Source organism: Lygodium microphyllum, chromosome 3, assembly GCF_053477565.2.
Source record: "Lygodium microphyllum isolate KBCC chromosome 3, Lygodium_microphyllum_v1.1.10, whole genome shotgun sequence".
NCBI classification, from domain to species: Eukaryota; Viridiplantae; Streptophyta; class Polypodiopsida; order Schizaeales; family Lygodiaceae; genus Lygodium; species Lygodium microphyllum.
In genome coordinates, this window is record NC_141137.1 from 216,408 (window position 1) to 288,496 (window position 72,089).

General features: G+C 42.1%; 1 protein-coding gene across 2 annotated transcripts; it reads right to left on the bottom strand.

The window, feature by feature from the left end:
• Nucleotides 1-2,805: 2,805 nt before the first annotated feature.
• Nucleotides 2,806-38,901, bottom strand: LOC148037985 (acyl carrier protein 2, mitochondrial-like). Of its 2 annotated transcripts, none has more exons than XM_087667727.1 (2): nt 38,592-38,901; nt 2,806-3,339 (listed from the first exon to the last, which is right to left on the bottom strand). In XM_087667727.1, the coding sequence occupies exons 1-2, from the start codon at nt 38,766-38,768 to the stop codon at nt 3,163-3,165; spliced, it is 354 nt and encodes a 117-aa protein (XP_087523853.1). In that variant the 5' UTR covers nt 38,769-38,901; the 3' UTR covers nt 2,806-3,162. The 2 variants fall into 2 exon arrangements, with proteins under 2 accessions (XP_087523853.1, XP_087523845.1); XM_087667719.1 differs by having other exon boundaries at nt 38,577-38,892.
• Nucleotides 38,902-72,089: the final 33,188 nt, after the last annotated feature.

Consider the following 72,089-nt stretch of genomic DNA (forward strand, 5'->3'; position numbering starts at 1 on the left):
TGCGCGCAAGTGCGTGTGTGTGGACATTCATCGACTTAAAAGTATATGATTGCATGTGTGCACACGAGAAAGAGAAAATAATTTTGACATTACTAACTGTGTGTGTGTGTGTGTGTGTGTGTGTGTGTGTGTGTGTGTGTGTGTGTGTGTGTGTGAGAGAGAGAGAGAGAGAGAGACAAAGAGATTGATTACATCTTGCCCTACTTCTAACTCAATGTGGGGAATAGAAAGAAGTCATGAAACTGATATTTCCTACCATACCCAAAAAGATGTATGTGTGCATGTCATGGAGAGAGAGAGAGAGAGAGACAAAGAGATTGATTACATCTTGCCCTACTTCTAACTCAATGTGGGGAATAGAAAGAAGTCATGAAACTGATATTTCCTGCCATACCCAAAAAGATGTATGTGTGCATGTCATGGAGAGAGAGAGAGAGAGAGAGAGAGAGACAAAGAGATTGATTACATCTAGCCCTACTTCTAACTCAATGTGGGGAATAGAAAGAAGTCATGAAACTGATATTTCCTACCATATCCAAAAAGATGTATGTGTGCATGTCATGGAGTCTATTCACATGTCCATTCATTTTTGTTGTCCCTTATATTAGGGCAACCATCAATAAGTGTGGTTCACTCACTCATCAAAACCACAAAGTGTTTCATGGGGTTTTTTTATATTTGGGTTCATGTCAAAACACACAAAATGTATATTTGTTTCACTAAGCAATTAGTTCTCATCAAAGCACAAGAATGATAATTAATGGTTGTAGCGTCATGAATTACTATGAGGGCAATGTGGTGATCCATGTGTAATTAAGGTGTAATTACTCGCCAATTAAGGTCAATACACAAATTTATGGAGACAACTAATTAATGTATCATGATCCAATGAGGGATACACTACTTACTACTTACAAAAATCATGGTCAACTTTTTAGGCTCATAGAAAAACCTACTCTTGCTTGTGCAAGGATATCAAAACCCCATCTTTGCATGATTTCGTGTGTTGAGCTGATGTTCCCAATGCAACACATGATTTTGTGATGCTCCAATTCTTATCCACCTCCATCTTTGCATGTGCCACTGTGTGTCTTGAAAGTAACTTTTTGTTTTTTATGTGGTGTTGTGGTTGCCATGTCCCTAGCCAATGACAACTCAAAGAGAGAGAGAGAGAGAGAGAGAGAGAGACCTAGATCATGTCGACACATCAAATAACCAAGCCCATTATTTTCGTATAAACAAAATTCTTGTAAGACCCATGATTATTCTACGTGGACCATCTTTTAGTGATAAAGTGTCACAATAAAGATTGCAGAAATGGAGTCTAGATATCACAAATGAATCTTATTTGAAGAACAATGGTGACAAGATATCATCTTGGGGGTAGAAATTAGTAAGACACCACAATGCATTTGGTCAATGCAAAGGAGGTATGCCTTGAATGTTGAACCAACCTACTATCAAGGTGGTCGAATGTATACATACAAAAATACATCGCTATCAAAACTTGAAGCTCATGGCTAAAGTTTGGAGTATGAGATGCTACACTTTAAACGACAAATATGATCCTCCTTAATTAGTCCAAGTTACCATCAAACACTTCCTTTGATAGGCTAGCATATGCGAAGACTAGCAAGCCTTACAAAATATGATCACAAGAATTGCGAGATCTACTAAAGCTACACGGAGTATGGTACTTCTATTATGATTATAGATGAGACGAGTTTTTTGGTGATATTTGACAAGGTGTGCATATGACAAGATGATTGACACGTGATCCTATCTATTTGCTTACTTTTGTGACACATTACAATTCAAATAATTTACTTTTCCTCTAGTTGATTCAACTAGCATGGCAAAATGTTAGTGGTTATTCGACAAGGTTCCCTTCATGTAATCTCAAATTTCACCAAAAAACTTTTAGAGTGAAAAAAGCCACCAACATAATCAAAGCTTTTTGTACTCAAATGTACACAGGCTAGATCGTGCACACATGCCAAAATCACAACATTTTCATGTTAACAGGTATAAACACTTCAATACTGATGATATCAAAACTTATAACACAGTACAATTAGTGTAAGATTAACGAACTACCATACCAAACATGTTTAAGCAACAGGCTAGAAGTGGTTTCACACGTGGCATCACATATGTACTTCCACGAACTAGTAAACCATTTTTACGCAATGCATTCCTACCCATAAGGATACGCACATATCTCGGTAGTCCACGGATTATAACTGGTCTCTTCCTTTTCAGATTACGTAAAGGATTTTTGTTGTAAAAATTTGGTTGTCCTATCGCCTCTGACAGCCTGATTGAAATCAAACTAATCAGCTGCCATGTAACTAAGGTAAGGGTTTGTGAAGAAAACCAAAAGCTTTTCTTATAAAAACCGGCTGCCATGCAGCTACAGCCAGATGAAGCTCCCCAAATCGGGGAGAAAACATAGAGAGAAGAATTCACCCAAGTCCGTCCAACTGAACTGCCAAATTGGGGCATCTGTCACTGGGGTTTTTAAGGATTCAATATGCTAAAAACCAGAAGACCCATCTTAGTATTTTTGCAGATAGAGATGCACCCTCAATATGCTAAAAACCAGAAGACCCATCTTGGTATTTTTGCAGATAGGGATGCACACTCTGAAACATAGTTGACAGTACTATCTCAACAAATAAATCTGACATGCTATTTTATGCGTCAAAAAATCTGTGGCTGATATATAATAGACGACTACGAAAGCCTAATTGAATACTTCAAGCATTGTGTTCATCTGAATACGCACCTTATGAACATCACTCAAAAGACAAAAAGACTAGATGTTCAGCTCAATCTCTGAAGTCTCTCAGATGATAACTACAGACCATGCATCAGACGTTGCAGGTAACTGGTTGAAATCCATTTTGATTTACAATGAATGCTTGGCACATTATGTGGCACATTGGGATCTGATTTTTAACTCAACCATCTTAAGGTAGTTCATCAAATTAGTAATATTTTCATCTCGATTCATTAAAAGCTTATTTGATTCTTAATACCAAAACAGATGCTGAAGAAGTGTCCAAGCCTTTTTACACCAAAAAAGCATGGCCCAAACGATTCTCCAGTCGTAACCCATCCAAAGCTCAAAGGAAAAAGAAAGGCTAAGTTGCCAGTGAATTACTTGGCTTTAGGGTTGGCTACTATGTAGTCTATTGCAGCACTGCATGAATCAATTTTATCGGCTTCACTATCTGGAATTTCCAGCCCAAACTCCTCTTCAAGTGCCATGACGAGCTCCACAGTATCTAAACTATCCAACCCAAGGTCTGCCTGAAATTTTGATGATGGTGACACCTGCATATAATTCCACCCAAATTTTCAATAACCTTTCAAACTACAGAAAGCATTTTATCTGTTGAGTGAAAGATTGAAGAATTTTAGACTCAAGATACATGGCCACACGCTATGAAATACACTGAATTTACAATACATCACTGAAAACATACCCTGTAACAGAATAGGCATGCATTGGAAGGTGTGTGCATGGATTAGCGACTCAGACGTCAACGGGTACTGGCTACCAGTCTCACTCCAACAGCATGCAGACAGTCATTGGGGAAGAGACAAGGTGCTATATGTTGGGTAATGTGTAATCAGTAGATTTGAGCTCTCCAATTCACTTAGATGCTAGTTAGAGTTCTCGACATTGAAAATCATAGAACATTTTAGAAATCAAAGTACGAATTCTTGATACATGCACATTCAACATAAAAGCACACACAAATGTTGGGGTAAAGGCCAATGGCCAATAGCTAGGGAGGCACCCTTATATATGTGCACACACTATACAGTCATATATAAGTAAAGATAACAAAGAATAAGGGTATCATTCATTTTGTACCGACGTAACTCTCGTGTTTTTCTCTCTCTCAACCCTCTTGCACTCCACAGATTCTACCTTGCATCCCACCATTGTTTCCCTCTCAACTAGTATCAAAGTGACATTTTGTGTTCGAGGGAACTTGTGCTTGGAGCGAGCACGAGGAGTGAGCTTTGTCACAAAGGTTGACGATCGTGGCGTTGGAGGAATGCTTCTACTTCGAAGGGACCGTTGGAATGGAACATGGGTACGTGCCGTCCCCATTGGTTGTCGAGATAGAACCTGCGCAGAAGACGAGCATGAAAAGCATTATGAACACATACACTGTCTGGCAGGTCGAGTTTGTAGGTGACTTCGTTCAACACTTGAGTAATTTGGTAGGGTCCATAGTAGCAGTGATTGAACTTGGGAGTCATGTTCTTGGGAAGTGACATATTCTTAGAGTTGACTAAGACCATGTCTCCTTTGGTGAATAGTACGGCCTTCCTCTTTTTGTTGGCGATTTTGCTTTGTTCTAGGCTCTGCTTGGCCGCTACATTTCGATCTCTCCATTTCTTCAGGAACTCCTCTGCATCTTGATCTTCCGCTTTGGTTGCTCCAAATGCTAAGGCCAACGGGGTAATGACTTCTTTACCTGTGGCTAATTCAAAGGGGGTGTACCCCATTGCCGAGTGGATGGAGCTGTTGTAGTGGAATTCCAAGACATTAAGATACAAGGCCCAATCTTTCTGGTCCACTTGGGCATAGCTTCGGAGATAGTCTTCAATGCCTTGGTTGACTCGTTCTGTCTGTCCATCTGTCTTAGGGTGGAAGGATGAGAAGAATCTCAATTGTGTTTCCAGGGTCTTGAAGAGTTTCTTCCACATATCGCTTATGAATCTTCCATCTCTATCTAATACTATTGCCAGTGGTAAGCCATGGAGTTTGAAAACATGTGTAAAGAAGAGGCATGCTACCTCCTTAGCATTCAATGGTGGCTTGGCCGGGATGAAGTAGGCCTGTTTGGAGAAATAGTCCACCACTACAAAGATAATTGTGTACCCATGGGACTCACAATAAGTAGCGTAATGTACGTTATGGTTGCCATACGTCTAGACATTGCCTATCCAATGGGAGCAATTAGCACATATATAGAAAACCCTAGCAAGAAGTATGAGGAGGCAATAAAGAGTATACTTAAATGACACTAAGTCTATGTGCATATGCTTCCAAAGGAAGAATATATCTATTCTTGGATATGTAGATGCTGATTTTACAGGGAGTGTAGACTCTAGAAGATCTAATACAAGTTTTGTCTTTACTTTCATAGGTGGTATAGTCTCTTGGATCTCTCAATTGCAGCCATGTATGGCTTTTTTTACCACTAAGGCAAAGTATGTTGCAGTCATTAAGGCCTACAAGGAAGTTATATGGCTTATTCCTCTAGTAGAAGACTTGGGTAATGAAGAAGAGATGCCTATATTGCACTATGATAGTCAAAGTGACCATTTAGTTGGCATGCAACCCTATTTTTCATACGAAGACAAAGCACATTGAGGTAAAGTATCACTTCATCAAAGGTGCTTGAGGACAAGCGCATAGATAATAATCCTGCAGATCTTCTATCACGAGGACGTGAACATTTAATGCTTTGCTTATGTTTAATTGACATTTGATTAAAGGATTAATCAAATGTGCAATTAAAAGATGCACATGTGAGGTGCAAGCTACTTTTTCACAGTTGAAGGTTGAAGGACCCTGTTAAAAAGATGGGTGTCAAAGGCAAAAGTTGTAACAAGTTACACTTGTTAGATTCTAGGTGAATTTTGATGTTAGTTTGCCCCTAGGACCATTAATTGGCCATTAAGTGTCAGTGGTGACACTAGGGACTAGGCATTAATTAATGGATTAATGCTTGTCCAAGGGTCAATTAATGCATGGGATCACTTTGGGTTGCAAATGGCCTAGCCAATTAATTTTTGGATGGGTAAGGTCAATTTTCTGGGCATGGATTAAGGGCTGAATTAATTTTCAGAATTAATTAATTTTGAAAATTAATAAAATGGCTGAAAATTGCTGAAAATTGATTAAGAAAGTTGCCACTTGGCAAAACTTTCCCATGCAAGTGGGGCAAAAGGCTAAATAGGGCTGAAGGGAGAGGGAAATCTCATTTTTTCATTTTGGAGCTGTTGAAAAGAGATGTTGAACTTTTGCTACCAGCTTTTGGGGCAATTTTCCAACCATTGGAGACCATTTTGGTGATGGAGATTGCATATTCTTGACCTTGGAAAGTTGACAATTGCTGCTGATGCACTTTCTCCTAAAGATCATAGACTCTAATGCTCCTATTGTTGTTGGTGCATCTGTTTGGGCCCGGTACAGCAGGGCAGCAACTGATTTTGATCAGTTCTTCGCGACAAATCTCAAAATTCTCTCTTTCTCTATAGCATTCTCTCATCTCCTTCAGCCTATGCTCAGCCATTCTCGGCAATTCTTAGCCATTCGGAGGAGATCTCAGCCATTTTTGGTGGGCTGATCTGTAATTTCTACAGTAAAGCCTAATTTACAACAGAAATTAGGGTTTAGCATCCACCTTGGGATCCGTGCCAGAGATTGAAGGCTCAAGGGACTGAAATCAGCAGCTGATAATTGAAGATTATCAAGGGATTTCAGGAGCCAGCCCATCCCGAATTGATTTGGGGCAGCATTTGGCCAGCCAAGGGTCAAATTGGAGAAGAAGTCCTGGGTGAATCAAGGGGCAAATGACCCAAAAGGCTTGCTGGTCATTTATGACAGCAAGAGCAATTGGTTAGCAGGAGGAAACTGAAGAATCTCAAGTTGTACTCCTTCCAATTGAATGAAAGCTAAAGAAATACCGCAAGGGGCGCCAATTTTGGGGCCAACAGGGTGTCTACTGTCCAAGAATGTTATGGTAACGTGTGTATTTCATTTTATGTGCATTTATTTATTGTTGTAATTAACTCTTAAATCAGGTTATCGCCACCCATTCCAAGAAGGAAGGCTGGTTTCATCTTCTCATAAAGAGTTTACCTTCTCAGTGCTTTGCACACTCAAAAGTATTGATTGCCATTGGATACTATCTTCACTTTTTTCTTTTACTTCTATAAAGGCAAGTGAAAGGTTGTTAGGATAAAAGCCAATGGCCAATAGCCGAGTAGACACCTCTTATATATGTACATACTCTACAATTATATATAAGTGAAGATAACAAAAAATAAGGGTACCATTCGTTTTGTACCCACATAATTCTCGTGTTATTCTCTCTCAACCCTCTTGCACTCTATAGCTTATTCCTCTAGTAGAAAACTTAGGTATTGAAAGAGAGATGCCTACATTGCACTATGATAGCCCGAGTAACCATTCAGTCGAAACAAAACCCTACCTTTCATACAAAAACAAAGCACCTTGAGGTAAAGTATCACTTCATCGAAGAGGTACTTCAGGACAAGCGCATAGATCTTGTCAAGATCCATATGGATAATAATCATGTATATCCTCTCACAAAGAGTTTACCTTTTGAGCACTTTGCATAGTGTAGAGTACTAATGGACATTGGATAGTACCTTAACTTTTTTCTTATACTCCTATAAAGGCATATCGACCTTAAAATGAAAGGTTGTTAGGGTAAAGGGTAATGACCAATAGCCAAGCAAGCACCCCTTGTATATGTACACATTGTATAAGTGAAGATAATAAAGAATAAGAATAGCATTCATTTTATACCCACATAACTCTCGTGTCCTCTCTCTCAACCCTCTTGCATTCTATAATTTCTACTTCACATCCCGCCATTGCTTTCCTCTCAACAAAGATATGCAATACAAATCACTTGCATACTTGGTGGCAAGCCCTATGTGAATATGCACTTAGCAAACTTTAATTAGGTCCTTAGCCACATATCTAGTATCATGGCCCTGGGAGATGGATCAACCATGTAGATTGGTACTGAGTGACCATAACCATGTAGAATACTGCTCACCATGGACATGTGTGCAAGCATACATACATAAAACAAAAATACACGTTGTCGCAGCGCGTAGGGTTAAAGGTCACCACAAGAGTTTAGCAAGAAAACTGGACAAGATAGATGGAGATGTGTCTTCAAGAGATAAGTAGATTACAATGAATGTTTAAAGGTTCAAGAGGTACTTTACGGTCAATCACAAGGATTTGAGAGAACAGAATGTATGGGGTTTCAAGAGCTTAGACTCCGGAGATAGTAGAGATAAGAGAAGGATTGAAGGTTTCTACCCAAGTTCTTGAAGATGTTGATAGAGCTTCCAACTACACGTTCTTAGCAAAGATAACAAGAGTATTATCTCATAAGTTCTAACTCAAATCAAGCTTGTTTTCTTGACTGTAAGAGCAATCAAAAAAAACAAGTACAATATGCTATCATGTATCATAAACAACTCTGCATCCCATCATTCATACATGATCCCATAGCATGAATTAACTTTGCATGATTACATTCAATGTAGACTGTTAGGAACAAAAGCTTACAAAGAGACTTGCTTCAAGAGAGCTTCAAATTGAGTTCCTGATAAGGATAAGTTACCACAGCCAAGAAATAAGAGAAAAAGCTCATGTTAATTCAACTCAAAGCATCTATGAATGATCTACAAACATTGCCCTGCCATAGGGACACATAATACTTACATATTTTGACAAGATGTCTTCTATAGAGTAAAAAATGAATTAAAAGAACAATGTTGTAGCTAATTCTCTGAATATGGCTGAAGATATCAGCCCCAAATCAGCCTAAATATCTTCCGAAATTCACCTCTGATGATAGCATAAACTTTCCCTAACACGGTGTCGGAGCATTTGGTATCGAGAGTCTACTATGAGGGTAAGAAACAACACGGTGAAGGTAGATTCAAGGAGAGGAGTAGACGGAAGAGAAGGGGTTCGAAGAAATTGAAGACGTAAAAGAATACTCCCAAAAAGAATTAGAAAATGTAGAAGAATACTAACAAAGATGAAGCCTGTCACTTTCTTTCAACATTATGAGAAGATATAACTCTAATAGACAAAAATGTGTATAAAATAATATCTTCCTCTATGCTGCTCACATCGCCAATCTCATGCTTTCATTGGCTCTGAAAGGGGGGTAAAAAACCAACACACCTAGCCACAATTCTGCCAGATCACTCCATCTCCCACTTCAGAGTGCTATTCACTACCTGAAAACAACGATTGCGCGTCGTGCGATTTTGCCAATCTCTAGTTTTACATAAAATCCTCTCAAATTAGATGAAAGCTACATGCTTTCTTTTACATTTTATCATAATCTAGAAGTTGTCTACAATTTTATGGATTTTTACAAGAGATAATATCTAAAATATCAAAAATCTGTTGTTGCCAATGATATCACCATCATGAGGTGCTGCCACATTGCCCCTAGAGGACTCCCAGCTACTGCATTTTCTATCCCCTAGATAGACAATTGAAAGTACAATGCTAGGGGTTTGTTTTATAGCTTTGGGATTCCCCCAAACATACCCCTAGGCTATTATACACTAAGATGCTTAATATATACATATATTAAGCACACACAGATGGTGTACAAAATAACTAACAAACATAGTGTGCATGTTACTTCTCCTTTTTTTTTAGCATTGGTCAACAGTATAACCAACACGATTACAATATTGGCATTTGGGTGGTTGATTCTTGGTTATAGAACGTTCCAGGAGCTATGCTAGCATGCCAGTATCTTTGCTTTGCGGCATTCGTCATCCAAAAGCATGGCAACCATCTTTGCTTCGTCATTCATCATCCAAAAGGATGGCAAACATCTCCTCATACTTCATCTCCCAAGCCACCTTAAGGGCTGTCACAATTTTGCTACATTTCCCTTCTTTCATCAAGTTGTTGAGAAGAACAACCTTCACAGTTTCACTAAATTTCACTTCTTTTAGCAAGCTATTGAGAAGATAGACTTCTTATGATCGTCATCCAAACGAGTATTTAGTATAATTATTTGTTCAAAAAGGAGACTAGGATGATCAACGTGTAACTTGAGAGTCACTTACGGATTATAGGAGATACTAAATAATTGCATCTTCAAAAATTACCTTAAATTATTAATATCTCCCCCAAATATAATGTTAAGGACATTTCATATCTCTCTTGCCGTTTTTGTTAGATCAAGATGATGGGCTTTGGAGAAGGTTATCAAAGAGGTTGCACTCTCATTCTTCTTGAGCCATCCTTGATGAAGTTGTGGATTGCCTCAAATGAGCTTAACATCTTCAATGGATATGACTTTCCATGCACCTCCCCACTTAAGTAAAAGTTGAATCTTCATCTTTCACATGAAGAAGCCAATGCCCACAAATTTCTCGATAGTGATAGCATATCTTAACATCCTGATGGTAAGACGCCATTGTTAGTCACAAAGCCATGATGGTGTCGTAGTACAAACTGATCTGTATGGTATGGTATGGTACAGTATATATTCATACAATTTAGTACGAAAAAATAGGCACTTTTTGGCCACTCTCCTTCAAGCCTACAACTTTACTTTTTTCTTTCTCCTTTCTTTTTTTAATGCCTTTGTCTTATTTCTCTCCCCTAAGCCTCTCTCTCTCTCTCTCTAGCCCACATTTCTCTTATTTGTATGATCATTCATGTATGATCTATCCACTCCCATCAATGTAGCTGTAACTTGTAGGTAGCAATAGCACATGTTGCGCATGCAACATGAGGTTTTGGCATATTACCCTCAAGTATTCATCTTGTATACTCTAATAGCATTGCTATTGAGACTTGAAACATCTATTCTATTATCTTTAGTCCAAAATAATCAAGTTATTTTTTTTTCATACTAATATCGTATCGTACTGTACCTTATAAAATCTTAAGGTACCATTTAGTACCATATTTTATTGTATCATACCTCTCATACCTGACAACTATGGGTGTCGCCAAGCAAGCAAGTAGCTCACTCCTAGAGGGCAATACTAACAACCACCCCTAGAAGAAATGATGTGGAGATGGTTGTAGATCTCATGCAATAGGGAATCCCACGCAATGGCTAAGTCACTGAAAAAAGGACATGCATCCCATGCAATGGCTAGGGCAATGACGCCGAGCGAACATGTTTAAGGCAACAAGAATGGGATGGCAAGAAGGCATTGCAGATGCCCTGTACAACGGTACAACAAGGCAAGAGTGGATGACACAGCAAGGGGCGGTACAGTAAGAGGCAGCAACTAGTGATGGTTGGTAATGTGCAAAAATAGCAACATGTGCAAGATGATAGGATAGCCTATGCAAGAGTAGACGGCAGCCCAAGTGGCGCAACGTATAGGAGCAAACAACCCCTCACATGGCACAAAGGACTAAAAACAAGGTACAATATGAATACACTCCACTTTGTAGGACCGAAGTCAAATGTTTCCCTAGGATCCAACCTACACATAAGACACAACACCAGCCATATCCACAATAAAAGGGATTGGACACCAAATTCACCTACCAACCATAGAGCTAAATCGGCTCACTCTCAAGCATGGGAGCTAGCAACACTCTGAGTTACAACCACATCCCAAGGGTTGGTATCCCATACCACCAATGTTTGGTGAAGAGACCCGCCAACTCATGGCTTTTCACGGTCATCTTTGTGGGAATGAATCAAGTCATTTTCATCAATCGATAGACCACAACCAAGATTGCATCATGACCTCAAATTATACGGAAAAATCCTACAATAAAATCCATAGAAATACTACTCCACTTTCTATCAAGAATTTGTAAAGGATACAATATCCCCACATTGTTGTCAGAGTGCAACGACCGCAGAAGCGTTGTTGGAGGGGTTTTAGTCAACAGGTTGTATCCCCCGAGGATCAAAGAGAGAAGGGAGTAGAGAATAGGAGATAGAAGCAAAGAAAAAGAATAGGTAGGATATTCAAATGAATCCCAAGAATGATGGAAATCAAGTTCTCTTTAAGACGTGTCCATACATCATGAATCAATCATAAAACCTTCTACCAAGTCTGCCAAAGCCTTTACATAAGATAAAGACAAAGCTCAATGATTCAAACTCTACATGTATTACATGTAAACTCTGCAATACATCCAAGACAAAGCGTCCAAACAGTCCAAATGTCAATAGGTTTCAATGATTTCTTAGTAGAGAAGCCCAAGTACTTCTCCCGAGAGCACTATGTATTGATAGAACTTAAGAAGAGAAACAAAAGTCTTGTATGGGACTCCAAACACACTTCAGCCTTGTGTATTCCTAGTTATTACAGCAATCATAAACTGATTGTTTGATGACCAAACTCCAAGACAAATGGTTCTTGGATTATCTAGACAATGTCTACTACTACTCGGAAGCAATCTCCAAGCATTAGATCTCCTGGAACTACCTGTTATACCCAAAAACGTGCATCAAACACTAGTTTTTAATCTGCTGCTCAGATGGCGAATTTGATGGTTCCGTTGGTTACCCATCTTTTTTTATGAGAGTTTCCAAAACTAGCTAAAAAGCAACTCCCTTTCTACATGTCACCCTATTCTATATGTTTCCTAACCCTTTTTAGAATATTCACAAGAAATAATATCCAAAATAGGCTAAAATTGTCCAAAAATCCCATATTTTTGAACCATCCATACTATGGGCACTAACACTAATGATTAGTATGACATTAACTCTCTAGATTAATAAGAAAGGTAGATGATGATACACTCCAAGGTGTTTCACATTGTGTCTGCATAGTGGCATGACATCCACCCCCTCTACACCTGCACATCTTCTTGTATGTGCCAAAATCCTAGCTGTCACACCAGATTCAGAGTTCTCATTCTTTGTAACCATATCCTTTGCTTCTTCATCTTCCATATCTTCCTGGCTAGCCCTTGTATCATAGCCACAATTTTCATCCAGTTCTAGCAACTCATAGGCAGTAAATTCCCGCCTCTTGAATAATTTGATTCTTTTTTCCACTACCAGAATTCTTATGGATGTCCCATCCAGCTCATTTAATGCATAAGTAGCATTATCAGCTACCTATCTTACCACATAAGGTACGAACTATCGTTTGAAGACTTTACCCATGGCGCTATGCTAGTTTTTCAAAGTGTTATCATAAACTAGCACCCAATCTCCATCTTGTATGGTTCTTGGCCTCAATCTATGTCTTTTGTCAAATTGTTTCTTGTTCTATATCCTTGTTACCCTTAACTTTGCAATTGTTGTCTCTATGTCTTCTGACTTCCTTTCCAACTATATAATACATAAGGCTAACTCCTCCTCTCAATTCAACTCTTTCCAAGGTAGCACATTCCATGTGACTGTCATCTCTTCTGTCAACATGATAGGTTTTTGACCGTACATCAATTCAACAGACGTATATCCTGTAACAGTACGATGAGTTGTTCTATTAGCCCACAAAGCATAAGGGAGCAATCGTAGCTACTCTTTTATCTTCTCTCCACATGCTTTTGTCAATGCCTTCACAATAGACAGGAGACCTTTTTCACTTTTGCCATTTCTTTTAGGGTTATAAGCTAAATTTAAAGTAAGATTTATCCCCAACCGTGCAAAGAAATCATGGGTTTCATCCACATTCAGTTCACCCCTATCTGCTGTAATTTTTCCCACACAGACATACCGACAAAAGATCTCTTCTAAGAAAAAAATATACACTGAATTCGTTGTTATGGTTCGTAGAGCTCTCCCTTCCACTTCATTAAACAAGTCTTCATGGGCAAGTACAAGATACCTCATTTGCCAAAGACCTGTAAACATCCTAACTAAATCCACCACCCACTTAAAATGAAGAGACAAGGAATATGTGGTTTGCAATCTATCTTAATGTCTCATAGATGAATACATTTGACATGTCGTACATGTGAGCACAAAGTGAGCAACATCTTCATATATACCCTGCCACCAATATCTTTCTTTGATCTCTACAAAAGTACCCCAAACACCTCTATAAGCTTTCATGAAACTCCTACATAACATTTACTTGTAAAGCTCTATAACCCAAAACTCGCAATGGCATACCTTGTTTCTTCTTAGCATATTTCCACAAGTATCCATCTTTTAAGAAAAAGACATAGGTTTTCCTCTTGAACTTCTTAAACACCTCATCCGACCACTTCTCTCTTTGTTAATGTACTGAGGTATTGACCAATTCTCAGCCACTAATAGCTCTATCTGCAAAAGCCTCTGCAAATTCATCAACCACAGAACCTGCACCCACATTTCTTATGGTCACTTTATTGATTGGCTGCATGTCTTGAATAAATCTCAAAGCCCTACCAATAAACCAATGATTTGAGTACGGGGCTGAAGAGGCCTCCAAGTTTTTCATGCGTATCTTTTCATTTAGCAAATCCATTAGCTTTGGCAAGTAAGCTTTAGACACTGGAATAGGCATCAAGTTCCATAGTACATGTAACATAATAAATATTACCATAGGAGAGAAAACATTCAAATCCACACAATCTATTTCAGCTAGCTGAAATGCAAATGCTTTCCCATGCCAAGCCAACATCTGCATAAAACAATCTCTTTTAGCAGGCAAAAGAAACCCTTCTACACAAACTTTTGGTTCTTGTAATGTTTCAGCTATAAACTGATGACCTATATCTTTAGAATCCCATAAACTTTGTTGCCTTGACACTTTCTCATACAGACCCTCACTGTCTAGTGAAAGCGGCAAAGAAACTGGTTTCACCTTTTTGTCAACCGTCTTATATTTTGTCTCCACAACTACTTCAACCCATTGTAATCCTTCCTACTAAGCAAACAGTGCTATAACATCATATATGTCCAAACATACTGATAACACTCTATTTTCAGCCTCATTTTTTGCATGTATGTTTGCTGAAATTTCAGCCATTAGTGTCAATAATATTCGGTCCATAAAAGAAGCCTGAAATGCATTCATTTTCAACTGACCCCTCCGATGCTCTCAGATCCTTAGTAGCCCATTTCATAGATATGCGTTCAACCTTGCATAAAGCTTCCATAGGCTTAAACCAACATGAACTGTTTGCTATAAACTGAGAATAACCACCAATAAATACATGTTTCATTCCATCAAGAGGCGAGTAGATCCTCTGAACAGCACTACAGTAGCCCCGCATTGCAACAATGCTTAGTGAAAATTCGGTTCCTTGAATTCCCTTGCATTTAGAGAAAAGGGAGATTCTCGAAGCGTATCTCGATTCCTAGGAGGATTAACAGATTTGCAACCTTAGGCTAAACCACACTTCTTGTCACTCTCTTAGATATCCCTACATTATCTTCATCTCTTCCGTTTCTCTTCCACAAGTACATCCGTGTTTCACACTTTTGCTAAATATGCATACATTAAGTATGCATCTACCGATGATTCCCAATCAATCATGTCACGAATGTATTTCCCTTCATGAGACATTTCACTATCAGTAGCTTTCCTCTTTTTAGTTGCATGCAAAGCATATGTCTGTATTGCAACCTTCGGACAGTTCATCACTTAGCTAAGCATTCTATCCAATTGTAGACCAAAAGTAATAGCATGTACAACCGCATAAGCATTTCGGACAGCCAAGTCTTCCAATAACTTTTGCATACCTCCCTTTCCAAAATTCAAAGCAAGAGGCAATCATGTTTCTTGTGCATGGATTTTGCCATCTTTTCAAAAGATGTTGTCATGCCAAGGCCTCCTGATAAGCAACACAATCCTTCCTTTCATGCTACAAACTATCACACCACATACATATTTTCCCTTGCTTAGACGTTGCTTCCTGTCCCTTTTCCTCTTATCATTTCTCATCCAATTTTGTAACCTTGAACTGAAGATCCCGCATGCCTTTAACCAACTCATCTAATACATTATCCCTAACAGTGGGAACAATAGGTGCAACCATAGGGTTGGCTACAAAAGCAAGTGGCTTACTAGATACATCAATTGTTTTACCCATAACAGTGGGCAAGCTAGATACACGCAATCTTTCTCTTCTTATATGCTTTTTCACCAATACAATAACAGCATCCTTAACATGCCTCCACTCTGTTTTAAGCCTTGTCTATGTAGTCTAATCCTCTAACGAATCATCAAGCTTCTCTTGAAGCTCAGAATCTACCCCTTGTAGAAACAATTCAATTTTCTCACCTGCAAGAGCCTATTGTTCTACAAGATCTAACTCATCGAACTAACTTTCAAATTCTTTTAATAACTCTGTAGCCACAAGACCCTTATTGGGTTGTAGAACCCGCTCTTGGAAAGTCTTGCAGATAATCAAACTGATGTCTTTAATGTAAAATTCTTCCCAAAGTGTCTTCTTGAAAGCTACCCAGTCAGTATCTGTAATAAACCAATTCTCACAGCAAATCAAATAATTGGAAATTCATGAAATATACCAATACAATAAATACACCATGTTTGTAAAGTAGCCATAGCCAAGGTAGCTAAGCTTGAAATAATATTGCCATGGAAGGCTGAGAATCAAAGATGTAAGCTGCAACATGAATATTCACCTCGTACTGTCCACAATCCAAGGAGTAGCTTAACTACTCGACTATGACAAGTGGGCCTGTACGGTCAGCTCATCGAGAAGCAACTTACAAATGTGATGTTATGACAGAGAGCGCAAGGATCAAGACACGCAATGCTTTCTCACAGCACAAAGAGAGAGAGTGCAAAAAGGAGAGCGAGCACGACACCTTTCTTATTCAGTACAAAGACTAGTGTATCTCTTTAGGTTTTAGATAGATATATACGAAAGTACAATGTGCTGAGGGTGTGTTCACACCCGAGCACATAAAAAAGGCACGATGGCCCTTTATTCCCAGAAACCTCCCACCTAAAGGCAATGTGCCTTAAGAGAAGAAAAGAATCAGCTAAGTCTAGGTTTGTACAAAGCTGAAATACGTGTAACTATCCAACTCCCATCATCAATCGACAATGAGCAAACCGTTGTGCTGAAAGACCTTTCGTGAGAAGATTTGCAGAATTATCATCTCTATACACTTTGACAAGCTCAATACTCTTGCTGTCAAGTACATCTCTAATGAAGTGATACTTCACCTGTATATGCTTCGTCTTTGCATGAAAGACGGGATTCCGTGCTAGCATGATAGCACTCTAACTATCACAATGGAGAACAGGTAACTCTATAATGCCAAGCTCACCCACCAAACGTGAAAGCCATAAAGCCTCCTTGCATACCTTAGTGGCAGCCATATACTTTGCCTCTATAGTAGACAATGCAACACACTTTTCTAGCCTAGAGTTCCAAGAGACTGCTCCTCCTGTGAAGATAAACACATACCCAAAAGTGGACTTTCTGCAATCCGCATGACCAGCATAGTCTGCATCCGTAAAGCCAATGGCATATACCTTCTGTTTTCCAAAGCAGATTCACAAATTCTTTGTGCCTTTGAGGTATCTCATAATACCTTTCATTGCTTCCCAATGCTTTTTACCAGGGTTTACTATATATCTGCTAACCACTCCCACTGCAAAGGCAATGTCAGGATATGTAGCAACCATAGCATACATCAAACTGCCAACAACTAAAGCATGTGGTATCTTGGTCATATCAACCTTCTCATCATCAAATGTAGAGTTGTCCTCTACATTAAGTTTCACATATGGAGGCAATGGAACCCCAATTGTTTTCCCCCCCTCCATATTGAAACGCTACAAAACCTTGGAGATATACTCTTGCTAAGATAGATAGAGTAATCCTTTTGACCTATCTCTGAGTATTCGCTTGCCAAGAATGTGACTTGCATCACCAAGATCCTTCATGTCAAAGCTGCCATGAAGACTTTGCTTCGGTGAGTCCAAGGCATGAGTAAAGCATATGATATCTTGGTCATTTCAGCCTTCTTATCATCAGATGTAGGGTTGTCCTCTGCACTGAGTTTCACATATGGAAGCAATGGAACCCCAATTGTTTTTCCCCCCTCCATATTGAAACACTGCAAAACCTTGGAGATATACTCTTGCTGAGATAGATAGAGTAATCCTTTTGACCTATCTTTGAGTATTCGCATACCAAGAATGTGATTTACATCATCAAGATCCTTCATATCAAAGCTGCCATGAAGACTTTGTTTCAGTGAGTCCAAGGCATGAGTATCCCTGCCAGCAATCAGCATGTCATCAACATACATAACCAAGATAATTAGGCTGTCATCTGCTGCCTTCTTGGTATACAAGTAGTGATCCACTTGACTTCTATGAAAACCTTGAGACTATATAAATGTATCAAACTTATGATACCATTCTCTTGGTACTTGTCTCAACCCATACAAACTCCTTTTGAGTTTGCATACCATATTCTCTTTCCCTTTTGTCACAAACCCTTCAGGCTGCTGCATATATATATCTTCATGCAGATCACTATGTAAGAATGCAGTCTTTACATCTATCTGTATGAGCTCCATATTTTCAGTTGCAACCAAGCCCAAAATGGTTCTCAATGTAGTCATCTTGACTACAGGAGAGAAGATCTCATCAAAATCAACTCCACGTTCCTAACCAATCTTGCTTTGTACTTTGGCGAGGAACCAAAAGTGACCTTCATCTTGTAAACCCATTTGCATGGAAGGGTTTTTTTGTCAGAGTGCAGCGGTGCGGAAGCGTAGGACTGAGAGAGAGAGAACGCAGAGAGAAAAGGGAGAGAAAGAGACAGTGTACAATGAAGATCTGCTGTATAAAGAATGCTGAATACAAAGATATACACGGGCGCAGTATGCTGGACTGCGTGTCTCCACCTCGACGATGCGACCTGCTGTCCACCTCGAAGTCTGCTGCAGTCTGCACTGTCTGCTGTCTGAAATCTGTGAACAGAGACAGAAATCTGCACGGCACCGGTCTGTAATCTGCGACAGAGAATAGTGGCCAGACTGCTGAAAACGTCAGCAATAAATAGGCGAAAAATCACCTAGAACGGGGCTCAAAAAATGGGGCGCAGCCTGATAAAAATGGCTGCAGGCAGTCGGACTGCCACGTGGCAGTCCGACTGCACAGTCCGACTGTGCAGCTGGTCCGACTACTGGACCAGCTGTGCTGCTGCCTAAAAAACAGGCTATGAACTCTAACACCCCCTCTCAGAGCCTGGACAGGGCAAAAGCCTGAGGGATCTGGAATGTTGCCGAAGTAGAGCCTGAGGAAGCGCCTTCGTAAACAAATCCGCAAGATTATCCTCCGTCTTGCAATACTCCACAGTGATGGTCTCATCCAGAAGCTTTTCTCGGATGAAGTGGTACTGGATCTCAATATGCTTCGTCCGGGCATGAAAAACAGGATTCCTTGCCAAGGCAATGCAACTCTCATTGTCACATCGCAGCAATGTAGGACGAGTCTGGGGGCACCCAAGCTCCTCCAACAATCTCCGAAGCCACACAACCTCGCATGTGGTGGAAGATGCGGCCCGATACTCCGCCTCAGTAGACGAAAGGGCTACCGTGGGCTGCTTCTTGCTACTCCATGAAATAACACCTGCACCCAAAGTAAAGCAGTAACCTGTGGTAGACTACCTGTGGTCCACGTCACCGGCCCAATCCGAGTCGCTCCAACCTGCAAGTACAAGATCTGACCCATCTGTCCCTGCAGGGTAATGAATCCCCAAATCAGATGTCCCCCTCAGATACCGAAGTATCCTCTGAGCAGCCTGCAGCCTGCCAATGCACCGTCTTACGTTCACTCATGAACCCTGCCAAGAGCCCAACAGCAAAACATAGATCAACCCTGGTGTTGAGAAGCCAAATCAAAGACCCTATCAACTGTCGATAGTGGGAAGCATCCGCCAAAGGAGAAGCTGAGTGGGAAGTGGCCTTCCAGTTCGGATCCATAGGAGTAGAGAGGGCCCGACAATCTTCCATCTCAAAAGACACCAAGAGCTCCTGTACATATCTCTGTTGGGAGAGAAAAATCCCCCTCTGAGACTGATAAATCTCATGTCCTAAAAAGAAATGGAGTAGCCCCAAATCCGTCATCTCGAACGTCCGATGTAAAGCTGACTTTGTCTCCTGGACCTGCTGTGCATCATCACCTGTGACAATCAAATCATCAGCATATAATACAAACAACACACAACCATCCTCGGAAGTGTGAACATACAGCTGCGGATCGGCCTTGGACCGCCGATATCCCAACTGAGTCTGGAGGAACGAATCAATCTTCTCGTTCCAAGCTCGCGGGGCCTGCTTGAGACCATACAGGGCCTTCTTCAACCTGTAGACTTTCCCATCTGAAGAACCAAAGCCAAGAGGCTGCTCAACGTAGATCTCCTCCTTCAAATCACCATTCAGGAAGGCCGACTTCACATCCAGCTGATAAACAGGCCATCTCCTATGGCCAGCCAAAGCAAGAACAGCTCTAATGGTTGCCATACGAGCTGTAGGGGCAAAGGTGTCATGACAGTCAATCCCTGGGCACTGGGCAAAACCCTTAGCAACAAGGCGAGCCTTGTGCTTATCCAAAGTACCATCACTGAGATATTTGGTTTTGAAGACCCACTTGACTCCAATCACCTTTTTCTTCGAGGGGCGTGGCACAAGTGACCAAGTGCCATTCCTCTCAATAGCCTCCAACTCAGCTTCCATAGCTTTCTTCCATGGGGCGGACTGTAAAGCCTCCTTCACGGAGGTGGGCTCTCGATCCTGCATAACTCGGGACATCAAACAATAATTGGAGCAAACAAGCTCCGAAGAATGCGCCTGGTGCCTTCGTGACCGCCGCGGACCATCCTGCGGTCCCCACTCCTCAGGAACCCCCTGGATCCCTGAATCACGGAGTGTGTCACGGGCCCAGCGAGGAGGAGGCCGAACCTCCCCTCGTCGTTCTCCATCAGTAGAAGACTCTGGAATGTCCACCGGTGGTAACTCCTCAGAAGGATCCGGTGGAGCAGTAGACTCTGTGTCAGAAACAGAATCATAATCAAACGGCACAGGCTCCAGTGGAACTGTAGAAGGAGCCAAACTCTCCCCTGGATCTCCAAGAACGGGGTGCTCCTCACCCGTTGAAGAAGCCGGAACCTCCACAAACCGCACATCACGGCTAGTATATACATCCCGCTTGACGGGATCATACAGTCGGTAGCCTTGGGACTGGGAGCTGTAGCCAGCAAATACCTGTTTTCGAGAAGCCGCTTCAAATTTGTCACGATGAGCCTTGGGAATGTGAACATAGGCATCACACCCAAAGACCCGAAAGTAAGAAACATCTGGCTTCGTCCCAAAATAAGCCTCAAATGGAGTCATCCCTTCCACGGCCGAAGTAGGGGATCGATTAAGGATGTGGACTGCAGTAGCCACAGCCTCGGCCCACAGAACCTGAGGGGTCTATCGGTGCTCCATCATGGTGCGCGCCATCTCGATCACACTGCGGTTCTTCCATTCTAGAATACCATTTTCTTGAGGAGTATTGGTATTGGCAAACTCCTGGTGAATTCCTCTATCTACACAAAACCGAGCAAATTCATTAGACACAAATTCACCTCCCTTGTCGGATCGCAAGGTCTTCAACTTCCGGCCTGATCAGTTCTCCTCAAAGAGAAGCCAATCCTTGAAGTGCGAGAAAGCTTCTGACTTTAGTGCCAAAAAGTAGGCCCATGTCATCCTGCTATAGTCATCCACGATCAGCATGAAGTACGAGCTCCCACGCAGGGACTCATTCCTCATAGGGCCACATAGATCCGTAGATACTAACTCCATCGGTGAAGTAGACCGCCGCGAAGCGGTGTGGGGAATGGCATCCCTATGCTGCTTCCCCCTTATGCAGGAGACACATGGCTGCTGGCTCACCACTATATCCGGCAACCCTCGAACAAGCTGTCCCCGTGACGCCTTCCGAAGATAGTCATAGTTCAGGTGACCAAACCTAGCATGCCATAATTCAGACTGTGACTGTGAGGTAAGAAGAAGAGTAGAGAGGGCAGTGGAAGACTTCAGTTTGTAAATGCCGTTCTCCTCATATCCAGATGATAGAACCTTCCTCGATTCACGATCAAGGACTCGTACAGTAGAACTGTCAAACTCCACCAAAAGACCAAGGGAGCAAATCTTATGAACTGAAAGGAGATGGTACCCTAATCCTGGTACATGCAAAACCTCTGAGGTATGGGTGCCACCTTGTCCATCCGGAATAAGCTGCATCTTACCCCGACCTGCAATAGAAACTGAAGAGCTGTCTCCAATGAGAACCTGCCCACGCGAAGGTCGCAGCTGGGCAACACCATCTGATGAAGGAGTCATGTGCCGTGAGGCACCACTATCAATAATCCACTCTCGAGATTGGGGAGCCGCCATCGCAGCATCAGAAGCATTCGGTGAAGCGTCCTCAATGACAACTAAATGTAGAAATGCAGCTGATGAGGGTGCAGCCACCACTCCAGAATCCTTGGTTTCCTTCTTCTTGGTGTCCTTCGAGTCTTTGTCAGGGCAATCCTTCTTCCAATGGCCAGTCTTTCCACAAATATGGCATGTGGAGTCTTTGTCCTTCTCCTTCTCCTTGTCCTTCTTGGACTTGTTATCCCCCTTCTTCTTCTTTTGGTCCTTCCCCTTCTTCTGAGAGGCTTGACCTGTCAACGCCTCCGTCTTGGAAGCATTCTGTCCCTTTAACTGTTCCTCTTGGTCCAAGACCATAGGAACCAACTCTTCCCACCGAAGAGTAGACTCTCGCCCCAAAGCAATAAGGGCAGAGTAAAATGTACCGAATCGTGGCGGCAACTGGGACAAGAGTGTAATCGCCATGTCTTCGGAGGAAATTGGCTTCCCCGCATTCTGAACCTGCATCTGTAGCTGCCTTAGCTTGTTAATGTGTTCCCTTAGCAAAGAAGACTTATTGACGGACAAGGTCCACATCTGTACCTCCAAAGAAACCCTCTTCATCAGGGTCATCCAATTGTACATTTGATCAAGCTCCAGCCATATCTCACGAACCACCGTCAAGTGCTCGATGTGAGCGATCACGGCTGTAGTGCATGATAGAAAGAGAAAGGATCGAATCCTGGCATTCAGTTTGTCCCAATGAGACTGGGCCCTGGCCAACTCCGCACGAGCATCGGAAGAGAGTTTGGACTCATCTCTTACCGAAGGCCGGTCAATATCTTCCTGTACCAACTCCGCCAAATCATAGGACTCAAGAATGGCCAACATCATAACGCGCCAAATGCGGTAGTTGTCGCCGTCGAGCTTCTGATCTGTAGGAAGAGCCGGTAGGATAGGCACCTTCCGGTCCATAATCGCCTGGAACTCCAAGTCCATCTCTGTAGACATCTTCACCTGCAATGCCTTCTCAAACGCAAAAGCAACCCCCTCTGACTGAGTAAACTCAGCCTGCTAAGGCTCTTCAGCGTCCTGAAGCTTCTTCACCCGCCGGAGGCGATAAAAAAGCAAAACCTGCACTTTTAGGTTGAAAACTCAAACTTTCTCCGCGTCAAACAGCAGCAAATCCACCACCTGTACTCCTTTCCTGTGCGCCCACACTCGTTTCAGCCTTGTTCTAAGGCGCAGCCCTCCTGTCTGCCCTTAAACGCAAAAAACGCAAATTTGTGTCGCAATGGAAACTCCTCTTCAGGTTGATTCTGCGCTCAGTCAGCCCTCAAACACTGCTCGGGTTTTTTTGTCAGAGTGCAGCGGTGCGGAAGCGTAGGACTGAGAGAGAGAGAACGCAGAGAGAAAAGGGAGAGAAAGAGACAGTGTACAATGAAGATCTGCTGTATAAAGAATGCTGAATACAAAGATATACACGGGCGCAGTATGCTGGACTGCGTGTCTCCACCTCGACGATGCGACCTGCTGTCCACCTCAAAGTCTGCTGCAGTCTGCACTGTCTGCTGTCTGAAATCTGTGAACAGAGACAGAAATCTGCACGGCACCGGTCTGTAATCTGCGACAGAGAATAGTGGCCAGACTGCTGAAAACGTCAGCAATAAATAGGCAAAAAATCACCTAGAACGGGGCTCAAAAAATGGGGCGCAGCCTGATAAAAATGGCTGCAGGCAGTCGGACTGCCACGTGGCAGTCCGACTGCACAGTCCGACTGTGCAGCTGGTCCGACTGCTGGACCAGCTGTGCTGCTGCCTAAAAAACAGGCTATGAACTATTTTTGCCCTTTAGGCAACTGCGCCAAGTCCCAAGTGCCATTTTTCTCAAGAGATTCCATCTCTGGCAACATGGCTTTATACCATTTCTTGCTATCCTGTCTGTCCATTGCTTCCTTGAAGCAAGACAGTTCACCATAGTCTGTCAACATGATATAATCAACCACATTGTTTGCACCCGGAATGAATCTATCAGGTTGTCTAGTAGCCCTAGACAATCTCCTAACCCAATGATTATTGTTTGCTGGCTGTTGAGCCTACAAATTTCCATTTTTAGCTTGCTGTCCTGGCATTTCAGCCTGCAAATCAGCATTAACAGCTTGTTGTCGTAGCTGTTTTTACACATCCAATGGCTCATCATTATGGGCAATGGCTGGCTGATCATTTCCAGCATTATTTTCTACATTTGCAAGTTCATTTACAATAGGTATTTGCTGTTGTACAACGGGCATATTTTGCTGTCCAAAAGGTATTTCTTCTCGAAATACAACCCTACAGACCTCCTCACCTCCTCAGTCTTTTCGGGTTGTTTACGCATGCAATCTTCTTGGAAGATAACATCATTGCTGCATACTACTTTCCTTTTCTCGGGATCCCATAATCTATGCCCCATTTCACCTTCATCACCATATCCTAGGAAAATACATTTACAAAACTTTGGCTCAAGTTTGCTACATTTTTCCTTACGTATATGCACAAATGCTTCGCAATCAAACACTTTCAAGTGTGCATACGAAGGTGGCTTGCCCGATTACGCTTCTCGAGGAACTCCCCCTCCCAAAGACCTATTTGGTGACCGATTAATCAAGTGTACGGCTATCATAAAAGCCTCTGCCCAAAACCATGAGGTAAAGCGACATGTGATAGCATTGTCCAGACCTTGTCTCAAATGGTCCGATTCATACGCTCTGCAATACCATTTTGCGGCGGATTATGAGTAGCAATGAGTTTCCTTTTTATCCCTTTGCTATCACAAAATGCCTGAAAGGCCTTGGATACATATTTCCCATTATTTTCATAGCGAAGACACTTAAGTGTCTTATTAGTTTGATTCTCAACCAATGCCAAGAATTTTTTAAACTTGTCAAGCAATTCGTCCTTGCTACGAATAGGGTAAACTCATATCTTCCATGTAGCATCATCGACAAAGGTGACAAAGTATTTCTTTCTCCCTAAAGATAACCCCCGCATCTGACATATATCGGAATGTACTAACTCTAGAGGAAAAGATTTCAACGAAAGAAACTTCTTATGAGACGTCTGTGCATGTTTATCATAAACATAATGATCACAATGCTCAAAATCAACATAACGAAGACAAGGCAAGTAACCCAAACAAGAAAGCACTTTCAATCCAGTTTGACTCATGTGTCCCAACCGGCCATGCCGCAAAGAAACACTTGGCTGCTCAGTCACGGCAACAACATGGTCACACACACTAGATACATGGAGAGGATATAAGATATCACTTTTACCTCTGGCAATCACTATAGATCCCTTACAGATCTTTCATTTCCCATCACCAAAGGTGGTATGAAATCCATCGTCATCTAGCTGCCATGTGCTAATCAAGCTCTTTTTGAGCCGAGGTACATGCCTTACATGTTGAAGTGTGAAGACAGAACCATACTAAAACCGCAACTGCACATCACCAATACCTGCAATGTCACATGCATAGTTGTCCCCAAGTTGGACAACACCATGTCGACCCCCTGTATAGTCAGAAAACCACTCACGATGAGGGGTGACATGGATAACAAAAAACTTACTACCACCAAAAGATACATTCTCTGTAGGCCCCCAAACATATGTATACACAACATCAAGTATATTCTTACTTACATCTTTGTCATGCAATAATGGCTATCTTGCTTCCTTCCCAAAAACTAACATGCTTCACAGGCTTTATGTAATTCTGCAACTCTAAATGTAGGCAACCCTGTACCCAATCCTTTAGACTACATTAATTTCAACCTTTGCAAATTTGCATATCCAATACGTTGTGTAATATTTAAATGTCTCTAACCACACCTTTGCCTTTAGCATACATAGCAATATTTATAGTGGAAATTCTATCATCCAAATTAAACATGTGGTTAATTATGCTTTCTTTTAAAATCAACCTATACTTATTATCAAAGTCTTCAACAAAACAATCCTTCGCATTAAATCTAACTTGCAACCCTTGCTCTATCTTTGTGACTGACAGATACAAAACTCTTTCTGATGAATGGCACAAGTAATAAATTTAACAAACACTTTGTTTAACCATTATGAAAGAACAAAGGAACTTTCCCAATCCGTGAGATTAGGTGGTATGAATCATTACCCATCTCTACATTGCCACTGCGAATATTGTTATTCTTATCATAACAATAGACTGCAATATGACCTGTTCAACCACAGTAATGACAAACAATACCAAAATTACTAGAATCTCTATTCTACCATCCACCTCTTCCTCTAGAGCTTCCCTTGCCTCTAAAATTACCAAGGCCTCCTAAAATTTGTGTATCACCAAAATATTAATTTAACTTGTTGTGCTAGTTACCACCAATACGACCTATACCACGACCTTTTGAAGAGAATCTCCCACGTCCCCTTCTTGAATTTGAATAAAATGCTTGGACTTATTCGTCATTTTTTTCAAATTATTCACCCCGAATATTAATCTCTTCAATAATCATGAGAAAAATCAATTCATCAAAATCTAGAAACGGCTTCCGTACATACACCAAAATAACAAAAGATTTTCATGCCTTCTCGTTATTAAGGCCACCTAAAGTAAATGAAAACAACTCATTGCTCCTCACCTTGAAAACATACTCATTTACAAATATCTTTTTTTTGTTCAAAGTTTTTGACTCTTGCCTATATTGAAACTTTTGTGCCTTTGTATTTCTTATATGCCTCAACATAATGTTATCAATAACTACAAACAACCAATACATTACTTTTTTGTCTTTAACATTTAATTATTTCAATGTCTTTCATTCTTCTACAATCATAGGATCACTTAGCTCTTATTCCTTTTTTTCACCTGAAATAAACTCGTAGAAGCCTTTTTCATACAAAACTTCCATGATGGATAGATATTCTTGTCTAGTTTCTTAATAATAGGATTTCCATTGTTCTCAGCCATTATGACAAAACTTAGTACCAAACAGCAAAGAAGTCTTTTGTAAGCTTCCACAAGATATGCACAACAACAAACCAGACAATCTTTCACTAACTGCTCAACAATCCATAATCTACAACCTATTTTAGATAAACCTTGTGTTTACTTCCCAACAAACACCTCAAAACTTAAACTTTCAAATCTACAATCTATGCACCTGAAAACAGCCAACACAACCAAAATCGCAATATATTTTGAAATTGATATCAGCAATCTTGAGGAGCTGAAACACGGCCTAAAACAACCTCAAACGACCAAAAACACAACATATAAGCCTTAAAAGGCTTGCTCTGCAAAATACACACCGTTCTACTTGCACACTAAGTCTCACAACAATCTAAGATTTTTCCTCTGCCTTATTTTGAATACCTCCACAAGCACTATCCAAGGGAAAGAATGAGAGAATGAAAGAGATTCTTACCAATTGCTTGCTTGCTTAAATCTTTACTCTTTCTTCTTAACTTAAACCTCCAAAACTAGCCTCTCTCAATAGAACCGCTTTGATACCATATCATAAGTCACGTGATAGGGGAATTTGCTTGAGCTACTGTACCGAACACACACATTACATAAAAGAGAAAGCTCACTCAAGAACACAAAAAGAAAGATGAAAGCCAAAACATTTTCTTGCTTGTTTTTCTTCTTTCTTTCTTTCACAATAGAATATAAACAAGTATAGATAAGATACAACATAAAGGAAAGTAACCTACTAAGTCAAGTGCATAACTGACTATATTAATTGACTGGCGCTATAACTATGCTAGTTACAAGTATAACTAACCAAATATAATAAGTGGTAAGTTAGTAGCCATGTGAGGATCATAATGACCACTGACATACAAGTGTAAACGCATGGACTCATCTATAATCCATCATCAATATCCACACATGTTGAGCTTGCCATCTCAATATTGTACAAGAAAAAAACAAAAACCGAGAGAGTACAAGCATTCAACTTGTCCCTATGGGTCAACTCCACTTTCTCTTAAAAAGAGAGCTTGAAAATATCATTGGCATTATGAGATCCAAAGATAGCAAGCATCATTTAGCTGCCAAAGGCAATAGTTCTCCCTATTTAGTTTTTAATCTTATGAAAGAGTTGGTAACATCAAGACCTTACAATCCATAATAGTTTGGAACTCGACGTCAACTACGGAAGACATGAACCCAGAGTAACCTGTACAAAATAACGGGTAGCCCCCTTTGACTCCAAAAAAGCAATCTATTAGAGCTCCCTTTGCTTGTCTCGAACCTACTTTGACTACCAAAATTTGACATCTGCTATAAAAGGCTGAAAAAACAATCTTTTTCTCCTTCATAAACAAGAAATCACAAAAACTACAAAATCGCTTCCTTTTCCACGCATCTCTGCTCGCTTCAGCCTTGTGTTGATATGCGGCCCTTTCGCTCACCCTCAAACACTAAGAGCGCAACCCTGGTGTCACGCTGAATGTAACCAGCCTTTCATCCGTGGATGGGTGGTAAATCTCTGATTACAACTTAATTACAGCAACAAACAATTAATGCAAATCTGAAAATACAAATTTACCTACTGATCTTAGACAATGCACACTCGAGTGGCCCAAAATTGGCACCCCTTTCGGTATTTCTTTAGCTTTATTGAAGAAGAAGTTAATTTACAATGAGATTCTCCCAATCCCTTTCCGTATTTCACCTCCCCTTACTGTCCAAAGTGACCAACAAGTCTTCAATCTATTTTGCCCCTTAATTCAAACACTTAATTGGCCTTCACCCACTTCATGGACGATGGAAATGCCCCAGATTCAATGGCTGGCAAGTCCTCCACTTGAATTTAGCTGAAAATCACATTCAGCCCTGAAAAATCCAAGTCTCAGAGCTTCCCATTTTTGGCATGCTTCCCAAGGCTGCTGCTAGAGAAATTTGCAATTTCTCGGCCTTCAAGGGTCCAAATGCTAAGATCTTCGTAACAAGGCTGTGAAATGGCTAGGAGATGAGAGAGAAAGCTGTAGAGAGAGAAAATTCAATGTTTTGTCACGAAGAATCACTGAAAATTAGTCAAATGCAGCTGCTGCCTTGCCACAACTTGTAGAAGCAAATAACTAAAGAAATCAGTCATTTACTACTGCCACCCCATCTCAATAGCCTGTAGTTGCTGTTACTTACTGTTGATTGGTCTTCTCCTACCCTTGGCTGTCTCAAAAGGTCCTCCAATGGCTGCAAATTAGACCAGTAGCATCTCCTCCCTCTCTCTTGCAGGCTGAATACACTAAAAATGCCTCTCCCTAGCCTCTAAAGACATTTTTCAATCTTGCATGGGCATTTTTGACAAGTGGCCCAAATGGTTTTTCCAGTCTTATCCATAATTAAATTTTAATTTTCAGTCTTTAAATACTAAAATTAGTCTAATAATTATTTGGGTGCCCTGAAAAAATAATCTGACTGGCCAATAATTGAATTGGCTAGGCACCTTCCATTCCCGAGTGTCTCTACGTCATCTTTGACTATCAAATTGGCGTTAGATGCCATTAAACGCCACTTCTCTAGTATCACCAACTGACACTTATGGCCAAATGAATGACCTAGGCCAACAATTGGCACCAGATACCACCAAGTATCTATGCGGCATAATTTATAGCAACTTTTGCCTTTCCCATCCCGTGATTTCCTCGAGTTCCAGACTCGTAAATTTACTTTAATCCCAATTGCACCTCACATGTGCAACATTTACTTAATCACGTGATTAAAAATTAATCCACATGTTAAGTGAGGTTTCAAAAATACATGTCCTCATGACATTGAAACTACTTTTCAAATCTACCCAAGATCGATCAACCCTTCAACACCTACTCTAACACCATGTCAAAGTGCAACAAATGTGGAAGCATATGACTCGGCTAAAAGAAAAAAGTGAACACCGTGGAGGGGGAGGCGGAGAGAGAGATTGAGACAAAGACTGAGATAGAGACTGAGAGAGAGAACGAGAAGAGAATATTGAAGATTGCAAAGAATGAATGCTAAATACCAAAGGCAGATATGTACAATGGGCTATGTCACATATGAGTATAACCAACCGGAGATCTCTCTCAACCTAGACGAACAATGAAGTAACTATGACTAGAGGGCAAGCCTACCTAAATAGGTCAGAAGCAATAAAATAATGAAAAACTGTTGCAAAAGATGCAACCTATCAAACGGTAAATCTGCCACCCTATCCAACTTACCTAACCTAACCAAATTCTTGCCCAAATTGTTAGCGACTGCAAAACTACTGACTAACTTGCTCCTGAACATGGTACAACTATATAATTTGCCCTATACATGCTAGTGTCCATCCTAGAGGTGACTAAATCTCTAACAAGATCCTCTGGCCCCTCTCCTTGAGTTGCTCTTTTTTCTCCAAAACAACTGCAACTAACTCCTCCCATAGCATAGTCTCCGAAGTCCTAGAGGTAAGCAAAGCAATATAGAAAATGCCATTGAGATGAAAATGCATTGGCTTCACTTAAACAAACCCAAAACATGCTTAATTAAGGAAGAAACCTTGTTTATTTAAAAGAAATGCATTTCTACGAAGTGTTTGTATCCCATAAGCACAAACCCACTTAGGAGGGCCCAAACTTTCTATAGATAGATATGATGTCGTCCATTCAGCCCTAATCTTGTTTTTGCAGGTTTCAGGTGTTTTCAACTTGTTGCCCACACCCCGTCACAGAAGGACATAGCAATCCAAGCTCATGTCCATTGCAACCTTCACTCATCTTGCACCTGTTTCTAGCCCTCCATCATCATTTTGCTATTGTTTCCAACCAAGCAACTATTGTTGTTCATCATCCGGTTGTCATATAGCCTACCATAGCAACATATTGTTGAATTTACAAGCCCCTCGGTCACCGCCCTGCAAATTTTCTCTCCTCAACCTGTCGTCGCTATTTTCTCTCTCCTCCCAACTGTGTTCATTGTTTTCTCTCTCCTCACTTGCGTTTTTAGTATTTCTCTCTCCTCACCTACATTTGTGGTCTTTCTCTCTCCAGCACGACAGTCTGCATCAAATCCAACCTTCCTTGGCTGCATTTGCTGGTGTTCAACATCTAGAGGATGCATTGCTACGATTCAAAATCCATTCAGAGTACGACACTCTCTCCAGCTCATTACCCCTGCCCTCATCCTTGAGATACACGAGTTCAAAGTACAATATTCATTCTCTTTTGAGTCATCAAACCTATCAAATTGGTGCTCCATAACTCTTTAAATAGACCTACAAATACACAAAAAACTCCTACATTTTAGGGTTTAGGCTGGCTGAACAAAGGGAAAATCAGGTACACCTTGCAAAGAGAAGTTGTAGATGCCCCACACACTTCGCAAAAAGCCTAAACAAGGCAAAAGAATTTGTATTCTTTGCAACAAATCTACTCCAAACAGCAAGCTAAGTGTAGTCTTCTCTTCGTAGAACCTCACACTCCTTACTCTAGCAATGATACTATGTGTAAGTGCACAATGAAAGAGAAACGCAAACACGAAAAGAGAAGGGAAGAGAGAGATTGCAATGAAAGAAGAGAATGAAAGAAGCATATCTGCACTAAACTCTAAAAATTTTGTTGAATACAAAGAGGACTAATCAATCCCTACACACAATCCAAAGCGTTAGTGAGGGCACCAGATCAAGTTGATGACCATAGTTGCTAGGGCTTTCAAAAACGGGAGGTATAAAATGGGTTTCCAAGGTTTCATACGAACTTTCTAAAACATAAGAAATGGGTTTTACTCTAGATGAAATTATTTAAGCTTTTTATAGATATAAATGTACTTTAAGTCCCATGGGCCACAACTAAACACATATTACACATGATTCAATATTTGTGTACAAAATCTAAGTGAACAATTGATAGACCAACAATTTACATATACGGTATACCATATTCACAATTCATCGTGCAAATTTTATAAATATAAAAGAAACATAATGCCATAGATTAAAAACTGCTTAAACATACAAACTACAATCAATTCATGATAATCCACGCCTTGTTAGGACTTCAAAATGAATCCACGGACAAAGTTGCTATTCAACATGTTTAAACTTTGAATCCATCTCTCTATAAGCCATCTTTGACTAGGCAAAAATGACAATTTAATCCAATGTGCAAAATTGAGCCAACTGTATTCTTCAAGGACCAAAATTTCACTCCAACCGTTTCCTATGTTTCAAAAATGCTTGGACATTTCTAACATTTTCTACATGTAGAAAACACGTTTCCTAGCAACTACACTGATGACAAAGGCAAGACCAGAAAACGGAGAATCCTTGAATGTTGAACTATGCTGAAAACTGCAGAAGATAATGACCAGCAATTGAGAAGGGTAAAATAAATAGGCTGCCCTTGTCAAAACTGGCCGATCAGCATCGGGCCAAGCATATAATGCTGGCCGACCTGCACTACATAATGCAGAAAATGTTGGCTCTGGATTAAAAAATGCAAAAAATATTAAATAATGTAGATCACCGTTGCCAAGTGTGAACAAGTCCTCTAACCACTAAAAAAGAAATGCAAAGGAGCTAGAAACAGATCTATGGTAGTGTGAACACACCCGAAACTCCCTAGAAAAGAAATGCATGCTTTGCATCCTCCATCAAAACACATGATAGACTGAATCTCAAAGCTCCTAATATCCCTGTCTGTGACTCAGGCTGAGGCTCACAGATAGGAGATGATTGCGCAAGACGCAAGACTGCTACCAGGTGCTCCCTCCACTTTGACATTGGAAGGATGGGGAGAGGGGTTCCCCTAAGCTTTCCCTTCCACAATTCAATGGTGAGAGAGGGCAGCTCTTCTCTCGATGCTTTCCTGATTTTAATCTCCATTCATTCAGTCACTTATGTATCTTGTATTATTCTTTGTATGTGCCTTGATGACATGGCCACATGGAGCAAGAAATAGGGGCAAGTATGGGAATAGGGAATGCCATTGAAACAAGAAGGCCCCATTCCGAGAATGGGAATGAAATAGGAAATAAAATGAATATAAACTTGGGATTCTTTTTACCAATTCCAAAACCAACCTCAACCCCTATATATGTTGGTAGTTCCACTCCATGGAGGTTGAGGGGATCTTCCCCAAGGTGGTAGCACAATTTCTCCACCCCCTCGTATCCATGTTCATCAATGCCTAACCACTAGCACAGTGGACTCTAGATATTCCCCGTAGTCAATGTTTGAAGACCTATCTAACTAGTTCGGTCATCATTTACCATTAGGCTAGAGTCTTAGGACTCTTAGGTTACCTGGCACTCTTGGCGTTAGTGAAGCTTCATATCCTTCAAGCTAGTCTTAATTTACATACTCTAGCTAAATCTTTAGACTACCATAAGCTTAGTCGTCCTTCTGCATCTTCTTACTAGTCTTCCATTACATCCTCATTCCCTTATTTTTTATTTACTTCACTTAGATTTGTTTACAACTTTAGCAAAAGCATCTCAATATGAAACACTCAATATGCATGTCCTTGTATTTACAATTACATGCTAGGTTTTCTATTTAAGTTCGCGACTCATATTGTAGGTAGTTACTAATCCTGATTGGGCTCAAGGTATGGTTTTTCAATTCTTGCCTTGGTGAGTATTACCTCCATCAACATGGACATGGACATGGAAATGGTATACTCTCTCCCAAATTTGAAACTTGGGTATATGTTTCCTTATCATGCATCCATCTCTCTTTCCTTTCAAATAAGGTGTTTTTAATAGTTTAACATTCATTACTACACTACCGGTTTGTCTATTTTCATATCAAGTGGACCACTACCATGGTGGTTGTGCCTACACCACTTAGTCAACATTGGAGCCTTCTCCCAAGATCGAGGACAGGCATATCCCAGTTGCCTAGGTGGTTGATTCTCTGTCCTGCTTTACTAGTTAAGGAGTGTCATAGGTCTTCCTCCATTCACTAGGTTCATTTGTATGGTGGACTACTATCTTGATGATTCTCACTAAGATTGGAGCCATCTCCTAGGGTTGAGATTAAGCTTGCCTATGCTACTTGGTTAACGTTGAAGCCCTCTCCCAAGGTTGAGTACAAACATGTTTCGAGTATCCAAATAGCTAATTCTTCATTAGCTCTTACAAAATCTAGGGGTGTGACATCTACTTTCTTCATTAGGATTTCTCCTCTCATCTTGGTTCTCGACACCACACGAAGACCAACATCAAACTCCTGCGACATCAATATCCATGGTTGCTCCTCGCTACATGAGCATTCTTATTTGCATTGTGTAGCATTACTCTATGCATCTCATTGAGCTAAGCACCCATGAGTACCTTGCTCATGTCGAATCCCGAGCAGTCTACACCTAAAGTTCTGTCAACTCTATATCCCTACATACTTCTTCACTATTCCTTCATTGACAAGTGACTTTATGTATGCCCTTGTATTGTGAATTGTGAGCCAACCATTCCTTTCCCATAATGGACATTGTTACAAAGTTTTTTATAAAACAAAAATTAAAAAATTTTAAAGTGATTGAGACATCACCTTTGCAAGTGTTGGTAGGCCACAAGGCAGTAGACGAGTATTAGAGGATATGTCAATTCATGTGAGTTTGTACATGTGATTCAATGGGCTAGAGCAGCAGAATTTCATCTTGTGTATTTAGGCATTTTATTTTGCCTGATTTTATGTGTGTTGGCATTTAGTGCATCCAATCGACCAGCATTTTAATGCTGGCCGACCTATCATATTCTTGGCATTTATTGTGCCCTATATTAGGCACTCCTCCACAGTCATCATCTATCATTCACCTCCTACAGGTCCTAGCGGAGAGAGGGAGCAAGCGCTGGTGCCTTGACAGCCAGTGACTCACCTTGGGTCTATACTATCTCATATCTGGGTATTTGGATTCCATTTCCCAAGCATCTCTTTGCTTCTGAGCTCTTTGTGCAATGTTCTTTTCTTTTGCAGTGTTTCTCTTTCCTTTGTCTCTTGTGTTCAGCAGTCTATTACAGCAGTTTTCCACACTTCCATCACTCCATCCACTTCTGACATGGTATTAGATTTCAAAAACTAGGTTCCTGCTATTGTTTTTTGCTCTTGCGTAGGTATGCGCTTTGACTTTTCGTCTGATGTTTGGACCTGTTCTACACTGTGTGATTGATTTACAGCCTAGGCAACCATCCTCTACTAATTTTCAGCTTGTTTTTCTGCTCTTTTCTTAGCATTTTCAGTTTCAATCTAGATTTATAGTTTTGGGGGCTGTTTCAGGGCTGGGGACCTATTATTGACCCTTCCACATCAGCATTTTGAAGTCTCCTGGCTGAGGCAACCTGTTTTTCTGCAGGTTGACTGCATTTACTGCAGCTACTGTCTGCGTTTTCTTGATCCCCATCTGTGTTTTGCTATTTTGCTTCTATGTAGGGTAGAGCAACAATAGTTAAAGCTCATTTCGGTTGTGTTTGGTCTGTATTTTCACTTTATGATACACTACTCAGCTTTCGAGAGGGTTCACGTGATATCTAGTTGTTGTGTTCTCATCACCACATTGTGGTTACTATTGATCTCTTCTCTATGTCCTTTCTTTACAGCTTCGTGCAATCCTTGTGAGTCTATATTTTCGGCATACTTTTCTCCCTAAAGATCGCTTGTCTTTCTTCCTCTTCTCCGTATCCCCTTCATCATGGCTCCTCCAACCTCTCCTCCTAGTGGTCAACATGTAGATATTATTTTCTCGTCTACAAGTGTTATTTTGGAGACTTTCTGTGTTCAGCTTTAGGTTTCTCTAAGGATGCTATCTCTTGGGGTGCTTCAAATGTTCCAATTTCAAAGAGGGGTGCCATACAGCAAAAGAAGAAGTCTCTGTGCTATTATTGTGGCAAGAAGGGACAACTCCAAAAGGACGGTAGGACATTAGCAACTTTACGAAAGGAGCAAGCACGGATGGTAACGAACGGTGTCAAATCTCTCGACAAGTCTTCCTCGTCTCTAAGTCCAGGTTTAAGCTTCAACTATGTGGCTTCGGCGATGGATACATGGGCCTCCCTTCCCGGTTGGTAGTACAAGTGATGCCGTTATCCCACACAACTCTCTAGTGCCAGAGAGGGAGTGTGAGAGGGTGGTAAGATGGGGCTAGTGAGCCTCATCTATACAGTTATACAGGTGCACATGTTCCAAAGAGGGACGTCCTTGCCGCATCTGACCAAAGTCTGGCAAGTTCAAATCTTGGAGCTAAAATTGACATCCAAATTCATGATGAGCTAGTTATTTGACAAAGAGTGGGATTGGCTCCTAGTTTTGTGCTCACATGAGGGGACACTTTGGCAGCCTAGCCAAAGGCGATGGTCACATATGTTCAAAGGCATTTTTGACAGGATGGTCTTGTATGCTACTACGAGACATTGATTCTTCTCTATTTTCAAGAGCCACTACGATCGACATTAATATAAGATTCTCTCCGAGGCATCTTGGTGGCGGGCTAGCCACTCCCTACCTAGATACCTTGATTCTCTTCTAGTGGTTATTGTTGTATGGACTTTCGTGGGTTCTTACCATTGTATCATTATATTATACCAGATCACCCATGATCTAAGAGATGGTGTTAGCGGATAGGTCAGTTCATGTGTAAGTTTGTGCATGTGATTCAGTGGACTAGGGCACCAAGATTTTATCATGTGTATTTTAGGCATTTTATTTTGCTTGATTTGATGTGTATTGGCCTTTATTGCAACCAATTGGCTGACCTATCATATTCTTGGCATTTATTGTGCCCTATATTAGACACTCCTCCACAGTCATCATCTATCATTCACCTCTTGCAGGTTCTAGTAGAGAGAGGGAGTAGGCACAAGTGCCTTGAGAACCAATGACACCTCTTTGCTTTTGAGTTCTTTGTGCAATGTTCTTGTCTTTTGCAATGTTTCTCTTTTCTTTGTCTCTTGTGTTCACCGGTCCATTACAGCAGTTTTCTACGCTTCCATCACTACATCCATTTCTAACAACAAGCACCCTTTATTTGATGCCTTGGCCTCTCTAGGGTGGCACTTTCGACTTCCAAGGAAAGACAACCATTGCCTTTATAGTTTGAGCAGATTCTTGAGCAATCGACATGCACCCCATTGATTGATACCCTTGCTTCTCTAGGCCTAAGAGAGGGCATTAAGCTAAAAAAAGCGCATTACACATTAAACTTTATTAGATCATTAAACAACCCCAAAACTCAAATGCAATCGAGTGTATTTCAATGTCCCGTGAGCAAACTCCCCACTTTAGGTTAGTCTCATCTCTATAATTTGAGTGTGATAGATCACTTGTATCCCTATTATCTCCTCTACCCCAATTGCATCCCTTGCACCCTGTCTTCATCATTGCATGGCTGCCAGCTCTATCACATGTTGCTGCCCACTCTTCTCCAACTAGTATCCTGGACATCCTTCACCCCGATCAGCAATTGCCTGCCATTCTAGAAGCACCTATTGGCTGCATTTTGCCCCAATCACTCTCATCGTCAGTTCCAACATCATCTCTGCCCACTTTCAGCGAGTGTTTCTATTCTTACAAGTGATGCCTAACTACCACTTACCCTCTACATCCGTAGGACAGCCTCCTTGACACCTTTATCACTTGATTTGCCTTCTTGAGCTGCCAACTTGCTGATATCCACTTAGAGGATAGTTGTGTTCTTGTTCATCTCAAGCCCCATTATTGTCGCCTTGCACCTGGTGGACCAACTTCCTCCTAATATACTCTTACAGGTTGTGCTTTTTATGCCTGCCCACTCCTATATTAAATCCAGCTTTGATTGGTAGTTTCTAGTCTCACGATGCAACCTCAGTGGACAACATACAATGACACCTCCCTACACCTGCTCCCACGAGGGTCAGCAGCTATAGAAAAGTTCTACTCTTGAGCACTCTATACACATTCATTCATTTATTCAATACTGTTCATTCATTCAGTTATCTTCGTTCTTCCATTTTGCATTTTTGTGTTACTGTCCATGTTCACTCTGTTTCAATCGTGATCGTACACTTTAGTCTTTTCTTTTGCAAAACCCTAGTGTTGACTTGTACCCAACTAACTAGCAGCCCCAATAACTGTGCAGGTCAATGGACTCAAAAGGATAAACCACGAAGCTTATGATATTATCAAAACTGCATTTCGAACCTGACTCTTTTTAGGCACTATTATGCGAGCACATTTGAGCTACCCCGTGTCTTCCAAGAGCAACACTTCAAATGCAGCCTGAAGAACTGTTCCATGAAGAAACTGAATGCAATAACCCCTTACAACACAAATAACTGTGTGCCGTGTCCAGCCTTGACCTATAACAAGCACATGTGGCATCAACAAATGGCCAGCATCCGCCATGGACCACAAAGTGACAAAAATTCGCAAATCCTCTCGAAAAGTTGATATTCACACCCCCAATGGTTCAGAATCAACACTTGAATCTCGTAAACGTAATATAAGAAATTGCATGAACGAGGTTTCAATGTGACCTTAGATGGGTCGACCTTCTGTAACTGCTTCAAAACCTTAAGGACGCGATCTGTGACCTCGCCCTTGTTGAGAAAGGAGCTCTTGGCTTCGGTGGAGAACAAGGAGGTGCAGATGAGACCTTGGTTGCCATGGATGGGCGCAAGCACAGGAACCCGCAAATGGCGGAGAAGGTTGGCGCGCACGGCTTGCATTTTGGCCGGTGACCTCTCGTTGGCAGCACGAGATGCTCCCGAATGCAATAACGAAGAAGAATTAGACGACCCTAGGTACAAAGGCCAGCGTCCCTCCACACCACTGTTGGCCAAATCAGACCAGTTTTTGGGCCTTTGTTGGACACATTCAATAAATTCGTTTTAGCTATGTGGATTTTGAAAATCTCCTATGCGTCTCTTGAAAGAGTGGGTCAATTGTCTTTTTCTTTCGTTGCCTGATATATTGACAACACTGATAGGCCACTCAAATGGCAATGCGGGAAGTGCACGCATCTCTCTCTCTCTCTCTCTCTCTCTCTCTCTCTCTCTCTCTCTCTCTCTCTCTCTCTCTCGTAGTAATCTATTTGACCAGTATAAACCAAAACTGCATAAATGAGACACCCAAAAAATACCTAAATTCTCTACTATGCCCAACCCAGTAGGACATGCATAGACTCACACACGAATTGATATATCTGCTAACACCCTCTCTCAGATTATGGGTAATCTAGTACAATATAATATACAATGACTATCAAATAGGACCATGGATGTGCAAGCCACTACCAAGGTGCCTCAGAGAGAACCCGATATATCAAGTCAATCATACCAACTCTTGAAAATAGAGAAGAATCGTAGCAACTCTCTATATCTATCAACAATGTCTCTAAAGTATCACATGTGATCATCCAATCACTAATGCCACAATGCCACAATGTCTCTAAAGTATCACATGTGAACTCAGACTAGGAGCCAATCCTACTCTCTATCAAACATCTCATCATGAACCTGGATATCAATCTGAGCTCCAAGTTTTCAAAACCTACCAAACTTCAATTGATGCATTAGGGAAACTCCTCTCTAGATTGTGTCCACCTATATAAAAGTATAAATGAGGTTGAACCACCCCACCTCACCACCCTCTCACACTCCCTCTCTGGAATTAGCGAGTTGTGAGGGATAACCTGCATCACCAATACTAGCAAGCTGGAAGGGAGACCCCTGTAACCTACAGTGGAGCCTAAACCTAGACTTGTAGATGATGATGACTCGTCGAGAGGGTTGACACCTTTCATCATTGTTTGCTCCTCCTTCTGCAAAGCTACTCATGTTCTACTATCCTTCTGGAGATGCCCCATATTGCCACAATAATAGCATTGAGACTTATTTTCTTAGAACATGTCACCCCTCTCTAAACCTAGAATATCTAGGGCACCGATAGAGAGCATCATCATTGAAACTTGGATCTAAACATAGTAAGTCTCCAACATAACACTCATAGATGAGTAAGCAATGTCTACAACTGAGCATCAATAGAAGAAGCTAGAGAAGCCATGACGAGGGAGATACATAGAAGATGACTAGAGATAAGGGAACTAAAGGGATAGAGATGTGCCAACAAAAATAGACTCACAATAGTTTCAAGAGTTCAAGTAGTAAAGAAAGCACATAGAGAAAGGATTAATAGTAACTAGAGTGTAGTGAGAAGAACATGGCAATGGATACATAAGAATTGTCTCTCTAAAGTTGGGCAGTGGATCACATAGAGGCTAATAAGAAAACAAGGAACCTTCTGCAAAAACAAACCAAACAAGAAAGAACAGAGCAATATATATTCAACACACTGCACACAAAGTTTGTGGCCACCATCAAAGACTAAAATCAGCTTGAGGGTGTTGTCACTCAACCCTGCACATGAACAAAATATGCTTAGAACAAAAATGTAGACGTAGCAGCCATTAAATGTTGTCGTCCTACATGAAAATAGATGACATTAGCCCAGCAAACACAAAATGTAGATGTAGTTTTGGAAGACATAGATGTTAAGGAGTTATTAACAAGTCCCTAGCCATGAAACAATCCCAAAAATAGTAAAGATTGAAGGCAAGCTACAAAAACATAGGCTAGAAAATAAAAAAATATGTTGTTTTGGTACAAACAAGGTCACCCAAGTTGTACACAGGTTACAATAGTCAATGAAGTCCAATCAATAAGAGGAAACTCAAAATGCACATCTATAGCATAATAAATTGGCACCAGCACACCTCGAATGGCCAACACCAAGCAAGAGGTAGTCCCCCATCTTGAAATCCAATACCATATTAAAGTGGATGCTACAATGGAATTGAAGGAAACTATTGTAATAGACTATATAAAATAAGAGAATAGAGAAAACTATAAAGAAAAGAAGAATACTACACAAGAACTCAAAAAGAAAGAGATGCTTAGGAAATGGAATCTGTATACCAAGGCATGAGATGGTATAGAAACAATGTGAGTCAGCGGCGGCTACATGAGCACTAGCACTACCTTTCTCTCTCCATTGATACCTACTATGGAAGTATGCAAATCTCTCTCTCTCTCTCTCTCTCTCTCCACACACACACACATGCATGCATGCATACATGTGTGTGTGTGTGTGTGTGTGTGTGTGTGTGTGTGTGTGTGTGTGTGGCCTCCATGCAAATGGTTGATTCCATGGTGTTCCTCTCATGATTTGACCAAGGAGAGTAGCTATTTATTGCCATGCTAGCATGGCTAAATCATAATGTGAGGTTGTGCTAATTCGTGTTAAATATAGCAAGGAAGAGGCACACGAGATTCAACCTATTCTCTAAGCTATGGCTACAAGGGCACTCTAATAGCCATGAGCATGGGAAGCACGTTAACCATCTGTCTTATCACCACCTCCTCCTGGTCAAGCATGATCCCTCACTTTTGAATTGATATTCTAAAGAAGAGCTTCCAAACAATCAAAAGTGGACTGTGTATGAGAATTATGGCTCTTTCGTACAGTGCTATTCTTATCACATTCAAGGTCAAGGTTATTGAGCCGATCCATCTTTGTGTTCATCTTTCAATAGCATTGCATTCTATTCAAGCTAAGTGTAATCTAAAGCATGGCTTGTTAGAGTGCTATGGCCTCTGTTTTTCTTTCATTTGGGTGTGGGTTTTGAGGTGCTTGTTTCAATCCATTCAGACTCCTTTTTAGTTTACATACCATCATCTCTTTCCCCTTTGCTACAAAACCCTCAAGTTGTTGCATACAGATGTCCTCACGTAGATCACCATGTAAAAAAGTAGTCTCTTTACATCCATTTGCATGAGTTCCATATCCTCAAATGCAACCAAGCCCAAGATGGTCCTCAAAGTGATCATTTTAACTATAGGAGAGAAGATTTCATCAAAGTCATTCCCATGTTCCTACTTGTGCCCCTCTGCAAAAAGTCGTGCTTTGTACTTTGATGAGGAATCGAAAGTGACTTTCATCTTATAAACCCACTTGCATGGTAGAATCTTCTTCCCTTTAGGCAAATGCACCAAGTCCCAAGTATCATTCTTCTCAAGAGATTCCATCTTTGATAGCATAGTCTTAAACCACTTCTTGCTATCCTATTTGTCCATAGCTTCCTTGAAGCATGACGGTTTTCCATAGTCAGTCAAAGGACATAATCAACATGATACTAAGCACTAGGGACAAATCTATACGCCTGCCTTGAAGGTTAAGTCAACCTATAAATTAAAGCTTCAGCACTTGTGGGAAGTGGGGCCTGCAAATCTGCACTTGTGGGAAGTGGGGCCTGCAAATTTGCATTTAAACTTGTTGTTCTAAAATTTCAACACATTGTCCTACCATTTTCAGTTGTCCTAACTGCATGTTTTCTTGTTAGACTGTGGTACATCATGGGCAACACCTTGTTGACCATTTTTAGCACTATTTCCTACATTTTTAGGGTCATTTACAGCACATATTTGCTTATGTCCAACATGCATTCTCTGTTGTTGTCCTACAAGTACATCTTCCCTAAATACAACCTTTTTGATCTCCTATGTCTTTTCGGGCTGTTTATGCATGCGGTCTTCATGGAAGGTAAAATCATCAGTACTGCATACTACTTTCCTTTTCTCCAGATCCCATAATTTGTACCCCATTTCACCCTCATCACCATATCCTAGGAAAATGCATTTATAAGACTTTGGCTCAACTTTGTTGTGTTTTTCCTTATGGATATGCATAAATGCCTCATAGCCAAACACTCTCAAATGAGCATATGAATGTGGCTTGCCTGACCACACTTCTTGAGGGACTCTTCCCCCCAAAGACCTATTCGGTGATGAGACTAATTTATCAAGTGAACTAATGTTATGATAGTCTCTACCCAAAGAACATGGGGTAGTGTAGCATGAGATAGCATAGTGTGGACCTTATATAGAATGATTTGATTCATACGCTCTGTGGCTTAGTTTTGGGGCGAATTATGAGGGACAATGAGCTCCCTCTTCATCCCTTTACTATCACAAAAGTCCTAAAAGACTTTAGACACATATTCCCCACCATTGCCAAAGCAAAGACACTTAAGTGTCTTACTAGTCATATTTTTAGCCAATGCTGGGAATTTCTTGAATTTATCCAAAGCCTCGTCCTTATAGTGGATAGGATATACACCCAATCTTTTCCCTAGAGACAACCCTAGCATATGACATACATCTGAATGCACCAACTCTAAAGGAAAAGATTTTAATAAAATAGAATTTTTATGTGATGTCTGAGCATGTTTACCATAGACACAATTATCATAACAATCAAAATCAACATACCTCAAACATAACAAATAATCCAAACGAGAAAGCACTTTCATTCCAATTTGGCTCATGTGTCCCAATCGATCATGCCATAAAGAAACACTTGGTTGCTCAATTATGGTGACTACATGGTTATGCACATTAGATACATGCAATGGATATAGAGTATCACTCTTAGAGCCTCTAGCAATGATCCTAGATCCCTTACATATTTTCCATTTGCTATGCCCAAAAATAGTGTGATAGCCATCATCATCTAGCTGCCATGTGCTTATCAAGCTCTTCTCGAGCTAGGTAGAATGCCTCACATGATGGAGGGTAAACACTGAACCATGTTGAAATTCTAGCTACGCACTACCAATGCCTGCAATATCACATGCATAGTAGTCCCCCAAGTGGACAACACCATGTTTCCAACCACTATAGTCAGTGAACCACTCACGATAGGATGTAACATGAAATGAAGCACTTGAATCCAAGATCCAAGTATGCATATCATCATCGAAATCTACTACCAAAGAGTGTGCACTAAAAGGAGAAGACAATGAGGATATCATCAATGCTATCACTATCATGGCTGACTACATTGACTTCCTCTATCCTAACATTGCTATTCTTTGCAAGCTGGCAGTCCTTCTTCTCATCCTTGCTGTCATTAGTCTTCTTACCCTTGCCTTTCTCTTTCTTCCACTTATAGCAATCATGCTTAAAGTGACCTTTCTTGCCACAATGATAGCACTCTACATCTTTCCCATGAGACTTGTTGCGTCCTTTATTTTTAGATTTACCTTTTTGTTGAGACCTGCCTCTAGTATGCAGTGCACTGGAAGACTTGTTGGTTGCGTTGTTTTGTTGATTCAACTCTTCCATAAGCAAAGAGTTCTCCACGTCGGAGTACAACAACATTGCATCAGAGTTTCTCATGGCCATCCTGAATATATCCCAACTTTCAGGCAAAGTGTATAGCAAGAAAGTGGCCTTGAACTCATCATCGATATTAAACTTCAAAGCAAGCAAATGGTTGAAAATTGAGTTCAACTTATTGAGGTGTATAGACATGATTGTACCCTCCTTCATGCAGAGATCCATCAACTTCTTTAGCTAGTAAACCTTGCTAGTAGCATTGTTTTGAGCATACAACTCCTCAAGTCTCGTCCACATAGCATAGGCAGAATCCAACTTCTCTATGTTGAACAACAAAGAGTTTGCAACTAAGAGCTCAATTGTAGAGCATGCAAGCTCATCCAAATCATCCCAATCCTTTGGCTCTATGTCTATTTGTCATATCCCCTTTGTCATAATGGGCTTCACATGTTTCTTCTACACCAAGATGTTGTAGCATTGCTTCTACTATATGGCAAAGTTATGTGCACCCTCAAGCTTCTTAATATGTAGAAGGTTACTAATATAACTACTGTCAGCCATGACTATAGTGCAAAATGACTTGAAATGTCACCAAAGACAAGCCCAAACTATCACATAACTAATTGAGAAGAGATGCAAAATCAAACTAGTGATATATTTCCAAATCCTTGACTTTAGTATTGCTTATTGATCATATTCTAGGAAAGCGAAGGAATTTGAGATCAGTAGCATAGATGAATGCATCACCAAGTAGTAGTTGACATCTTTATGAATAAATTGTTTGCATATGGGACCTGTTTTTTATAGTGTATAGCATCAAAATGTTTGCACAAACTAATCCATTTCAGCCCAAAGATAAGGCACAAAGCATGTGCAATCAATGCTAAGCACATGCAATTATGTTTGTACCAAATTAGTACTGTAGGACTTCACTAGAAGCATAAAACTCAACCAAGTTCTCTCACAGGTATGGTACCTGCAACCTACAATTTTTCATAGCTAAAGAAAATGTTGGCAAGCTCCAAACCAAGCTCAAAACATCCCCAAAGTCATCTCTAGATGTTTAGCATTCATGGTATACATGAATACAACATTAGTAGCACCCAAGAGGTAGCCCAAATGCATTAGGCATAGCAGAAACCTCTATCAAGTGCATTCAGCCCCTGCTATTATAGCAAACAAATCCTTGTCTAAACTGATAGAATCATTGCTTAAATCAGGCCAAAAGCACCTCAGATCCAAAGTATAGCATCTCCCAATGTGGTTGCATCACATAAGCATGTGTTGACATCTAATAGGCATAACTGTTGAGCAACACAACTCAAAAACAGAGGTCGCCTGCAAATTTCAAATTGTAACATGTGTATTGCAGCCACTAATTGAGAGTAGACAGCTTGAGACTAATGCCAAGTCCAAGGCAAAGCATTTATTGGTGACGCCAACAAGTAAGTAAATGATCACATAGATGTCAAACTAGATGCCAATGTTGTCAATGACCAGCAACATGACTATTTGAGAGGACAAGATGTTCTCCTACATGTGTGAGCTACGCCTGATAGTAGGGGGCCTTCAACAGTAGCAAATGGCCACTCCAATGCCTTTGGACAAGGCATAAGAAAGGCTCTTGAAGCCTCAAGTTCAATGGGGTGTAGCTATGATCAAGCCTTCAAAGTGAAACTTATTGGAGATAAATTGTGTGTATACTTCTTGGAGTTGAGAGCAATACCCTCTTGAAGAAGACTCAATGCAATGTTAGAGATTGCCTTGAAGTAATCTCTATAAGTTTGGATGAATCTCTGAATCCAAAGGAGATCAACTCATAACTCATTAATGGGCTACCATGGCTGTCAAACTGCAAGCTTTACCCATTGACTGTTACTCAAGTAAAATGTTGGAAGCCCCTTCTCCAAAATACCAAGCTCTAATACCAGTTTGAAGTGCACAAATCCATGAACGGAGCTTCAAGTTATGTTAATGTCAATGGAGATGTAGGTAGAGTGAGAGAGAAACAGATACAATACTAGGTACTCAGCATGTATTTTATATATTATTCATCTTCAAGCTCAAAAAATAGCCCAATTTACAATTAGCACGCTTTAGCTTTTGTGTTTGCTTTTGTGCCACTAAAGAATTAAAGCTATTGGGTGCCCAAAGAGTCAGGCGGTACCCAGATACAATGTCCAATACCAATATTTAAACCGTGTGCCCATGCGCATACAAAAGTAATAAATAAATATCAAGCGCTTTAATAAATAAGTGCGTCAAAATATGGACGCCATGCCTAAGATACGTGCCCATAAAAAATTGATGGTACACGCTATCCTCCAATGCTTCCCAATGCCACCGCTACTTGCTCTACACATCAACTGAAGCATTCACAATTGTTAGAAAAATAATACAATTAAACCGACAAAAGTGAATACCTAGTATGCCTAGGATGCATCTGGTTTTCTTTTGCTTGAATTTCATTCACCCATATTAAATAGGATTTGCTACTTTTATGTAATGTACGTTTAGCCTGAGTATGAGTAAGCAATGAAAAATTAATAGAAGCGTGCATACCATGTAGTGTGATTTGTTTTCCTTGAAAATAATTTTTAATTGGATGCGTAGAATAATCTATATTAGGATTGTATTGATGACGCCAAGGCATTCCTAAGATAATGTCACTAGACTGCAAAGGTACAACTAAGAAATTTCTTCGTTCATTATAATCACCAATTTTAATTTCTAAATTATGTACCTCTTGTGTTCCATTATATCTCGTACCTAGGAATGTAGCCTTGATGCGATAATGTGTAGAAATAGTATGTAAATTCAATTCTTTGACCAATTTTGCAGAAATAAAGTCATGTGTGCTCCCATCATCATGTAAAATAGTCTTTTCTTTACCATGCACAAAACATTTCATTATTAATAAGGAATGGGGAGTTGGCATACCTGGCAAAGTATCAGAAGTAGTACCAATGTCATCATCTTCTTTTGTAAAATCCGACATCTCTTCACGTTCTTCATCTTCTATTGCTCCCAGATAATTGATATGAACAGATGGCTTTTTGGATGACAATTGGCTGCTAGATGTTCAGGTTGATGACATTTATAACAAACTATGGGTTTTGCTTTGGATACATTATTGGTAATGGCAGGAAGTTTAGGAATGTTGGGATTTGATTGTAGGGATGGCTTAGGGTTTGGATTTGTGTTTGATGGCAAGGCAGGTGATCGTGTCCAAGATTTACGGAATGAAGATGGAAGAAAACGACTTTGATTGAATCTTCGAAAATTTGAATTGAATTGTTTGGAACCAAAGTTACCATTAGTTAGAAATTGTTGTGGTCGCTTATCTCGTCCGCAAATTTTGTCTTCAGTGTTATGGGCCAAGGAAATTGCATCTTCAAGGGTTGTTGGCTTGAACATATTGACCTCCGCATAAAAATGTCCAAGTAGGCTAGACATAAACTTGTGTTTATGAGTTGCTTCAGGTACATCTTCGAGCATACATAGTTGCAATAGAGCATCCTAGAAATGTTCAGTATATTGCGAAATAGGTTTGCGATCCCTTTGTTGTAGAAGATCCCATTGTTTGATTGCTTTTTCGTGGAATTGAGGTGGAAGGAAATTCTGCAAAAATTTCTTTTGGAAAGTCTCCCAGGTAGTGGGACAATCAACGCTTTTGCGGACCACAGTCCACCATAAGGATGCTCGATCAACTAAATGGTTAGTGGCACATTTAATTTTGTCTTTCTCAACATATGATTCTTCATGGAAATAATCATCAAATTGACTGATAAAAGCAAGTATAGTCTTTCCATAACGTGATCCATTGAAAGTACGAAATTTGAAGTTTCTTTTACTTATCTTTGTTTCTTTCTGAATGGATTGGGCTTCAAGTGTTGCATCGATGGTACGTCGTATAAGATCTTCAGGTTGTGATCCATCTTGGTCGGTGGTAGATCGTTGCAGATTGGCCAATTGAGCTTGCAAAGTTTGTCGTGCTCTTCGTTCCTCTTGAAGCTGCATCATAATGAAATCCAACTTTTGCTCCATTGTTGGTTCGGGTAGATCACCTTCAGCCATAAAATCTTCCATGGTTTGATCAGTCATCCTGCAAAATTCCAAAAGACCTCACACACTCAAAACCTTGTTAGCGGGATGAGCCTAGCTCAAAGGCGGGTTTACAAGGCTTGTATATATATTTTTAGTTTGGATTTTGTAGTATTTCTCCTTTACGATTGCGAAATTTGATGTCACAATCATCTTCCAAGAAAATAATTTGCGTATAGACTGCGTATTGACGATTGTTCACTGTAATCTGCTTTTGTTAGTTCACAGGTGTGAACAGGGGCTTCCAAAGGGTAGTAAACTGATTCGTGAGTTGCTGAATATGAACTGCCTCTATAGTAAGTATTGAAGATTGAAGTTAGGACCTTAGTGACTAGTGATTTTAGTCTTTTGTGACTAAACGTGGATTTGGAGGACCTGGGTATGTTGACGCCCGATTCGGCGACGGGCAGTACATGCTGCCACCACCGATGGGTTAAATTGAGTAGTAAAGCTTTTTCATAAGCTTCTTTTGAAGCCTAATAAGCTTAACATTAAGCTTTAAGAGCTATGGTGAAGAATTTCTTATCTGTTCTCAACGACTTTTTGAAGGATCTTCCCGCGTAGTTCTTTGCCTGCAGAGGCCGGTCCCTCGCGATCTGAGTGTACAGCAGGGGGTTCTTGACTGCCAGGAACACGTTGGTATTGACTGTTTGCCATGAGACTAACTATAGGGCTCGATCGTTCTAGGAGCTCCGCCTTCGCGCGAGATGGTAAGCGATTGGAAGCTCTCGATCTCAACTTCGCTCTGATACCACTGGTGCACAGATCGGACGCCGTATGAGCGTAGTGAGCGTCAGAAGGTCCCCAAGAATAAAAGAACTCTACTTTTGCACAAAAAACAAGGAAGAAAGCTTGCACGACATGAATCAAGAGACTAATTGGGTGCAATCTCCCCCCATGCCTTATGTGAGCGCTTCACAAAGCATGTATTTTATATATTATTCATCTTCAAGCTAAAAAAATAGCCCAATTTACAATTAGCACGCTTTAGCTTTTGTGTTTGCTTTTGTGCCACTAAAGAATTAAAGCTATTGGGCACCTGAGGAGTCAGGCGGTACCCAAATACAATGTCCAATACAAATATTTAAACCGTGCGTCCATGCGCATATAAAAGTAATAAATAAATATCAAGTGCTTTAATAAATAAGCGCACCACAAAATCTCATGGAATCCACCGTGGAATATGCCTCTTGGCATAAAATTTTACGGAATCCACCGCAAAACCTCACGGAATCCACCATGGAATATGCCTCCTCGCATCAAATACCTAGTGTGTAGATTATTGCGAAAGAGTCTTTATGGCCTTAAGGAGGCACCTAGGAAATGGTATCATAAGTTTGATGCCTTTATGCATTCACATGGATATTTGGGCAGTGATATGGATCTGTGTTTATACATGAAGATGGCTCGCGATGGTAGCCTTATGATTTTGATTCTCTATGTGGATAATATATTGATTGTTTGCTAGGAGTGCTCATGATGAGCTGGATGCTTTGAAAGATAATCTCAAGAAGAGCTTTGAGATGAAGAATATAGGACATGCCTCACATATTCTTGGAATACGCATTATGCGTGATTGCTCTAAGGGATCCTCTAGTTATCATAGAAGGAGTACATCCATAAGGTCCTTGAGCGATTTCATCTGCAAGATGTTAAGCCTATTGGCTATCCTTTATCTTCTCATGTGCAGGTTAGTCTAGTCCATAGTAGTCTGATGACCAAAAGGCTGAGATAGCTAAGATACCTTATGCATCAGCAGTGGGTAGTTTGATGTATGCCATGATAGCCACTCATTCTGACATAGAATTTGCAGTGGGAGTTGTGGCACACTATATGGCTACACTTGGCAGATGGAATTGGGATATCGTTAAGGATATCGTGAAGTACCTAAAGGGCACAATAGCTATGTGCATATGTGTTAACCTCAATTCGAGATGGCGGAGATATGAAGCAAAGAGTGAAAAAATGACAAAAAAATAGCAAAGGAGTAGAGGTAGCCCCTAAAGCTAAGTTGAGGCAAAAAGTGCAATTTTAAATGGAAGACGTCTCAAAAAACTCTAAAAACTGTTGTAAAAGAGTGTTAGGCTCCCTCATGTGCCATTTGTAAAAGAATAGATGGGTGTAGGCTTAAGGCATGAGGCAAGAAGAGAGAAATAGGAAAAAGGACCTTGCCACAACGACCGATCATGTAAAAAGATATGGGTGCCCATGGGATTTTAGAGCTTGTATATAAAGTTCAAAAAGTGAATGGAAGCTCATTCTTTGGTGTATAGCTAACAAGAGTCCTCTCTTCTTCTCTTCTTCTCTTCACCTTGCTTGTGTGTGTGCTCTTGAGAGAGGGAGTGTGAGAGTGTGAGGAAGTGAGTGTGTGGGAGTGAGGAATCAAGAGGGTGAAGCTCTTTACCATCTCCTCTTCTCTTCTTCTATTCTCTTCTATTATCTTTTCTCACGTGCATGTGGCTATGGTGGATGGAGCTCGATGGAGGAGGCTTGAGGATGCTTGAGCTAGCATCTAGGATCGTGGACCTACCGGTGTGTGCGAGGGATGAGGCAACTCATTTCGGTATTGAGGTAAGCTCACTACACTTGTAGGTTCGAAGGCGCGTCGACTAGGTAAGAGATAGCCATTAGAGCTTGCTTGAAACGCTTGAAACAATAAGCGGTCCATGGGTCTTGGCGGTTGAGTGTGAGCTCCCTCCACATCTTGGCTCCATTGTCGGGACCAACGGATTCAAGCTTGAGCACTTGCATACCTCATATTGAGCATCGAAGTAAGGCATTTGTCCTCGAAACGGAGCTTGAGATAGGTAGGAAGTTTGGGTTTTTAAATCTTCGATACAAGTAAGTATTTTGGTTATTTTGGTTGTTTGATGATTGGAAAAGGAAGGAAAATCATTTTAGTTATTTGCTTTCGATTCTTGTTGCATTTAGCATAGGTTAGGATTAAGAAATCGGATTGGAAAAGTGTAGGGTTTACTGCTATAAAACATGGCAAAACAGGGCACAAATCGTGGTAAATGGAAAAAAAAGAGTGTTTGAAATGATTAATGTCGGCAAGTGAGTGATTGGGAATAGCAAGACCTTGCCCGTGAAGGGATTTAAGGGCCAGGAGACCATAGAAGAGCTCATTTTTCACCCTAGCATCGAGAGAGAGAGAGCTTCCATTGATGATTCGATTCGATCTTGCCATCGAGGAGTTCTTCGCATGCGTCAGGTATATCAAACTCTTCATCCTATGTCTTTATTGTGATCTGGAAGTTTGTGTGCCTTGTGATTGCTTGGATTGCTAGATTTAACGAAATCATCCCTGGCGCTGTCATCGTCGTGCACAACTCGGCCCATTCGAGTGGCTTGGTTCTAGGCCAAGTCCCAAAATTGGCGCTTGGCCCTCTTGCATTTGGCCAATTCGGCCCGTCCAAATGTACCATTTGGCCCTGTTTGGATTTGGCCCTCGGCTAACTTAATTTGGCCCAAACCAACTTGGCCATTTCCACTCAGCTCTTTTTGACTCTACCACGTCCATTCGGTTGTTCGAGCCACAAATTCGGCCACTGTTCCTATTCGGTCCTCGGCCCCATCCGAATCCACCACTCAGCCCTTGCAATTCGGATGAGTTAGATTTTTGCAAATTTTTTGGAAATTTACACGAGACCTAGTTAGATTTCAACCGCACAAACCTTTGTGAGCCATCCCAATGCCCAGAACTCAATTCTGGTGCAAGGAATATGCGAATTTGCAAGATGTAGCCGCTTAGCAGCTTGAGTAGGTTGTTGAGAGAGTCATTGCCTTAATGGAAGTCAGTGTAGTTATAGACCCCGAAACGAACCTAAAACGAGTAAGACGACGCAACAAGAAATACTAAAACCTATCAAGATGGCCAAAAATTGATTGAACAAGCATATCAGACCTAAGACAAAACGAGAGTGTGTAAGCCACTTAGACACTTGTTCTTCGCACTCACCTTGATTTCTAACACTTGAAGTACACTTAAGAATAGCTGAAAGCCTGATTGAGCACAAGTGCACGGAAAAGAACACACACACACACACACACACACACACACACACACACACACACACACATGCACTGAGTGGAGGTAATTTGAGGATTGTATGTAATAATTAAGGAACTCAATTAGATAAAAGAACTTGAAGGAACCCACCAATAGGAAAAGATCCCAAGATATAGACAAGCAATAGGAGCCCAGCATAGGACCAAGCGAATAGTGACAGAGACGTGGATCTACCCGTCTTGCTTAACCTTATCGACAGCTTGGTGGAGCCTGAGAACACAACCATGTCAGAAGAAAGCTCAAACCGCAGGCAAAATGAGGAACTTGACTTGGGAGTTTTTCTAGAAGCGATCCAACAGTTGGTGAATAGCTATGATTCTCACACTTGGTATGAGTACCATGGTAGAATGGCAGAAGCTATCATAGTTGACATAGAGAAGGAAAGGAAGCTAGCCCACAAAGCACTGGAAGGCATAGTGGAATACAACCGAGACCGGCAGACTAGGAGCCTAAGGCTACAATGAGTGCTAAACCTAGCAGGCAAGAGTCGAACTGACCATGAGAGAGCGCTAAAAGGAGACTTGACATTGAGTGAGCTTCTCATGAAGCGATTGCTAAACAACATAGTAACATAGCAGAGAGCTACAACGTTAGCAACGTTACTACTAGCAGGGTTAGGGGTAAACCAAAGCTCTAAGAGCCAGTCTAAGATACCAGTTGTCGTTGAGTAGCTTGATAAGTACCAGCCCCACGACTATCCATACAACTTCGTAGAGCATTTTGAGTAGGTTTGCGAGGCCAACGGTCTCACCAACTTGACTCAGCGCTCTCAAGCATTTGGGCATTGCTTAGGCGACAAGGGTCAGACTTGGTACATGAGTCTAGATGCCACAGAATGAGCGAACTTCAATGACCTCAAAAACCTCTTCATTAAGAGATTTTCTGAGCCCGGATACTCTAACAACCTGCTAGTACGACTTATGAATGTCAAGTAGAAAGCAAAAGAGGACATCTGTGACTATGTGACCCACGTGAGGAGTCTCTTCAAGAGAATCTCGATGGCTGACCAAAAGAGCAATGTCGATGGTATTCATCTATGGAATACGAAATGAGGAGCTTTATAAAGCCTTGGCAGACAACTCAAGCTTGTAGTGAGACGCACTAGCTAGGGTGTTTGAAGAAGCCATTCGAGTAGACAATCGGCTAAAGGAGAGGAGCTCTAGGAACTTGAACCAAGAAGAGACCAACTCTAGAAGTTCAGAGAGAGCTTCAACATCCAGCAAGCGATCAGGCACGAGTACCCAAGATAAGGGAAAGGCCATGGACACCAACTAGGAATTGGCTAACATGAAAATGAAAATAGCCAAGATGTTAAGATGACCAATGTGCCCACATGTCCAATGCGTGTATTGTGGTGGAAACCTCTTGCCATCCGAGTGTCAAGATCCTAGGTCATGACCTTATGCTAATTGCAGTAGGTTTGGTCACGACGTTGCACATTGTAGATTGCCTAGAAGACTTCCGTACTCACAACCATACGGTCAACCTTACTTAGTGAATAGGCCGCAACAATTATTCGGAAGGGGAGCCCCATTGGCCCTTCACGTGCCAAATGACATTAAGCTGGTTATTCCTAGAATGGACATAAATCCTACTGGAATACCTAGACTGCATGGTCCCTATGTGACCCATTCACCGAGCGATGCTCCAATCCACTATATGGAAGAGCCAAATGAGGAAAAGACTTACATATACCCTTATATCTCGCATGACAATGAGGGCAACGCAATCCTTATGGACTATTGACCAGTATCGGTGATGGAGTTAGGTAGGGGACAAGGTAGAAGGCCTAGGAGGGCAGACCCAAGAACCAATCATATGTTGGACTTGCGGTCACCCAGGACATGTCTCATCATGCTGTCCTGAAAGGGAGCAACAAAATAGAGACAAGGCTAACCTAAGGTGCCTTGAGTGCAGAATCACTCATCTCTTCGTTGATTGTCAAAAGCAAAAGCCATCCTCAAGTTCGACTACTAATGTGCCATCCGTCCCATTGGGATTGTTCGGTGTCGAGGAGCTCCATGGGGAGGCTACACCTATCCCATTGCATGTCATGACCCGTGCACAAAAGTAGGCCGACATATCAATGCCAGGTCCTAGCAACCTTGACACACCCTCCATAGGAAAGAAGAGCCGTAAGTGAAGGAAGAAGAGACTCGAAGCTAAAGTCACACTAAAAAATGAGAGTGCCACACTGCTATTTGTTGGAAAGAAAGTCACTAACGATGAGGTGGAGACGTCAACCCCAAAGACAGCTGAAAAGGGAAGTGCTAAGGTCGGGAGTACCCCAACCCAAAGCACCAACTAGAGGCCATCGAGAAGGTGAAGGAGTAGGTAGAGGAGGCCCAAGAACACCTAAAAGATGCTGAGCCCATCTTAGAGGATGAGATCAAGGATCTCTCCAACATAAGCACGCTAGTCTCACCCCCTTGACCAAAAATGAGAGATGCGACTATGTCACAAACAATACCGCTTAGGCAAAGCCTTAATGCTACGGGCCAGCAAATCAGTCATGGCCATTGGTCAAGACAATCTGAAATATGAGAAAGACGAGCATCCAACAACCTCCTTACCAGTCTAGTGACTTCCCTTGTGATGCTAAGCCTGGGAGATCTGCTTAGGCAGCATCCGACACTATGGCAAGACTTGAAGCAGTGGGTTGAAGGATGACTAGAGCAAGCTGATGTAGACCTACAAGAACATGATGTAGATATGCATATATCGAGTTTGACGTTGCACTCTGTACCTAATTCCTTGCATGTTAATGCTTTTTGGGAAGGCACCGAGATGCATGCAGTCTTACCGTCTAGGCGACACAACAAGGAAAGGGATTGTAGGGGAGGGAGTTAATGTACTAAGCCACACAGTGCTCTAGACTTGGGGCAACCCACTTATTGAGACTGTTAGGTTCAATGTCACATTAGCTAACACAATGAAGTGAAGCCATTCGGGGTGCTAAAAAACTAGCTAGTGAAAATCACAGGAGTCCAATTCTCAGTTGACTTCATAGTCATGAAGGAAGTGGACTACGATATCCTATTGGGTCGACCTTGGATGTGCAATGCCAAAGTGATCGAAGATTGGGGGAGTGGTCTCATCTTCTTAGGCAATAAAACAGAAGCCGTAAGGGTAGAAATGGACTTCTAGAAGACTACACCAGTCGGCCTCGATGCCATTTCCACGATACTTAAGGGTGATACTCAAATCATGAAATCCTATAGGCCCCTGACTAAGTATTCCCATGTCTTGAAGACAAGGGAGATTGGAAGCATGTCCTTGCTACCATTGACTTGTCATTCTTAGACAATGAGAAGTAAGAACATGTCATTAAAATGATCGGCAAGCCTAAGGGTACACCCTTGGTACCGGTCTACATGATGGTAGGAAATCTTTGCAAAAGACCCAACCCTGTCACTTTCCAAGTGCCAAACAACAAGAGGTAACTCTAGGATATTTTAGAGTATTTGACTGGCAAGCTAGCTAGCAATCCAGTAGCGAATTTCAAGCCACTCCAAGATCTCTTAGATGAACCAAGATGGCATTGGACTAGGGTGCATGACCTAAACCTCATGTACAATTGGGCCCTAGTCCCCGATCAAAGACATGAGACATACCAAGACCTAGGAGACGACGAGCAGTCAGACAAAGATGCTTTCAATGATGAATATGAAGACTGTCACTCCTTTAGTGAGACGAGAGTGGGGGTAAGATAGATACCATAGAATACGACACTAAAGGACGAGAGATAGAATAGATACGAGCAGACTCCAAGCCACAGAGAAAGAACACCTTTAGGATAGAGCGAGGAGTCATGCACGCGGATTGTGACCGCACTTGGTTGGAACATATAGGATCCATAGACTTTGAACAAGCATGCATAACCCAACCAGGTGCCACGCCAGTGCTTAGAACAGAGTCACCCTTTGAGCTACAAACATTGAGAGAGACTACCTCTCTTAGCGAAGACGGGGAGTTTGATTCTGAGTCGAAAGTGAGTTCAGAGAGTGACCTAGAAATACCTAGGCCTTCCAAGACTAGACGTACCAAGGGGGACCTGCCCATCCACTTGATGCATAGACGATTAAAGAAAGAAAGGGCAAAAAAACCTAAGGACACATGAGTAGATGAACAACGAAAACCACAGGATCTCCCTAAGAGATTTACAAAGTTCAAGAAGGGTGATAGGATAGTAATCCTATTGGGTGCCAAATGTCAAGGGAAAGCAAGTGAATCCATCAAGGGACCTGCCAAAGTCAAGGAGGTGAACCTAGCCTAGGAAGGGGAGACACCACAACCTGTCTTTATTGCCGATGACTTGACGGAGGAAGAGGAAACGAGTCTTGTTGCTCTCTTGCGAGAGTATATAGACGTATTCGCTTGGTCCTTAGAAGAGCTTATGGGGGTAGATTCTAGTGTAGTGACTCATAACATACCCATGATGCCAGATGCAACACTAGTCAAGTAGCGATCATACCCTATGAATCCAAAACACACTCATGCAGTCAAGGAAGAGATTGACAAACTAATGAGATCGGGATTCATCTATGAAATTGAGCACACAGACTAGGTGTCACCCAAAGTCACTGTAATGAAGAAAACTGGAAAGATTAGAGTGTGCGTCAATTACAAGAAGGTGAACGTTGCCACTAAGAGGGACAACTACCCATTGTCGTACACCAAGCACATGCTCGAGAGAGTGACGGGTAAAGAGGCCTACAATTTTCTAGATGACTTCTCTTGATACAATCAGATGCAGGTGCATCCTGACGGTAGGCATAATAATGCATTCGCCACTGAGTGGGGTGTCTTTGCCTACATAGTCATGCCCTTCGGGTTGACTAATGCTTCAGCCACCTTTCAATGCCTTATGTGCACTATATTTAAAGACATACTCAGGAAAGAGTTAGAAGTCTTTGTAGATGACTTGTGTGTTCACTCGACCTAGAGAGAATACCTAGACAAACTCCGAGCAGTCTTTGAATGGTGTCGCCTATATCGTCTCTCTCTGAATCCCTTAAAGTGCTAGTTTTGGGTAAAGCATTGATGCATCCTAAGGCACGTGGTGTCGAAGAATGGCATTGCCACAGACTTTTCAAAAGTCAGGGTCATTGTTGATCTTCCACCCCTAACCAACTATAAGGGAGTTCAATGCTTCTTAGGTCATATGGGGTATTATCAGCGGTTTGTGTTGAATTATGCATTGATTGCTAGACCTCTGCACAAATTGATGATTATATTTGAATGGACTAAAGAATGCCAACATGCATATGAGGAATTGAAAAAGGATATGACCACAATACCAATTCTATAAGCCTCGGATTGGACCATTACCTTCCACGTGCATATTGATGCTTCGAAATTCGCTATGGGGGCAGTGTTGTGCCAACCTAGCAAACACAATCTCGATTATCCAGTGAGCTTTGCTAGCAGATGACTCACTGAGATCGAGATGAACTACTCGATGACAGAAAGAGAAGGTCTGGCCATGGTATTTGCCATGAAGAAATTTTGGTATTATTTATTAGTCACACCTTTCACTTTCTTTGTGGACCATCAAGCCTTGCTATATTTAGTAAACAAACCTTGTGCTATAGGATGCCTAGCTCAATGGCTCCTTCTGCTTTTAGAATTCGACTTCTTCGTGGTTGTACGAAAGGGAAAGCAGCACTACATGGCCAACCACATGTCATGCATCCCCACGGGAGAGGCCGCTAGACAAGGCATCGCCGATGAGTGTTGAGACACACACTTGTTTAGCCTATCCAACGAGAGAGATTTATTTCAAGCCAACTTGATGCCATATTGGACAGATGACATAGTCTAAGTGCTTGAGCATGGACTACTTGAACGACCGATGGAGAAAACTGGACTTAGGTGACTTATCCTCAAGATCCAACCATATCAGTTGATAGCAGACCAGCTATATAGGCTAGGGCAAGATGGATTGTTGCGTAGATGCATATGCGAGCATGAGATGCACGATACGTTCTCAGAGGTGCACAACAAAATTGTTGGAGGACACTTTATTGGAGATACGAGAGCCCTCAAAGTGTTGCAGTCTCAAGTGTGGTGGCCGACACTTTTTCGTGATGTGGCATAATTCGTTAAGAACTGTGACGAGTGTCAGCAGACAAAGGTCCCAATTGCCAAGGATCAGATGGAGCTAACCCCAATAATTGCATGAAAACCCTTCAAAAAATGGAGAATTGACTTCATAGGACCCATTAGTCATGCGGCATAATACTCGCAAGCCACGTACATCATTGTAGCTACTGACTATCTAACGAAATGGGCAGAAGCAAGAGCTACGAGAAAGAATGACGCTAAAATGACTGCCAAGTTCCTATGGGAGCAGGTAATCTCACGATTTGGGTGCCCCATCGAACTGGTTAACGGCCAATGCACACACTTCATTAATGAAGTGATTGCGCATCTTCTATCTACCTTTCTAATTATCCATCGGAAATCCTCACCATACTACATCCAAACAGCCATGCATAATCCACAAATAAAATTCTAGTAAATGTCATGACCAAGGTAGTCTCTACTTTGCGTAGTGACTGGGATAACAAGTTGATGACAGCCTTGTGGGCTTACCGCATAGCCTATAAAATGGCTATAGGCTAGATGCCTTTTAGGTTGACCTATGGAACTGAAGCAATTCTACATGTAGAGTTCTTCGTTCCTAGCTTAAGGATCGCACTTCAAGAACGATGGGAAGGGAAGGAGACATGGACAAAATCTCTAGTTGAACTTCAACTCCTCTCGAAAACTCGACTTCTAGATACCCATGCACTCATATGCGAGAAAACACGATGCAAAAGCTAGTTTGACAAGCATGTCAACCAACATGACTTTGAACAGGGAGACTTAGTGCTATTGTACTCCGTTAAGGGGCATGAATAAAAAATGAAGTTTAAAGGTCTAGGGCCTTTCAAGGTTCGTGCCATCAGCAGAACTAGTCATGTTGAACTCAAGATTCTGGAAGGCGAGGGCATAGGCTTCTTCAATGGCAGTCGAATCAAGAAGTACTACCCTCCCACACATCCTCTACATGAACCACCAATGTTAGAATCCCAATAAAGGTATGAGTAGCCACAATCACAAAGATTGACGATGAAAATGAGGAAGATGTAGAATCTGCTTACCTCTACATCACGGTCACTGCCAAGCAAACATACACTTTCAATGCCTTGATCAATGAGGGAGCAGACTTCAATGTCTTAATCCACGATCATTGGACCCACATTGGCAAACCACAATTACAGCCCACTAACGCCAAACTAAGCCCATATAGGGGCCCATCATACGCACTCCTAGGGAAGTGCAGGGCCGTAGTTTCTATCAAGTTTGAGAGCATACCAATGATCTTTTATGTGTTACCAAATGCTAAAGATGCAGGCACAGAGTTGCTGCTAGGTTGAACCTTTAAAAAGCAAGCTCATTGCAATGTTAATTATGAGTCGCAGCATATCCACCTAGCCATTGGCAATGTCTGCATAAGTAGTAGCTTTTCAGAAAGGGCTATGCGACTCCTACGAGATCTGCAAAGCAGTTGATAGAAACACATGCAGCCAAGTCTAAGGAGGGGGGTTGTGACTTGTTACAACCTGCCAAGCCTCTATGCCAGCAACCCGCTAAGGCCAAAGACAATGCCCATGAACCCCAATTTAGATGGGTACCTAAACATTAGAGCTTGCCATGCCTTCACAAGGCTAGGAACGCAAACTCAAAACCTAGGAGGCCAAGATAAAGCTACAGACAGTGACGTATGGTCAAGCCGTGATGGGTTCCTAAGACCTTAGTGCAAGCGCAAGGCTATTATGAGGGTAATGCTTGGATATGGATCCCTAAGGCTAAAACAACCAAAGGCACTGATCAAACTCTACCCTCACGCTTAACCATACCCGGCCATACAACCTGTCAAGGCTTAAATCCACATAAGCCTCGAGACACCAAGCCCATAGACTCACAATTGATTATGCCCATGAAGACCAACCAAGTTTATCAGTCCAAATCTTAGACTGCTACTCCCAAACTAGTACCACGTAACTCTACCAAGACTCAGGAAGCCGCATCCACAAGTAGCAGTGCCCCATTAGCAGTCCAGTCCTAGCCCATTGTGCAAGGGCCCAACCGCAATCTCAAGAACAACCGAAATCGCAACCATCTACTGCCAAACTCTCTAGTTTTGTCAAACCCTCTTATGAGTGGAAATCATTCTTGGCACTAGCCCCGCAGATCTAGCCGAAGACACAGGGGATGACGTGATTGCTTGCCTTAGACACTTAGATGCCACATTCATGTCTCTAGTCTGAGCTATGACCACTTGGACTTGGACCTGTTTTGCAAGAGCCCTTAGCAACCAAAGTTTGTACAATGATGCCTTGTTCATGGGACACATTCGAATTCGCATTCGCATTCATGAAAGCACCCCACTCAGCTGCTACAGAGTTGCTTAGAATTGAGATATCTAGAGAGCAAGCCATCAAACAACATCTCATTATGTCCTACGATAATTGAGTTACTTCTGTTATCACTAACCAAGAAATCAAGGAGTTGAAACAGCTTGTTGAAATCGAATCCTTGTTCTCACGGAACTAGTATGCTCTTCGATTGCAATGGGAACTTGAAGGATGCCAAATAATGACCAATGCTGAGCAACGACGCACAATCAAGACAATCGGGGAGTATGACCCAACTTATGTTGCTTCAACCTCATATAGGGTGTTAACAACTATTTGTGGTCGACCCATGGAAGAGCACATCAAAGGACACCCTTACCTTGATCACCTCTTGACCGAGAAATAGTTACATATTGCTAGCTGTATCGATTCTGGTGACTTCCTAACGGATGTCCTTGCTTACATCACACACGTAGGCAGTCGACCCTTTGATCTGGACCGTGAGGAGTACAATCCAGATTTCTATTCTTGGCTCATGCAAATGTAAACACTCGGCTTGTACATTGAATGCCCTTGGCCTGCTAACCTTCAATCTTAGGAAGGATTCTTCTCAAATCCGGAAGGGGAGGGGGTAAGGTGAGTCAAATCAGAACCAATCAAAATCAAGCAAACACATAAACACATTAAAAAAGACACACCACCATGAAAACCTCAGTCTACACTTAAACGCAGAAAGGAAAGAAACATGTTAACTTGTGATTGAGGAAAAATGTTACAAAATTTTTGAAATAAAGGGTGAATAGTCTAAAAGGAAAGTTTATTTTGGAGCTTAAATGTTTTCATTCAACAAACATGAAGTCTTTCTTTTCAGCAAATAATTGTTTTGAAAGTACTAATGGGAATCATGGTTCATGACATGAATGAAAGATGTCATAGCAAGATCATGCTCACCGACTCCCTTTCATGGAGGAGGAGAGGATGCAGTACAACATCAGCGTAGAAAACCATGCTTATAATTAGCTAAAATTCCATAGTATCCACAACCTCAAGGAGGTGGTAGCCAAGGAGGAGGCTACAAGGAGAGTGGTGGAATAGTGTAACCTCTCAAAATACCTAGAGAAGTTTGTGTAGGAGTTTGACCACACAAAGTGCGTGGGATTTCTAAGAACGTACAACCTCGATCAAGAATGCGGAATAATGATTGTGGAAAGAGGGGAGAATGCTAAATAGGTGCAGGTGCCATTGAACCAGGCCTTGATGGAGAAGGCACTGGGGTTGGAACCTAAGTTGGAGAAGAAACATAAAAGAGATGTGTATGCTATACTAAAGATGAAGAGGGAGGATGTTTTGACAAACAATGGTATCAACATACATGATATTCCCGATGTTGAGGCCCGCATGTAGACAAAATCCAAGAAGGAGTCAGAAAAAGAGGCTGAAGAGAGGAAGATGAAAGAGAAGGAAGAAACTGAAAACCTGACAGAAGAATCAATGAAAACAAAGGAAGAGAGAGAGAGAAGAGCTGCGAAAAAGGAGGCGAAGTTGAGGAGAAAGGAGGAGGAAGACATGGCCGATTTGGAATCGGAAAAGGAGTCGATGGCAACCTTCCAGCTTGAAAAGATGAGGCAAATAGCTATGCAACAAAATGAGATCTTTGATCTAAAACATGAACTAAAGGCCAAAGATGACAAGGAGGAAAGTTGGCGACAACGGCTCAAAGATGAAAATCAAGAGCTAGTGAAAATACAGAGAGGATATAAACTTTTAGTCATGCAACATGAGGATTTGGCAGCAAAAAAATATTGGATCGAATGAGGCATGGAAGAGTTGGCTGTTGTTAACCCTCAAACGAATGAAGGTGGAAAATTCGGAAAAGCTAAATAAGAAGACAAAGACAGAGGCCAAGGCAAAGAGAAATGGAAGACAAAGACGCACAAGGAGAAGAGTCCTAAATAAGGGAGAAAGGCGCACAAGGAAAAGCGCAAGTCTAAACTTTTGTAAAAGAGCGCAAGCGCATCATGGTTTAATTCAAGGAGCACCAGGCTCTCACCCGCGGGCTCTCACCTGTGCAATTTGTAAATGTAGATGGGCGGTGGAAAGGAAGCTAGGAAGATAGAAGGACAATGGGAAAAAGGGCCTAGGCTACGGCCGGCCATGTAAAAAGGGGAAAAGGGGATGACCGCCCAAAAGGGATTTAGGGTTTTGTATATAAAGTTGAAAAGTGAATGAGAAGCTCATTCTTGTGTGTGGCCACAAGTAGCTCTCCTCTTCTTATTTTTCTTCTTCTTCTTGCTTGCTTGAGCTTGTGCTTGAGAGAGGGAGTGTGAGAGTGTGAGGGAGTGTGAGAGTGTGAGGGAGTGAGTGTGTGAGGGTGAGGGACCGAGGAGGAGAAGCTCTCCATCTTCTCCTCTCTTCTTATCTTCTCTTCTCTTGTCTTGTCTTGCTCGCGGCAATGGAGCTTGGAGCTTGGAGCGGGAGGATCGAGCTTGCTTGAAGCTTGCACTTGGATCGTGGAGCTACCAGAGTGCGCGGGAGAGGAGGTAACTCAAACGGCATGGAGGTAAGCTCACTACACCCGTAGATATGGATGGCGCGTCGGTTATGTGAGAGGTAGCCATTAGTGCTCGGCTTGGAACGCTTGAAGCAATAAGCGGTCCGAGGGTCTTGGCGGTTGAGCAAAGGCTCCCACATTTTGGTTCCGTTGTGCTGGGACCAACGGATTCAAGCCTTGAGCGCTTGTGCGCTTTGAATTGAGCATTGGAGTAGGGTTTTCCCCGAACCGGTGCTTGAGGTAGATAGGTAGGAAGCGAGGGGGTTGAAGAGGGTATTCGATCTCCTTGGCAAGTAGGTTTTTTGCTTTCTTGAGATTTATGTTGTGGAATGGAGTAGTGTAGGTATTTATTTTGTGATTTGGATGCATTTAGGATAGGAAAAAACAAAGAAAAAACAAGCAAACAGTAGGGTTTTCTATTGCTATATAACAGACTGAACAGGAAAATAGGGGCATAGATCCTTGGAGTGCCACTCGATTCGAGCACCATAGTGATTCCAGGCATGTCTAGCACTTCCTGGTAGTGTTTTGTACCTATCTGGAAGGCGCTGGCTGATTCAGTATAGTAGACATCAGTCTAGAGGCATCGCGTGCAACTCGCAGGCCGTCGGCCGCATCGTCAGACCAGGCCGTCCGAGTCCCAGAATCGGACCGTCCGACTACTAGAGTCGGATCAGACCTGTCCGATTCCTAGAATCGGACAGTCCGATCGAACGTGCCACGTGGCACTCGGACCATTCAGATTTGGATCAACCCAGAATCGGACCAGGCCATCGGAGGCTCAGAGTCGGACCAGACCTGTCCGATTCAGAGTTGGACCAACCCGTCCGACTCGGACACTCGGACCCGTCCATAATCGGACCACTCACAATCGGACCAGGCCGTCCGAGTCCCAGAATTGGACCAGCGAGAATCGAACCACCCTGTCCGATCCGATTCCCAGAATCGGACCACTTTGAAAATCGGACCACTTTTTGATCCGACTCCTAGAATCGGACGTGACCAAAATCGGACCACTAGTCCGATCGGACCCACCCAAATTCGGACGTCCAATTCTGATAATCGGACTCGTGAAAATCGGACATCTTAGAATCGGACAAAAAACTGTCAAAATCGGACATGTATCTTGAACACAAATTCTGACGCATCTAAACCCCAAAGTTGACCCCAAAGACCATGTAGAGCTAAAGGCACATCACAGATCCATCACTAGGCTGAAACTTAGAACAAGTAGTTCAAAATTTGGCTATAAATGGTCCTCCAAATTGCGAATGGTGTTTACCGTAACGGCCCTATGGGCCGGGGGGGACTGCTCCCCTCAGACCCTCGCAGAGGGGGCTCTGCCCCCTCCGCACCTCCCCCAAGTAGGTTGGAGAGAAAACGCGCGTTGTGACAGGTGCTCCAAATTGGACCCTAGTGTAGTAATGGCTCTACACGAGCATGGATTCTTACTTGCAAAAGAGCAACCAAAAGTCCATACCCGAATAGACACAAACAAAGACCCTAGAACCTCAATGGGCCAATCTAGCCATCAAGGGCAAAAAGGCCACACCATGAGAACACAAAGACATTGTGTTCATACCATGTCTAGTCAGAGTGAAATGCAACATCAGCAAGTTGCAAATGCCAAGATGACTAGACATGACACTCTTGACGAGAGATGTACCTTGAATAGCACTGCATTGACAATCCAAGACAGCAGTGGAGAATCCACATCTGGTCGTGCAGTCGAGAACTCAAGGACATCTGTCAGAAGGCTTAAATTTACAAGCCAAGACCCGGAAGATGAAGACATAGTACCACCTGCTTATCTTAGGGTCAAACTCACCGCAAAAAGAGAGCATACTATTGATGCTCTAATTGATGAAGGAGCAGATTTTAATATCTTGACCTATGAATCATGGACCCTACTAGGCCAACCAGAGCTCACACCGACTGATGCAACTCTTAATCCTTACGAGGAACACCCACAAGCACTTCTAGGGAAGTGCATAATCCTTGTAATAATTGAAACAGAAAGCTTGCCACTCTTGTTCTATGTTCCTTCCAATAGCAAGAATGGTGGAAAGGAAATCCTCCTAGGAAGGCCCTTCAAAAAGACTACCAAGTGTGAGGCTGACTACGTAGCTCAGAGGATACACTTGACACTACCGGGTGTGAGGATAGTCACGACCTTTAGCAAGGGTGACCTCATCAAACCTCGAGGGGAAGGCAAGGAAGGTGTTGACGTAATAGTCAAGCCCATTAACGAGAGCAAGGACTTGTTGGAAGAGTTAATACAAGCACAGGTCGAACAACGAGAGCTAGTGAGTGAGGCCATGCCTGAACCAAGAAGGTCAAGAGACAATGCCAAGGACAGACTTTGGACTTACAAATATTGTAGAAGACCCCAAAAGAAGCCCAAGCCTTATAGACGCAAGCATTGATGGAGAGCTAGGACAACGCTACGATGGATATCCAAGGCGTTGCTTCGTGCTCAAGGGTATTATGCAGGCAATCATTGGATTTGGGTGCCCAAACTCCCTGCTAGGCCACCTCTATCGGAAGCCCAAATTATATCCAAAGCAAAGAGGCGTAGGAGGAAAACTAAACGAAAGGCCAAGTTTCGAACCAAAAATATTGGAGTGATTGAGCCCCTCACTACTGAAATCAAGAAACCAAACATGGCCTATCAAAAAGTAGATCCTCAGCCTAGTGTGCTTGACAAGCGGACATCGGATGCAGCCATTGAGCGTGCACAAAAATCATTAGTGTCCAAGGAGCCTTTGCTTTCCCAAGGGGAGAGCAAGCATCATAGGCACAACATTGGTCAAGGCAAGGCTGATCGCTCAACAAAGCAAATGGCACAATCGTCTAATAGCCTCGAGCAAATCATTCAGCCAGTGCCAAGTCCACCTAAGAGTCCTGGATCTCCTACATCCTCTTTTTCCAAAAGGACACAGGAAGCACAACAACGGTTGTCAAGGGAAATGGCTCAATTACAATCTCTATCTCCATCTAAGTTTCCAAATGTCCAAGAGGTGGGACATGACGCCATCTGTAGCTCTCGACCCAAGGATATGCATGAGCAACCTAATGTGACTAAATCAACTCATGCTCGATCTACACAGATGAATGCTCAAAGGCCAAAAAAAGACACGACCACTTTTGATCGCCCTAGGGACTTGACACCGCAATCCACCAAGGGTAGCCAGTCCACTAAACTAGCTGCTACTACTTCCAATCAGGGATCACAGCAGTCACAGCCCTTGGCCGTGACAATACCCTATGTGGAACGTGTCCTTAGAAGTTCACCTATGGAAGAGGTGTCGCAACCAACTTCCTCGAAAACTCCAGCACTTTCAAAGGGCCTAAAGCCTAAAGGATATGCATGAGCAACCTAATGTGACTAAATCAACTCATGCTCGATCTACACAGATGAATGCTCAAAGGCCAAAAAAAGACACGACCACTTTTGATCACCCTAGGGACTTGACACCGCAATCCACCAAGGGTAGCCAGTCCACTAAACTAGCTGCTACTACTTCCAATCAGGGATCACAGCAGTCACAGCCCTTGGCTGTGACAATACCCTATGTGGAACGTGTCCTTAGAAGTTCACCTATGGAAGAGGTGTCGCAACCAACTTCCTCGAAAACTCCAGCACTTTCAAAGGGCCTAAAGCCTAGGCTAGAGGAGTTAAACTCAAGGGAGCTGGCAGAAGAGCTAGACCCTCTGAAACAGGAGGTAATTGGGCTCTCACAACCTAGCGAGGCTATTCAGCAGGCCGCGGCCATGTCCCGTAAGGCCACACTAGAGGAAGAGAAGGCTGAGGCCCAACCAAGCACATCAACGGTTGATCTAGTCCAAGGTCCTGAGTCGTTGAGAGAGGCACCTTCATTGACCAAGAAAAAGCGGAGAAAACATAAAAAACAACAGCAGCTACAGGTGGTTGTGGACCCCAAGAGCATTGAGACCAAGAGCGAGGGAGAGCTGGGGAGTAAAGCATCAAATCCATCCACCAATGAACCCATTGATGTCTCTCCTAATAGCGGTGAAACCTCAGTCACATCTACGTGCTCTGAAAAATCAAAGCAGTCGTTGCCATCAACAGTTGCTTTCAATAGTCAATCCACCGATAATAGAACTCACATCGACCAATCAAGAGTGGATACAACGTCGTCACAACAGGGTGACAAATCTATACCAGTCACATCCGAGAAGAACCACGACAAAATAGCAGCAAAACCTCAGGAAAAACGCACAATCCCTGAGAGCATAAGCAATCTTAGCGTTGACCAATCTTGCTCATCTAGACTTGAGCCCCCAGCTATGCTAAAGCCTAAGGAAACTCTTAGAACCTTGCATGAGATAGCAACCGAGCAAGCCCTTGTTGAACATAGAAGTGTCACAGAATGCTTAACTGAGTTGGATGCTAAGCTCAAAGTGGTTGCACGTGTCTACGTCCTTGCGAACATGGGCACAATTCCCAAGCAGCAGCTTGGAGATTACTTGTCCTTTCCTCTATCATGGGAAGAGCAAGAATATCTTGACGGACATTATGACAAGATCTTACATGAACGCATGCGACTCATCTCTGACGAGGAGATTGACGAACTGCGCTTAACCGTCACGTTCAACGAAGTGCTCTGCCGACCAAATCTCGTAGACATAGAGCAACTAAAGCGACTGTCAGCAAGACGAAGTCAATTTGAACAGCGTTGGTGTGAGAACTGCGTTGCAATGGCCGAACTAGGGGCTCAGATCATGACAGTCTCTGAGGAGAGATTGGCCAAATGGCGATCCCAAAGGGACCCAACCTATGTGGCACCAACTTCCCTTCGAGTGCTGACCACCATTCGGGGTACGGACTTAGCTGGAACTAGCCAAGAGAACGCTCTGTTTGATAAGGTTCTCATTGAGGAGGAGTTACATATTGCCAGTAGACTTGGACAAGGTTCCATGCTACTCGATGTGGAAAAATATCTATCGGTATTGAGTAAGCTGCCACGAATACTAGATGCATGTGCCACGCTCCAATACAATCCTGAGTTCTACAATTGGTTTCTATCCTCGTGAGGTGACATGGATTTGTATATGTATATATATATATGTATATATAAACAATGATTTTTGTGTCACCCTGTATAGATACTATCAACACACACAAGCAATGATAGTCAAGCGCAGGGAGAAGAGTTGGGTTTGACAAGCTAAGCTCCTCCTCTCATCACACTTAAAAGTCATGTGACCATTCCCACCTCCAAGTGAAGAGCATGCAACCCTCATTACCGCCATAGGAAGCCTTGACCAATGACTCTGATGGTGTAGATGGGGTACTGTCCCTTTCTATACACCTTTCCCCCTTTCTGGTCTATCCTTCCGAGGAGGAGCCCTGCCTAAATCCATGACCGCCAGCCGATGTAACTCGGTGTGAACCAAGATCTGCTAATGGCAGGAGGCTAAATATACATCACGGGGGCCATCCCTCTACAACAAGCACTGCATGCCCTATCCCTCCCTTTCTCGTCCTATGCGCTTGATAACCTGCACTATAATCCCTTACATATGAATGGTCTTATCATGTAACAAATCCTAATCCTTGATTCGTATCTTACAGGCCCCCCGCGAGGAAAACATGGAGAACCAAGGGCAGTTAGCATGCAAAGACGCTCTTCACAAATGACGGGAGCACGTGGCACGCGCCCCTCCAGCGGAGCGCTATGTGCCCACCCTCAAGAGGTATGCCAAGAAGCGAGGCCCTAAGCGCCACTGTCCAGGGCGAAGGCCGAAGAATCCTCGAGTCAAGAAAGCCAAGACTCAAAACGCACAACAGGTGGCAGCACTAGTGGCACGAACCCCCAGCTCACGCCCCCGGGCCCCAGATGCTCAAGGGCAGAAAGGGCAGCTCGGGAAAGGGAAGAATTCAATGAATTGTTTAAAGACATTCTGGAAACGGTAGCGGCCCGAGACTACACCATTCATGTCCCGGCCGACATGTTCCCTGCCCAGCCTCATGGGAGCCCCACACTAGCACCGCCCCGGTCGCCTAGCCAATCGGACTCACCTCGCCTCGTACCTATAGACTAAATCCCTATGATGTACAAGTAGCTCGACAAGTCAGCAGGCCAGAACATTTTGTTTTTGATGAGTAAAGGGGCAAGATCCCCACTTGTACACATTCTCGTACCTCTCATTAATGTATGTGACCTTAACATGCAATGAAATAGGCATCCCAATAGACATCATAGCATTCTGAATTTATATCTTAACATGATTGCATTGGTCCGATGTACTTAACACAAGCGACCATGTACTCTCACGAAGTGACAAGTTGATGCAGAATGACACATGTCAATGTCTAGAAGCGTTTAACATCCAAGTCACCACAAGACCACCAACCCCACAAAGAACCATTATGGAGGAAGTCACAAGAATACCAAGAAACAAAAGCCATGATGGAAACGCCACTAGATGAGAACCCAAGGACATCTCTATAGAAAAAGCACATATTGCGCGACTGAGCATGGCCAAAACATAATCATCGATTACCTCCTCCTTCTTGGCCAAACTCTATGTTCGGGTAGGAGCCACGCTCTCAACAAGGGCAAACGTCTCTTCATCATCCAGGATTCAATTCGCAAGATGCTCTGCCCTTGTCCTAGACAGCTCACTCCAAGTGCTACCTCAGTTGTTCGATGTCTCACATGTTACAAAGAGGCTTGCAAAATCTCAAGTGTATCTCTTCACCTCAATAACAGTTCCTCTAGCATCAAGGCTGGTGACACGATATCTCTGTAATATCCATTTTTCATAGCCTTTGGATCCCAACATTTCTCAATCCAAATGAAAGGCTAACAGTCTCAATGTAGGGCATTGATTGTATTCATTTTTTCCACAAAAAAAAAAAGAAAAGAAAAAATGAAAGAAAAGAAAATAAAAGAAAAGGAACAAAGAAAAAAAAAGGAAAAAAAAAAAGAGAGAAAGAGAAAGAAAGAAAGAAAGAAAGAAAGAAAGAAAGAAAGAAAAGTACACACGATCACAGCACCACACCTAGGGGTCCTCAAATTAGGTACGTCCAGTGACCTTGGTCGGCTGGATCCGTCCCTAATCCCCTAGCCCTTTTACATCCCCCACAATGGTTCAGGGCACGTCAAGGGCAGGACATACCTAGGGAGCTCGCCTCGCCTAGGGTTAGACCGGTCACCCTGAACCACTTGCACAATTCTTTTACACTCCATCTCAATGCCATTACAATCCACAGTGGTAAGCAAGGCATGAAAGAAAATGGAAAAGTACACCATACCTTTCACGCACTATAGGTAGTCACTAGCTACCAAGAGCTAGACATCAAGGAGCTCACTTATGCTACATGGCCTTGACAAGACCATAATGATGTCTCAAGCAATCTTCAAGTGTACTCCCCGTCTTCATCGACAAATTTTTCTATCAACCTAGCCCCTTGCTTCACTGATTGCTATACAAGGAACTAGGCCGATCGTCTTCTAACTAAGTAATACCTAAATATGCACGTGTACACACTTAATATTCACACTATAACCTATACACGGTTTGGGTCCTCAAGTGCAGGACAATACTCTCAGCTTGCTTAAAGTTCAACCTGTCTCCCAAACTAATCAAATATGTCTTGTGCACGATAAGAAGACTAGCACTACCCCTTAAGGAGAGACCACATGAGAGGTTTTCAAATTGCAGGTGTTGAAGACTCCACAGAAAGTGTCGTTCGATCTTCATCAACACCCAACTCGGAATGCTTATCCCTTACTATCCTACAAGCCTGCAAAAGATCATAATGTGCAGAATCCCCAACAAACCAACACTTGTACTGGTCATCAATGCAATCCCCAACACAAAATAGCCCTACCGCCAACTCCAACAACCTTCCACCAGCCACCTTGGCTACCAACAGGCCCCCAGGACCTTCTACCACACCACCACCAGCACTCCTCCACGGAAACCACCGGCGTCCTTGTCACCCACGTCTTCGGTGCATGCTACAGCCTGCTACCTACGACGGTGAGTACCATGGGACTGGCACTCGTCTAGGAGGGGGTAATGTTAACCCTCAAACGAATGAAGGTGGAAAATTCGGAAAAGCTAAATAAGAAGACAAAGACAGAGGCCAAGGCAAAGAGAAATGGAAGACAAAGACACACAAGGAGAAGAGTCCTAAATAAGGGAGAAAGGCTCACAAGGAAAAGCGCAAGTCTAAACTTTTGTAAAAGAGCACAAGCGCATCATGGTTTAATTCAAGGAGCACCGGGCTCTCACCCGTGCAATTTGTAAATGTAGATGGGCGGTGGAAAGGAAGCTAGGAAGATAGAAGGACAATGGGAAAAAGGGCCTAGCCTACGGCCGGCCATGTAAAAAGGGGAAAAGGAGATGACCGCCCAAAAGAGATTTAGGGTTTTGTATATAAAGTTGAAAAGTGAATGAGAAGCTCATTCTTGTGTGTGGCCAAAAGTAGCTCTCTTCTTCTTCTTCTTCTTCTTGCTTGCTTGAGCTTGTGCTTGAGAGAGGGAGTGTGAGAGTGTGAGGGAGTGAGTATGTGAGGGTGAGGGACCGAGGAGGAGAAGCTCTCCATCTTCTCCTCTCTTCTTCTCTTCTCTTCTCTTCTCTTCTCTTCTCTTGTCTTGCTCGCGGCAATGGAGCTTGGAGCTTGGAGCGGGAGGATCGAGCTTGCTTGAAGCTTGCACTTGGATCGTGGAGCTACCAGAGTGCGCGGAGAGGAGGTAACTCGA

What these genes read in the sequence shown, in the direction of transcription:
- LOC148037985 (XM_087667719.1), bottom strand. Translation starts at nt 38,768, where the DNA reads ATGCAAGCCGTGCGCGCCAACCTTCTCCGCCATTTGCGGGTTCCTGTG. An exon ending in AGAAGGTCGACCCATCTAAG is followed by an intron (nt 3,340 to 38,576) that starts GTCACATTGAAA and finishes AATTATATGCAG; the next exon opens with GTGTCACCATCATCAAAATT.